Source organism: Lathyrus oleraceus, chromosome 2, assembly GCF_024323335.1.
Source record: "Lathyrus oleraceus cultivar Zhongwan6 chromosome 2, CAAS_Psat_ZW6_1.0, whole genome shotgun sequence".
Lineage (NCBI taxonomy): Eukaryota > Viridiplantae > Streptophyta > Magnoliopsida > Fabales > Fabaceae > Lathyrus > Lathyrus oleraceus.
Genome location: NC_066580.1, coordinates 481,616,837 through 481,688,925, shown reverse-complemented (window position 1 = coordinate 481,688,925; position 72,089 = coordinate 481,616,837). Strand labels below are relative to the sequence as shown.

Here is a 72,089-nt window from a genome sequence, read left to right as displayed (position 1 = left end):
TATTACTCTTAATATTCATACCTATGTTTAAGACTTGATAACTCTTTATCCATGATCCATGAGATGTGATCATCAGTCTACAAACATAATAGTCTTAATGCTTTAATGTTATCCCACTTCACACTAAAGCTCGACTACGGATACTTTAAGAATAGTGTCCTTATGTTTAATGTGATCTCATGATTAAGTCATACTTGATACATTAAACAGACTAGCTATTCTAGGGACTTTATTAAACAAACGTAATAAAGAAAAAGCCTTTTATTATTAATAAATAATTCGATACAAGTACCAAAAGTATTGGCCTCTAGGGCTTACACCAACAATCTCCACTTTAAAACATTATCTTTGCAAGCGTTGAAGCATATACAAACCTTTGGAAATGTGAATTCAAAGACCTCTCAGGATGTTCACTAGTTTCCTCTCCAACTTGAATTGGTTGACTTGTAATTTCACAGTGGATCCAGGGTTTGTCCTTAACAACTCATGACCATGATCATGAATTCGTGTATATTGCTCTTTAAATGTGCCATCAGCAGTGTCAACAACAAGTGACTTTGCCCTTCCAAAGTAATACCCACGATTGCATCTTCTTGGTAAATGCCCTAAGTGGTCCCCTCCAAAGTAACATCATCACCCTCAGTAATTCCCTCCAAAGTAATATCCTCACATGCATCTTCTTGATCAATGCGTTCAGTGGTCCCCTCCAAAGTAACATCCTCACATGCATCTTCTTGGCAAAATGCATCTTCTACGCTAGTGGTCCCTCCTTCATCAAACTTGCCATTTAGATTATTCAAATCTTCAACAGTATCAAAATCTACAAAAGTACCTTTTACACCATTATTCAAATCATCCAAATTGTCATTTTCCGCACTATTCAAATCCTCCAAACTGTCCTTTTCTCGTACCTCGCATTCTTCTTCTTTTTCATTGCATCCTACATTGTTTTTTACATAGAGTATTGACTCACCAATATAATTGGTTGTGAGAGTGGATGAGTGACATATAAATGCACACTCCCATTAATCAGTGCTATGATTCTCATTCTCTTTGTTCATTCATCATCTTTCAACAAAATTAGCTCATTAATATCCATTGCATCATAATACCACAAACTCTCCACTTTTGGATACCCTAAGTCCTTTAAACCACTCAGAATCTCAAAATAACTCCAATAATTAGGGTCTATTTCCCAAACCTCCTCTAACCCCTTGTAACTAATTTCTTAAACTCAAAAAACTCACCCCATGATGGACAACACACTGAAACCTCTTAGTCATGACTTAATCAGATTAAATAATGAAGAAAACAGTTTTTGAAGAAGGTGAAAACGAAAAAGGATTGCTTTTTAAAATAATAAACATATAATTGTACCTTAGAAGAAAAGTGGAAATGAACAATTGTTAAAACGTTTATGTATTCGTCTTCTTCGTCGCTCCAAGTTTCAAACGTAATTGCTCTCGTCGTCTTCGTCTTCTTCGCCGCTCCAAGTTTCAAATATACACAGTGAAGAGTTTCAGAGAAGAGTGAGCTAGGGTTCATATAGTGAAGAGTTGGAAATATTATTTCTAAAGTTGGAAATGTTGTTCGTGATTTAAATTAATATATCTGGATTAATAAAATAAGAAAAAACAAACAAAAAGTCAGGTTAAATTTTAAAAATGCATCAGAACGGTTACATATGCGATATTTAATGTTTTTTTAGAAAATCTAAGGAAAAAGACTAATTAAATTAACAGGATAGTTTTAAAGGAATGTAACGTTTTTTAATTAAAGAAAAAAATTAAAACAATAAATTAAATTAACAATCATTAAATTTTGCACCATTTTGAACCAGATATATTACTTTTCTCTTATTATTTACTCTCATGTTTGTTGGATTCATTCTATTACAAAATTTGACACTCATTTGAAAGTTGCTATGCAATCATAAGCCTATTTCAATACTTAGATAGAGAATGAATATATAAAGGTGGGCGTGACAAAAAAAAGTTAAATTCTTTACAAATATTATTTTTTGGTTATAAGATATTCTGTTCTGGTATGTATCTTACAATTTTCTCATTTACACATGATATGTGACCAACTTTTCAGTTCTAAAATTGGTAATCATGTAAAAAGAAGGATGCACAATATAATATTCTATCTTAAATTGTTCAAAAGATACAAGTTCTAAATAACAGTAATAATAAAAGCTTCCTTCCATGGTGATAATTGGGAAGCAATTCCAACAATGGTGGATACTAGGAAATAGGAATAACTCAACTGACTTTAATGTATCATTTCATATGCATCTGCTAGATAATGTTGTAATGAGATTTCTTCTTTTTTTAAGCTACTACTGATAGTGTAATATAAGTAACTTGTTTTGATGCCTTTCATCTTTTGAGAATACATATCAACATCAACCTGTGATGTGTAATGTTGTATATCATGTATCTCATAAATATCACTTATAAATTATATCAGTTTTCAGACATGTGTCCTTGAAATAGTCCACCTAAGTGGTGGCAGTTCAAGAATTTTGTAATATGGTATATCCTCTTTGAAGGAATGAACCATAGATTTGCAGAAAAAATTAAAACTGCAGACTAGAAAGTTTGGTAAACATCTTCATTATGAATAAATACATAATCTTTTTGGTACATATCCACTTATGGACCAACAACACTATGCAAATAACCCAAACCCCTCATCAGGCACCAGCACTTTCCTTTTGATGCCTTTAGATATACATAATATCATGAATAAGATAAGGCTAAAATGCTAGCCCTTCATAAAGATATCTAACTGACAAAATATCAAAACAAGCTTGCAGTTGCAACTCTGTCCCAAAAATACAGTCAGCCATGTTAGTGTCAATGAAAATGCACCCTACCAGACATCTGGAAATTATAACTGTGGAGGTCACTTTCAGAAAGCACTCCATAAAACAAGTATCCATTGCAATTACGCATCATGCTCATCCAATGTTGTATAGATCAGCCTACAACAAAACAAACATTTAAGAATAAAAGCATATATTTTAATGAAATTCATAACATTAACAGATAATTAGGCCTTCTCATACCAAAATACAGAGAGGAAAAGAGTTATAACAAGATAAAAGAGTTTGACAAGTCGTTGCTTCTTTTCCCATGAGAGCATGCTGAATATCTCAGTAACATCAATTAAATGCTTTTTTTGTCTATACCTGGTCACATAAACAAATATGCAATTAGCACGATCATTTTAAGCATATTCCAGTAATTAAGATATCAAGCATCATAGTTTCAGCAGCAAGAACAAAAAACAGTATGAAAAAACAATTCATCTCCTTAAATTCTGTAACTGGTAAGCAATGGTTGACCAGTGACACAGGAACAAATATCATAGGGCAGTTACAAGAGATATAAGGAACAGCAATTTGACTATATTGATCAAAAGCTAATCCCGAACTTTGTTATAGGTTTCAGGTTGTTGCAATAAACATAATAATAACAGTATATAAGCGCATTCTTATACATTCTTTGGATTGAGTAGGTGTTCCATACAGTTGACCAAACCATAAATATAGTGTGTAAAGCAGACTAAACCAAGAGTGGAAAACTGAACAAAATGCTAATATATCTAAAAGAAAATACATGATAGGGGAGGGTTTATGTTTAGAATAAATAGAAAAAGATATGGGAGAGTTTGCTAGAATAAATAGAGAAAGATAGGGGAGAGTTTATATTGAGTGGTTAGTGGGAGAGACCCAACTCTAACATTTGGGAAGGGGAAAGAAACAAGTTCTTGAAACTTGGTAGGAACGTGACTTCTACACTTGTAACTTTTCGATTCTGCTCAAGGGTGTGAATGTTGTTCTATCTCTGATTTGGGAACCTTTCCCCGAAGAATATCCAATAATAAACCATTGTTAACTGGTACTAGAGCACATTTATTGGACGGCCGACATCCGCCGCTGCCACCTAAGCCGCCTGATCCAGACATGTCAGTGGTGAAGGGTGGAGCTTCATCTTGTCTGGTCGAACTGGCGCCGTCAAAACAACAGCCGGAATCACCAGCACGGACAAAACCGCCAAATGTGAGTTCACTTGCATGTGGAATGGGAGATTTCCATGCGAAACACAGAAATTTTCAACCATTTAATATGATATGGAGAAAAATCACAGAGCCATATATATTAGAAACCTTGGGTTTGACACAAGCCATACTGCTGCCATATTATGTTTTTGGGTCAAATAAACCACCCAAACCAGAGTGTATGATCCAGGCTTGTGTTCTCGTATTTCACACACTGTTGTGTCACTCTCCTTCTAAGTTATGGGATTCGGGAGGATACATTTTTCTATACAGTATTTCTTTCACTTTGAGGACAATGTGAACCTTTAGGAGTGGAGTATTGTTATGGTGTATTCTTTCACCATGAGGACAAGGTGAATCTTTAGGAACAGAGGGCTTAGGCTAATAACCAACAAAAACCGTCTAAATACTTCCAACAGAAGATGCAGAATCTGTAACTCCACTAACAGCTTTATGACTCCACCAATAAGACTAGGAACACACCCATCATCGGCCCACACCAGTAACGGGTACTGCTACCACTTCAAGAGCCGCCAACATGAATTCCAACATCTAGAATACAACCTCAATGAAGCACAAGCTGACCCCACAAGGTATTTTCACCTTTGTGGCAGCCTTCTTCAAACCACCCTCGGCAAGAACGCATAACCATTACCCAATTTCAGTTGCTATCACAAAAATTTGGCCTTATTATACATCAGCAACCAAACAGTACCGCAGAGGGAAAAAGTGCATCCACCATGCATCACCAATACCCGCACTCAAACCAACCATGATCAATAAAACTGGATTTGCCCACCAACAAACTCAAACTAGACGATCCTGTCAAATTCAGTAACAAAATCTGCACAGCACTCACCAAGATAAACCCATACATTCCCAAGGATTTAAAAACCATTGAGCAATACAGTAACCCAAAATTAGGCAATTTTGCAGTTAGCCATTTCCAATAAGTCAATTTTGATTGTTCAACCATATTTTCTACCAAAACTTCCCTTCCTTGAAAAATGTGCTTGTTTCTTGCATTCCGAATGGTCCAAATACATGAAAACCAAATTGTTCTGAATTTTAACACTGAAGACCCAAACCAGAAAAATTGCACAGATGATTGACTACCTTCGTTAATTTCACAATCGAACATCAAACCAATGAAAATAAAGGGTATTCAAAGAATAGGCGACTCATTGTTTCAATGCATTACACAATTGTGCATCACTTCCAATAATCCCACGACTAAGGAGGTTATGTTCAGTAGGAGTTCTATTTTGAATAATTTGGCAAGTGAACAATTCCTTCATATCTGATAAAATTATTTGTTCCGGAATAAATGACGCTATTAGTTTCCAATGCAATTTTAATTTTCATCTTTCAATTGTACCCTCTAATTAATACTCTCAATTTATTATTTTCTCACTTTTCATTTATGATAATTTGAATAAACCAATAGTAAACAAGGATAGTTTGGTAAAAATACTATTGTCTTTCTTTCATTTATCACATTTTCTTAATTTGTGTGAAATGATCAACTATGACACTTATTTTGGGAGGGAGGTAGTATTAATTATACCATACTCCAAATTGTTAAACTATTCCTCTCTATCAAAACTCTTTCTCATCAAACTCTTGAAAGCCGATTTTACTGAACAGATCCCCAATTCTTTCTCCTTCCATAACATTTTGTCTCTCCCCCACTCGAAAAACTACCCCTTCTACAACAGTTGCGGCGCCACTTGTCCAATTCTACCCCCATCCATTAGAACAACACTCATCACCACCTTAACACCCACTCCCACCTTCCCTCTACCGACCTCTCAACTCCCCCCACTCTCGCCACTTTATCCAAAGACAGTGAAAACAATCCGCTAAACCAATAAAAGAAATGCAACCAAACTATACAACTCAATTAAATGCCAAAACCAAAACACGGTCTACTCCCATCAACATTGCTAGACATCTCAAACAAAAATTATCAAAGAATAATGCCATTAAGATTTGTCAAACAACAAATTTTAGGATAACCTATACATATTAATAATTGGATTCGAAAACTTACAATCTGATATTGAAGTATAGATAAGGAAGACATAACAATGACATAACCCAATGGCCAGTAACAAGGTAGAAGCAGCAAAGGACACCTTGAAGAATAAATTCAACCAAAACCACAGAATTGATTCGCGCCGCGAAGTCGTAAGGATTTATATAATCAAATTCTAGGTCTGCGAGGCACATTAGCTGCAAGAAATTTTCAAAAAATAGAAATTAGGTTAATTGCAAACCCTAAATCGGAACTTGTTTGAGTATAGTATGAAATTAAGCATGAAAATGAGAAGGAAGAGAAGAAAGGAACCTGGTAAGTGATGAGGACGAGTAAGGCGACGAGGAGGAAGAAGGAGATGAGCCATCCAAATAGATCGGCCATGCTCCTTCTCTCACTCTCTCGCTATTTCCCCTTCTCTCCCTTTTCTTCCAAATTCACGATCACAGAACTAACTACCCACAACCACGTGCGGAGCGAACACGCCTTGCTCTAGAGATCAACGCTACACCACTATTTTTCTTTTTTAGCCTATTTTCTTTCCTCTTCTCTTCAAAACTAATTACAACTTACAAAGTAAAAACTGACTTTAACTGCTTCCCCATTTTATATTTAAATATTATACACAACTGAAAATAATTAATTATTCGAACAAAAAAAACTGATTTTAACTTTCAATTAAAAACTATATTTAAATACACATATCACAAATTTAAATATATATAATTTTAATTAAAAACAGAATTTAAAAAAAAATCACCATATATATTTTTATGCGTAGGTGTATTGAAAAAAATTGATGATATAAACATTAATGGTAATGCTAACTTGTGTCTCAAGGAGATATGTTAAATAATTCATAAATAAAAATTTTATATTAAAAAAAGTAATAAAAATATTAATAATAAAATTTTGATAAAGATAATACACAAGTTTTAAGAAAACATTTCTACAATTAGTGCTTAACATGTGCCCTTAATGCACATAAAAATATATATGATGGATTTTTTTAAATTTTGATTCTGATTAAAGTTATGTGTATTTAAATTTGTAATATGTGTATTTAAATATTGTTTTTAATGTTAAAATCAGTTTTTTTAAAATAAATAATTATTTTTAATTGTGTATATTTAAATATTACATGGAAGAAATAGTTAATTTTTATTTTTGTAACTTTTAAGTAATTTTGAAGGATAAAAAAGAAATAAAATATGCTACACTAAAAAAAGATGTTTTATCTTTATATATTATTATAAATTACTCTTTTGATCCAAATCAATTTTTAACATTTTTTTAAATTGTATAAATAAAAGAGAATAAAATATACTTATTAAAATTTATAAATATTGGTTGATTCAAAATCATCACAGACAGATGAATATATTAAATTAGAAATTATGAAAATAATATTAATTAAAAAATATAATTGAAAAAATATATATTTTTTATAAATTAAAAACGATTATTCATTTGAATTTAATGATAGTACATTGGTCAGTGTAAAAAAAATTATGCATACCTCCAATTAAAATACTTTATGATTATTATTGATTGACAATATAAAAATAATTTACACTTCAATGCACCATCCATTTTTTTTAGAGTTTTTTATCAATAAATCATTCATTAAAAAACAGAGAACCTTATTCAAATCTTTTCATTAGATTAACACATTTTTTATGAATTTAATTAAAATACATTAATAGTATACACATATTTTATATTGTCAATTAATTACAATTACTGATGTTAGAGAAATTTGACTTTTATTATAATCACATACTACCTCTGTTTTTTATTATAAGTCATTTTGAAAAAATATTTTGTATCAAATATAAGTTGTTTTATATATAAGTATTTATTATTCTCTCTCCTTTCAACTATGTCAATTTATCTTTTCAATATAATTAATGAAGGATAATTTTGTAAAACTATTCATAATTTCTCTTTTTCATATTACAATTATTATATTTCTTAAGACGTATGAAAAGTCAAAAACGACTTATAATAAAAAACGGAGGAAGTATAAAATAACATAAATTGATGGTTCTAACGGGGCATAATAATTAATCTAATAAAAAATGTTCTTTAGATTTCTTGTCATGCATTTCTATTAATTTTTTATTCAAGTGTTTGAATCTTAAATATTATGTTTATTTCAGGTAAAATAATAAATGATCGTTTGGTTATTAGTAAGATTATATTTTGATGTCTACAATATTTTGTTGACTTAAAGTTTAAACTCTTGAATTTTATTTTATATTTTTAATTTTAGATTCTATGAACCATGATTTTAGTAATGTTTTTAAATTCAACCATGTTTTCAGTAATTTTTTGTTTAATATTTAGTTAGCTTAAAGATTAAAGTCTTCACATTTATATTTATTTTCTCAATCGTAAACCTAAATGTTATTTCCTCAATCTAATCAATTTTATAAATTTTTTAGTTAACATAACAAGACCTATGAATTTTATAAATGATATAACGATATAAAAGAGTTGTGAAAATTAAGCATTAGATTTAAAGATCTTTGAATTGTGTTTAGTGAAACTAAAGAAGAATATTTGAAATGTATCCTCTCTTATTTTATAAGTAAAAAATATATATGAATTAAAATTGAGTATCAGGAGTGCTCAATCCGAACAAGAGAAACATCTGGAACACATAATGAAATCCACGAAACAGAAAATTACAAGAAACAAGAGGATGGATTGACATTCCAATCATCTCAAGACCAATCTACTACAACCATAACTTTGACCAAATTGACATTCCAATCATCTCAAGACCAATCTACTACACCCCTAACTTTGACCAAAAACCAGTCTCATATAAGAACCTTAATCTGCCTATCCAAATCTAACCCTCATAAATCACCATCATTAAACAAAACATGGTTTCTAGAAATCCAAATCACCAAACAAATTGCAATTCAAAAGAAAGAAAATAGATTGATCTTGAATTCAACATTAATCTGCATGCAAAAATCCAACTGATGTTCATCTACCGAGTCTCTAACTTGAGAAACATCGACGCCCAACCAAACGCTAATGCGACTCCGCACCTCAATTGCTATCGGAGAGACAACCGAGGAACAAATGGACAAAATTTTCCTCTTCCTGCAAACACAGAAGGCGAATCAAATTGACGTTCTCACGAAAAATACCTCTACGAGTCAATTTTAACATAATCGGTAAGCCGTTTAGGAGAAGTCTCCACCCAAAACGATGAATTTTACTAGGGACTTTGGACTTCCATAACAACTTCAACTCGTTCAAAGTTTGCGCATCTATTGAATTATCTGCAATGGCGAAGGCATTCAGACGCACGTAACTGCTGTGAGCGGAAAAACCATGAACATCACTCCACCAGACAAACTCTATCGTCCTCACAAGAGCCTACTCCAGTCTTCAATGGCTTCTCATTGGAATTGGTTTTCTTCCACTATATTTTGACAAATATTATTCGAGTTCATACAATCATAATTTATAATAATATTGAGAAAAATAAATCTTATATATGGATTTTGACTTATATACAACTTAATGTCAATCTTTTCTGCAAAATCTTTACTCGATTCTCACTTCTTGAATCTTCTAGCTTCACCAATCTACTCACAGTCTTCGTGTGTGGCAATTACCTTTAAACCTATCGATTTCTTGAGCGATGAATTGTCTGAAGATTGAGAAAAAATTCACCTTGTTTGTAGTCTTTCACACAGTCACTACCAAGGTCAACCGGATAGAATAACTTCCTTCTTTTCACTGGAATTTGTCAGTACTAGTCACAACAACCACAATCTTGTAAGCTTCTTGAAAATATTAACAACTTCTTCAAGAACAGTTTGTTTCAAGACACGTCTCCCTCAATAATTACAAATCTCCATAATCAATATCCAAATATAAACAAAAGGTTGAAGATGAAAGAAATTTTATTTGCAAGTAATTTTGAGTTTTTAAAAAGAAGGTTGTTGATTTTCACAAAAATCACTCTGAAAAATGTTATTAGTTAAGTGAGTTGTGTTTGGAATGAGATGACAAAATGAATTTATATGTGCTTGAGATTAAGCACAAAAGTGGATGAAAAAAGTTAGTTAGATTTGAGTCAAGAACATTTCCTGATTTAAGTCAAATGAGCAAGGAGATTGAAACAAAATCTAATAAAGAAAAGCTACCCATTTTCACGTGATTCGAGTCACCTTTATAAGCCTGATTTGAGTCATGAAGGTTCATGGTTCGAGTCAAGTATAAAGCTCGAATCGAGTCAAATTGGACAAAGCTAAATAGAAAAATATGAAAAAATGTGTGATTCAAGTCATGTAGAAAGTGTGATTCGAATAAAACTGGACAATGGCTAACAGGAGTTGTGTGATTCAAATCAAGTGAAACTTGTGACTCGAGTCACAATGTTGCTTGATTCGAATTAGGTGTAAACTGTGATTCGAGTCACAGACACCAAAAAATCATGTTCTCATCTGTTTGATTTGATTCGAGTCAGGGATTGTGAGTGACTCGAGTCACACAATAAATCTCAATTTTTCAAGTTTTTCAAAATAGTTTGAGATTTCACTTCCCACATTACTTGAACCAATATCACATATGGTTTGCGTTTTATTAACTCAAGCAATTGACTTAAAATATCATGATCAAACTCAAATACAACCAATTGAATTATGCATGCTAAAAAACGAATCGATTCAAACACTCAATTCAAAGATGTGAAATTGATGAGGAAACTCAATAAACAAAAGTAAATGAAACGGAAGCTTGGAAGACAAGCAACAAAACTGTATTGGGGTTCTCCCACTAAATATATTAGGGACATTCAACTTCAGTCTCCCATTTTTTGATGCTTGGCAAACTTTCACTTGGAATTTGGTCGACTTTGAGCCAAGACAAATGAGCGTGTTTGCTCCACATGAAACATTGCACACAACATAAAATGCATAAAACAATTATATATGCATTTGCTCGACATGAAACATTGTATACAACAACACAATATAAAATGCATAAAACAGTTATATACTCAAATGCACATAATTAGCAACACGTGTTTAAAAAGACTCTAAATGCAAAGAAGAAAATTCAAAACATGCTAGAGATGAATGAATGAAATTAAGAAGGTAATAAGAAAACAAATAAACATATCTAGAACAAACATACACATAATAATATGAGATCGGATACAAGAGTTATAGAGACGTACTAATGTAGATGGTGAAACTATGATTTGATACAAAATAGTGTTAATGAAGATAAAATATACATAACAAATGAAACAAAATAGAGTTCTCGATCTATTTAAAGCACGAGGAGTCTAAGATTCCTAATTCCCTACAGATCTTGTGAAAGGTTCTAATGATAATGGTTTTGTAAAAATATCAACAAGTTGATTTTTAGTGTCAACGTATTCAAAAATAACATCCCTTTTTAACATGATCTCTAAGAAAATAGTGTTGAATCTCAATATTTTTGGTTCATGAATGGAGTACCGGATTCTTAGTGAGGCTTATCACACTAGTATTATGCACTTAATTGGAATGCAGACAAGTTTGAAATCATAATATAGCAATTATTGCGTTAGCCATAAGACTCATGCACAATAACTACCAACGAATACGTATTCAGCCTCGGCGATAGAAAGAGCAACGCCATGCTACTCTTACTGTGCCATGAAACCTAACAAGTCTCGAATAAGTGACAAGTACGACAAATGATTTTCCTATCCGACTTGAACCCCGCAAAGTCAGAATAAAAAAACTACTAAGCTACATATGCTACCTTTAGGATACCAAAGACCATTTTGGGAGGTTCCATTAAGATACCTCAAAATTCTTTTTATGATCTTAAAGTGGGACTCTTAGGTGACGCCTGATATCTGGCACACATGCACACACTAAACATGATATCTGGCCTACTCACCATTAAATAGAGTAAGGATCTGATTATACCTTTATACTTAGTTATGTCAAAATCCAATCCATTCTCGTCTTTGTCAACCAACACATTTAAATCTATGGGTGTTGAGACGTTTCTCTAATATTTCATATCGAACTTCTTGAGAAGATCTAAGCAGTATTTTGTTTGACTTGTGAAAGCGCCTTCTTTGACTAGCTTGATTTGCAATCCTAAAAAATATGCAAGCTCTTTCATAAGAAACATCTTGAATTCTCCCTGCGTCGGACTTACAAACTCTTGGCAGAGAGATTCATTAGTAGAACCGAAAATAATATCATCTACGTATATTTGAACTAAAAGAATATGCTTTGCTTTGTGCCTAATAAACAAAGTGGTGTCTACTTTACCATGATTGAATCCTTATTTGATTAAAAATCCACTCAATCGCTCGTACCAAGCTCTTTAAGCTTGTTTAAGACCATATATGTGTCTTTTCACTTTAAAAACATAGTTAGGATTATCGTGATCCATAAAACTTGGAGGTTGAGAGACATAGACTTCTTCGTTTATGTAGCCATTAAGAAAAGCACATTTAACATTCATTTGATAAAGCTTAAAATCTATGCAGCAAGCGAATGCTAAAGGGAATCTAATATCTTCTAGACAAGCTACAGAAGCATAAGTCTCCTCGTAGTCTTTCTTTATTTATGGTAATTACGCCATTTTCATCCATCTTATTCCTAAATATCCATCTAGGGCTAATGACGGTTTTTATCAACTGGATGTAGAACAAGGTCCCAAATATCGTTACGTTTAAATTGGATAAGTTTTCTTGCATAACAAGTAACCATCCCTTGTCAAGTAAGACATCATACATATTTTTAGGTTCAATATGAGAAATGAAAGTAGAGTACTTACATAAATTATTAACTTGTGATCTAGTATTTACACTTCTTTTGATATCTCACAGAACTTTATTCAACGGATGATGTTTTACGATTGTCCAATCTTGAGGCAACTGGTTTGAGGTCTCCTGTTTATCATCACCATCTAAGCTTCCCTCTTTATCTTAATTAATGTCTTCATACTTTCTAAATGGAGGATCCTCATTGGAACTTTCATCATTTATCAAGTTCTACATTATCACACTTGAAATATCATAACAAGTCGTTTGATAGAGTGGGAGAATGTCATGTCCAAACTAGAGAACATGTCTTTATTGTTGCACATATGGTTAGAACAACCAGAATCAATGAACCAGGTGTCACTTTTTTTATGAACACCAACATAGGCCATCAGGAGCATCTCATCTTCTTCGCCTGCCTCAACATAATTTGCCTCTTTGTTCCACTTAGGAAACTCATATTGAAAGTGTCCTAAGCCATGACATTTGTAGCACTCGAATGTAGCTTTGTTAAAGTAGTTCCTTCCTCGGCCTCGACCACCACGTCCCCTGGGTGATTCTCTTCCTCTTCCTCTGCTTGATCTTTCCTCCACTTTAAGGACATGGTCGTCCTCCTCCTTATTGATTCTATTGAACTTCTGTTCATGCATCACTAAAGAGCTTTGCAATTCATCAATTGAGATTTCATCAGTGTCCTTGGATTCCTCGATCGAGACCACCACATATGTGAACCGTTCTGTCAAGGTTCGCAAGATCTTCTCCATAATTTTTGAGTCTGGCATGTCTTCGCCATTGCTTCGCAACTTGTTGGAAACCACTATTACTCTTGCAAAGTAATCGGTGACGATTTCTCCTTTCTTTATCTCCAACACCTTAAATTCTCTCCTCAAAGTGTTACGTAGGGACTTTTTTACCTTCTCGTTTCCGCCAAACTTCTTTTTCATCAAATCCCAAACAATCTTGGATGTGCGCCTATCCAGGATTTGCTCAAACGCACTTTTGTCTAAGACTTGGTAAAGGTAGTGCTTCACTTGGTGGTTTGTGATTCTTTGATAGTCCAGTTTAGTCTTCTCGGCGTCAATCAACGTGTTCCCTTCTTATGGTTCTGTGAAGCCATCTTCTACCAAGCTCCATAGACTTTTTGCCTTTAGTAAATTCTCCATTAACTCACTCCAATGATCGTAGTGACCATCGAAGTGAGGAATCTTTGTGAGTGTTTTATCTTCACTCATTGTGTTTGATCTCTCAAAGACTGCTACCTTGCTCTCACAGATCCCAGTTGAATAGCTTTGTTATCAAATGTAGAGAATGAAGGCTCTATATTTCATAAATCAACTTACTTTATTATTGAAGATACTAAGGCTCATATATAGCCTTTAGTCATAGCAAAAAGTTCGAAAAACTTGGCATAAAAGAAGCCATAACAAAACTGAATTGAAAGACCTATTCTATCTCCTACAAACTAGAAATTTTATTAATTAACATTCAGTCACAGATATGTATAGAAAGACATTCCTCAAAAATATAGTTATATATTGGAGGCATGCCGCCAAATTGAGAAAATTGTATGAGAGTAGTTCTATGCTTACACATTCTTCTCAGCGTCTTTTTTCTTGTGCATACTAAGTGTATTTTTGAGAAAGAACAGTCATTTTAAGTCATTTTGAGAAATGTGATCATTATTATTAAGCAATAAAAAACCAAGAATCCAATTCTCATCTCCACTAGCACTGAGATGTTTAGACCATGAAAGAACTCCTGGTGTAAAAACTTATGTCATTTGATAAATATCATTGCTAAGGTTCCACTAACACAACAATATTGTTTTTATATATGTATAGTTTTTCTTTAGATAGTAGTATAACTAGATAATGCTGGGCTATTATTGTTGTCTTGGTAGAATCTACTATCCATTCATAGAATTTACAAGCTCAAGGATCTCAACGATTCTATTTTGCATGCTTTAGGGTTTTAAATTTAGTAAGATGAACATCAACCTATTTCTGACACAATGATGAACACAATTGACATAAACTTTAAAGGAATGATAACAGAAACTCATCAAACACAAAACATTATAATGCTCTTAGATGCAGTTTAATATTACCATGCAGTTGCAAATAGTGAAATCATCAAGCAACTATCCGACGGGGCAGCCATCCTAACATCTGTTAACGAATCAACTTGATTAAAATAACGAATCCTAACTGATGTTGCTTTCTTTCCATTACCAGCTAACGAATGTACGGGGCTAATTACAAAAATTTCAAACCTCATCTTCATGAAGAAGCATATTTGGAATACCCTTTCTGACGGGGAAACGCCGTCCAGTCTCCGGGCAAACAAGAGCACCTTCTTCAAGGTGAAGTTCCAACAGGGCATGATGGAATCGGTTCAGAAATTCATCTGAATCCAGCATAGAAGAGTCAGCCTCCTCGGGTAGTTCAGTATATCCCATTCCCCGCGATGCTTCCACAAAAGCCTTCCACTCAATCTTCTCAAACATATTTTTCAAAAAATCACTATTCATTTCGACATTCTTTTCCAGCACTTTCTCGGCTTCTATACGCAATGGAAATCCATTCACCACACCCTTAATGTTTGAAGATAGCATATTGTGTGTTAACAATCTCATCTTTCCAAACAGATCAAGTCTTAGAGCTTGTGCGTCCCTATACGTGGTAACACATTTTAATCCCATTGAAACCAAATCCATTGCATAATTTAAGTTGTTTGAGAAATAAAAAAATAAAAAACAATTTGAGAATAAAAAGGTGATGGAAATTACAGGAATAACCAGAATGGAAATTACAGGAAAACTATATAATGAAAATTGGTAAGTAAATCATAGAGGTAAAACTCACTCACTGGAATGGTGTTGGCACAATGCAATAGAGGTTGATTGACGGCAAGGAAAGAGTAAAGCTGCGGGAAGAAAGGTCTAAATGCTAGTCTCGGATTGGCATTTGGGTATTTATACTATTTAACCTATGGCCATATTTGTGGGTCGGCCCAAATAAATGTTATTTCCTTACTCTTCAAATGTTGCAGTTTACATACTCCTATAATCTTATTCACACCCTTACATATACCTAATTCCTCTCCTTGTTTGTTAATATCATGGTTGTCAAAATCCATAAAGATCGTAACTCAGGATTGTAAGATCCCAACAAATATAAAATTATAGAAATAATTAGAAAAAATAACTAACATAAAATTATCACTTAATCATAATAGTCAATATTCAATCTAAATAAATATAATTTTCTCAAACATAAAATTCATAATAGCAAATATTAAATCCAAAATAACAATTGGAATTGATGAAGAAATGGTAAATTTTTTTGAAAAGCTTTGTTTTGTTTCGTAAGAAAGAGATATTATAGTGCAAGGATAGAAAAAATAGAAGAATTGAAGGACTTGATTTGAATTTATAGAAGAAATAGATGAAGAGAATAAATTCATCCATTGAATGATTAATCGTTTCAGAATTCATTTTTAGAGTTTCAATTTTTTTTGGATGCACTACTTTCACCATAATTATTCCTGTCGTTATAAAAAACATACGAGTATTTAAAGGATAATGTTAATTTGTGTTCTATGTGCACAAGATAAGAACTAAAGAAAAGTAATTTTGTGTTGAAAATTGTGCATTGATTTTAATAAAGATATAAAATTAATTTTATAATTATTTTTTCAATATAAATTTTCTAAAGGTGGATGTCTTATCTTGTGCCTCTATGGCACAAGTTAGCATTACCCGTTTTAAAATATTTCAACTCCTAAAATCGTAAAATATGTGAGATGCCGTTAGGATTTAATTAAGGGTTCGGTTCTGGGTCGGATCAAGACGGGTCTAAAACGGGACAAAATAAAAAATAAATCGTTGGAATCTCACAATTCCACGATTTTACACTCTTTCTCTACGTTTTCATCACTCTAGCTAATTCCACGATCATTTTGCCACTTAAAGTGGTGGATGGTTTTCGACGCGTAAGATCGCATGCTTTTGGGAGTTAAAGTGTGATGCTAACAACCATGATTAATATAACAACAGAGTAACTTAATTTATTAATAAGTATACCATACATAAATTTAATAAACAAAGGCATAACAACTGAGTTGGCAAAGTTGTTTATCCCAATATTTAAAAAATTGTAATTCTAATATCGTATTACGGATGGTAAAATCCTACTATTTATAGAAAAAATATTAATATATGTATAATTATTACATACACATGAAATATAATTATTACATACACATAAAAGAGAGATAAAAAAAATATAAAAAATAGAGGAATAAACGAGGAAAAGATTAGAAGATGAGGGATTTAATAATAATAATATAATAAATAAGGATATGGAAGAACTTGAGATTTAATAAGGATATGATAGTGAAGAACGGGGAGGAGGAGAATAGAAGAACAAGGAATTTAATAATAACTAATAAATGATTCATGTCTTTGGCACGAGTCACGCCATGTCTAATTATTTGTGAAGTTGTTAGATTATTTGTATTCTATATTTGAATGTTCAACTATAGATGTCATTATATTATTCTGTGAAGAAACTTTTGATATTAAATAAATCAAATAAAACAAAAGAAAAAGTTATATATCCAACTTTTTCAATTTCAATAGCTGCAAAGTGAATTGAAAAATGTTAGTGGATTTAGAAGTATTGTCCAGTCAAAATAACGCAGCATCTACTTTTTAATGTCACGAACAATTAATACATTATGAGAATAAAAAAAGAAATTGTTTAGTATTTACTTTGAAAAATGATAATATAACTTATCTTTTTAACATTTAATAAAAAAATAATAGGGTTTCTTTATTGTATTTGACTTGGATATTCCCCAAAACAATAAAGTTTCATGTATTCCATCTCTCTGCATATCAAATTTAGGGTCCCAATTACAAACCTCTCTGTAGAAAAAATTAGATAGTAACATGTCTGAAATGATCTGCGTGTGCGTTGCCATGACTACAATTCGGATGATAATGGTGGAAGCATGAGGTATGAAACGATGTTGTATCGGAGATAATCTTCTACGGTAAAATTCTTTGTAACACATCTGAAATTGATATTGTTATGCATTACCAAACATGTTCTCCTATGGTTCTATTTTCTACTCCTTACAATTTGTGAAAACACAATTATGTTTTAGCATAATCTAAGTTTTCAGTTTCCAAAATCGTAATTTCATTTTCGAGATTAGGGTTCAATTTGGGATGATAATGGGTGAAGAATGAGGCGCAAAACAGGTGTTATTTTATCGTTGTTCTTCTACTCTAATGCTTTTTTACGGAATTGATATTGATTTTGTTACGCATAACCAATTCAAGTTCATTTGGGGTTCGTTTTCTACTCATTTTGATTATCGAAAAGATGAATATGTTTTTACAACATCTGAGCATTTCTATATCCTAATTTGTAATTAATTTTTTGAATTTAGAGTTTTAGTTTTTCTACTCAATAAATCAGTTGATTACATCTTAAATAGAGTAATACTTATTTGAATTTTTATATGTTATAGATGTTGACAATAGATGTTGACTATAGAATGTGATTATAGATAATGGTAACTGATGTAAATTTTTTCAGAAGTTTTAGAGATTATTCATGCTGATCATATATGTTGATTGTATATATTATAATTTTTGATTATATATGTTGATTATAAATGATGGTATGTAAAGATTGTATTTTAGAATTTGTAATATGGTATTCAGATTACATTGCTGATGTCATATATAAACTTTGAATTTCAACAACGAAACTGCCATGGAGATCATTCGGGGTATGGTGTATGAGATTGGTGAATGTTTAGTTAAAAGAAAGAAGTGTGCTAAAAAATGTCGTATTGATAATATCCCTGCTATGAAAACTGCAAATATCGCTAAAGTTACCAATGTTACTGTTGTTGTAAATCAACCCATAAACAATGGAAAAGTTGTTTCAGTATATTAATGAAGAAGTTGTTGATAATGCAGATGTTAATAGATTTATAAAGGAGAAAGTTATGGATGTTGAAAAGTGTGTTGCAAAGAAAAAACATGTTGGCAAGAAAAAATTTGTTGGGAAAGTTATGGATAAGAAAGGTAAATAAAAATCTGTAGTGAACACACGAGTCTCAAATCAAGCTACTGAATAATGGGTCATGTGGGCTAAACAATATTCTTGGAAGAGCCACATAGGAAATGCAAAAGCAACGCAACTAATGTTATGGTACGCACGTATTTGAATTTGATCCATTGTGTTAGATTTCAAAGGGTTTATAACTTTTAGTGCTGGGCAATTGATATCTATGCAACATTTTCCAAGAACAATAGCAAAAACATGCCTTAGATTAAATCAAACTGAGAACAAAGTCATTGATGTTGAAGAAACCAAAATATTCAAATGTCGGGTTCACACTGCAAAAAGGAAGAACGAATCAAGCGCCTATGAAAAGTGCATGTCTTTAGGATGGTATAAATTTGCAAAGAGCAAAAACCTATGTGATGGTGATACCTTGGTCCAGAGTATGTTGCGTTTTTCTCCTTACGTGTATGTAAAATTGCAGAGGAGTTGATGGATGCGTATATCATCGTATTTAGAGGCCATGATGATCAAAAGATGGAGTTCTAACATGGTGTGGATGGTCTGTTTTTGAGATATATATATATATATATATATATATATATATATATATATATATATATATATATATATATATATATATATATATATATATATATATACTTTAATGTAATTTTGGAATGTCTGAACCAAATTTCAATTAGTATCCTAATGATATTGATATTTATTTATTGTGATACTAAACTTGGTAATTTTAATGTAGAAGTTGCATTATGTATTTCGTTTCTGGTTAATTTATTTTACATGTTACATTTATAATGTTGGTGATTTGAAGTTTAACCAGCAAAAAAATTAAAATGAGTTAGTTTTTGCAAACAAACAATGCATATGTTATCACCTATAAATATATCAATACATATTACATATGATGTCTGTTATAAGACTGTTTTTAAGGGGTATTGGATTATTCAAACTCATTAATTTGGCCTGCAGGCTGAAATCCATATCTAAGCCCATTTACACTTTGCTATATAATGTAAGGATTAGGGTATTCATGTCGTCACTTTTCTATCATTGGAACTATAGAAAGGAAGTTATGTTTGACAACATCTCTGAAATGTATGCTTCTGGCAGGTATATATGGCTTTCATATTTGGTGTTAGACACACGAATTAATCAACCCAAATCCTCTGTTACAAATATCTTATTTCAATGAATCATAGTTGAAATTTAATTTTATTTGTAATTATAGTAAATCGAATTATTAATGTTATTACAGATACAGTAATAAAGACATGAGAGCACATGTATTCAAGCTAAAAAAAAGATTTTTAAGAAGACTAGGATACAAAAATTGAAGCTCTAATAAAGGAGGATTGGATTAATAAGTCTGAAAAAACATACGATGTTAGCAACAATTGTAGGTGGGATTATACCATGACGGAAGCAAATAAGCCTGGGAAATATATGTATGTTGGTGTCCTGGACATGATAAATTGCTTGACTGTTATTGTTATCGTATTTAAAGATGCTATGTAAATAAGTTTTGTTCATTTTTGAAGCATATCACAATGAACATATCAAAGCAATGTTTTTGTGAAAAACAGGATGTGATAAAGATGATCAACATTGAAGATTGAAAGGGTTAACTGTGTTATTCACAAAGCTCGACGGGATTCATATGAGAAGAATATTTGCCATGGGTGGTACGAATTTGCCAAAGATAAGAATCTTGAAGCTCGGGATGTGTTATATTTTAGCATGAGTCCTATGGTAGATTTTATGTCTGTTGATGTCATAAGGGGTTAATCCATGTTGTTCGATTTGAAAGATTTGAATGCAAGTAGCTGTTCTAAGAAGATTTTAACTTCAAAGTTGTTATAAGTACAAACAGTTATTGTATGGATCAGTATAAGCACCTTATTGTTGTTGATGTAATAGTAGTATGCAATGTGATATGGTTTAGTTGTTGATGTTTGACTATTTGTAATGTGTGCATGAACTATTACATACTGTATGCATGACTTATCAATGTTACTGCTAGAAAACAATCTTGATCATTACATCTAGTTGATAAAAAATAGAAATGATATGATATATAAATGCACTATATGTTTATTATGAAGACCAAAATAATCATTCGTTCCTTTTAAAATAAATAATAGTTTATTGTTGGCGTTTATTTAATTGCAAAAATCCTAAATTTGTTACCATTAATTTAACAATGCGGTACAAATTAACCCTATCATTTTTTCAGCTGATATAATTGTAAACATTGTAACAAAATTTGAAATGCGAGCAAAGTCCAAAATGCTAATCAAAACATTAGTAAAGGCTATTTCAGGTTTAATGCATACATTAACTATAACAAAGACTGATTTAAGTGAGACATTATAATACATATAATATTGAGTTAATGCACACCTATGATTATTAAGAATAATAATTTTCTACGAAAAGAAGTGATTAATGTCATAATTTATTTGCTCCAATTATGAGATTGATTAGAGTGACAACATATTGTTTCTACATCATACTGTGTGTAGAGTATAAGAGGAATCTAATCTATCCAAACCATACTATTCGAATTTCTTTGCAATGTTCTCAAGAAAAGTGACTTGCTATGTTTTCTAACATTTTGTTATGTCACTTCGTTTGCACACTAATACCAAAGGAACACACAACAAAAGCACTATTATTATATATAGATAAGTAAGCCTTAAAACATATAGTATAATGTGTTTGTTAAATCTATAGTGTCAATCCATTCAAAATCAAACTATCAATGTCTTCTTCCTCTAGCAGGTTTGATAATTCAAAATACTATACAAATATTGTTATTATCTTGTTTCTATTTATCATTTGAGCATGATTGAATGAATTGATAATATTTAGCAGTGAATCATCCATGGACATGAGCAACCCAAATCAGTAGGACGTGAATGTGAGAGATTTGGCATTTGATTTGAATTGGGAGAAAAGCATTACGAAGTCCTTAAGAGGTGGAAAAAATGTATTGGTGATCTCTTAGCACAACGTGTCTTGCACGGAATTTTCATCTTACATTGATTGTGATTTTTGTTAGATAGTTTGTCTGCTACTATAAACACTGACAATCTTGCTTGATCATTTAGCACTTTCCACACATTGTTAAGAGGGGACTAAGATTGGACCAGACTGAACTCACCCTGGTGGGCATTGAAACTATGAGATTATGGGAATGTGACATCTTGAAAGCCAAAAGACCAAACATGGACAACAAACCAAATTTAGAGAGATACATTGGCTCTGGTTGGTGGTAGTATGTTAAATAAAAAAAATTAAGGTTGGTGATGTGTTGCGGTTTCACTACAGGTCGCGTCCACAGATGTTGTATGTTAGGGTTGTAAGACACTCTTGAAAGATTAACTTGTGATGTAATGAATGATGGTTGGTAAGAGTTTGATTATGTTTTTGGTTAGTTCTGAAATTTTAGGTCAGTAGTTTTTGGGAAATTATTATACTATGGTTCTTTTAGTATAACTTTAAGTTTGTTTTGGATTTACAATGCTATGTTTTTTTGTTTATATTTAGTATCCTTTTGTATGAATGAAAATACAACTATATCGAAGAAAAAAAAATCACTGCAAATCGCATGTCTGAAATACTTGATTAGCAGTAACTGTCAAATGAATAAAAATGTTAATCATTGTTGCTGTATTTGACAAATGAAAGACGAAATTGATAAATAAATATTTGCTAATATTTGAATGTGCAATTTCGGAGCAAAAAGTATACCATTCTAGTTTTCTGTTATAAAACTTTTGATATTACTTATTATTCATATTACTCAGATTACACGATGGTGTAATGTTTGAAATATGCAATCAAGTAAATATTTGCTAAAGTATTTTTAATTCCAAAAAAAACAAAATTATATTAACATAGTTCAGTAGTTGAAATACAACTTCAACATAGACAAAAAAACACAAAACTAATATCTTTTAGTAAAAATGAAATAAAAGCTAACACAACAAACAACTAAAATAACAACATTAAACTTTAGTAATAATAATTAAACAGAAAGATGAAAATTCCAACATTTCCTTCAAGCATTGTTCCTTCTGACACGTCTCAACAAATTGATGTAAGCATCTGAGAATCAAAGTGGTAGTGACATAACAACCTATCTACCACCTTGAGATTTTTTCCTTGGCGTATTCATACCAACCATAGTCGATGCACATTTCCACCCTGTCTCTCTTCAATTTAATTATCTCACAGTCATAGTAGTCCATTGTCTCAAGAATCATAAGGGTACATTGGGTTTGATCTAGACGAAGACCCATCCTTATAACATCAGTTAGGAAATGTTGCATAGTATAACTTTTTGCAAGTTAACATTAGTATTGGAATTTAAGTTCATGTAAAAAATGCAAAACATAATATACATTTTTTTTAATTATAATTTGTGTAACTTAATACCATAACTAGATTTTCGCCCTTCAGGGACTTGGTAATCTTTTTCTCCTAAAATAGATCAGGTTCTAAGCCTCCTACATGTTGATTCACCTGCTCAACTAGACCATGTTCTTGAGCCATATATATCTCAGGTAAAGATTCATCGACTTGTGTTGTTGCATTCTGATTCACTTGTACATTGGAACCATTCGACTGGGCCAAATTTATCTCAGGGAACATTTCATCTACTTGAACATCATTTGGAGCTTGGTTCACTTCTTGAACAGTTTTTCCAAGGAATCCATAGATGGGAAGGAACAATATTATGTATGTGACAAACATAAATGCATGCAAAAAAGAAAAATAAGACATGCATACATAAAACATAGTGACTGAACTAAACTCATATTACCCATTAGAAGTAGAAGAAGACATTGTTAGCTTGATTCAAATTCCACACAGAGCACACAATATACCTTTTAAAATACTTGATATATTAGATTTGCAATGGAGGCATTTGATATAATTGCATATTATATAAATAACAAATGGGTATTTTATGTCGCGTATAACAACCACATTCAGTCTGTTTATTTGACACTGCACGGGACTGATGTATAGTGTGGTTGCTTATGAAAATGGATTTTGCGTAATGGTTGCTATAATGCAGCTTTGATGATTAAAAAATAGCGTGTCAATGTATTAAATTGCATGTTGGGAATCATAATAGCATTGTAAACATGTGGTGCATTGAATTGATGAATGGAAAAAATTATGTGATATTATATTTATATTAATAAAACAAATGAACCAAAAGACGGAGTTATATATCCACAGTCTAACAGTTTGGAAAATGATACATAAATTGATACGTTTGTCAATTCAATGCTTCAAAGTTATTATTTTGATTATACACAACAGTTAATAGTAGAAATGTTTAATATTTGTATTGGGAAATGATGTGTTACTTTTGCATCATGCTTTCTACTTCACGCATAAGTGAATATGATGCGTTACTGTCAATTCAATGCTTCAAAGTTATTATTTTGAGTATACACAACAGTTAATATTAGAAACATTTAATATTAGCATGACTCCCTTTTCAAATGTGATGTATGTTCATTTGGTGAAAGGTTGATGTGTTGTTGTTACAAATATAAATTAAGTTCTGGTTGGTTTTGAAGTTGTATAAGTTATACAATCATGTTATGGTTGGTTTTTATGATGTATCAATTGTTATGTTGTTACATGTTTATATATTCCAAGACTTTTGTTTAATCTATAATAGTTTTAAGATATCCAGTCTTTGTAATGAAACTATTGTTGTATGATGTTATCTACTTATAGATAATATCAAACTAATGTATGCTTGCGTTCTAATTATTGAATTTGTGTTGAATGTTAAAATCATTCACTTGTGTATGTTTGTATCGACTACATATATCAATATATCATGGCAACTGTATATATCATAATAATATGGTACAAAACATTTCACATCCAAATATATGGAAAAAAAAACAAATTTGTTGAGAAATAAGTTATTCAGAAACGATATAATCCTGGAATTATGGGAGAATAAAATATAGATAATAAAATGAAACAAAAATACAATTAAGTCAAAATTAATACATGAAAACACCTATTAAATTAATACTTTGTAAGTTACATTCTACACATTTTCAACAACTTCTTTGAAGACAACATTAGTGATAGTATGCAACTCTTGATTTTCCTTATCATGGATTAATATCTTAAGGCCCTTTTTGCTTTTTACTCTTGATATTTCAACATACAATTGCCCATGGCTAAAGACGCTCCTAAGAAAATATAATCCAACACAGTCCAACGACTGACCTTGATATTTGTTAATTGTCATAGCATATGATACAATTATCGGAAACTGCCTTCTGGTTAGCTTAAAAGGCCATGGAGACTGTGTATGAGTGATATACATTCTTGGAATTTAAATTAAACTTCTGACGTTTTTTCCAGACATTATCTTTGCTTCAATAACATGATATGTCAATCTTGTAACAATGAGTCTTGTTCCACTGCATAATCCTTCAAACTGATTAATCTTAGATGCATTATCGGTGTACCAACTTTTAATTTAATCATGTGATGAGGAAGTCCAAAAGTTGTAAGTGTATTCAGAAATTCAGTAATGAGTACATCAAATGCTTCATTGGCATCAACATTTATCATGTCAACGGAAACAAAACTTAAATATTCATTTTCATCTCCTGCATTACAACATGATATACATGAATATCGTATATAACATGTATCTATATTAGGTACTGATACGGAATTCAAATTACCTGGAATTAATTATAACGTGTACTGATTGATAACATCAATTGTTTCCAATGTTCTAGCCAAAATTGCTCTACATTGCAGGAAAGCTGGTTTTTTTTTATAGTTTTGAAGAAAGTTTGGATATGTGTATTGAACAATGGATGTGAGGGGATTGTTAAAATATATGATTAAAATATCTTTTGGAATGTCAATATTTTCATAGCCATCATTAGGTTCAGCCAATTTTCCATATCCAACCTGTAATATCCAATTTGAAAACTGTTCTAAATCATAATCACTAGAAGGCATGGTGGATTGTTGAAGCCACATGTTCTTGGTAAGTCTAAGAAGTGTACAATAATCCCATAGGTATGACTAATTAATGGTGGCATGAATGATATTAGAACGACTACCCCTTGGTACAACAGGAAGGATCTGTCGAAAATCACTGTCCAAAACAACCACCTTTCCTCCAAATATTGTATTAGAATTCTCTTATTTTGACATAATGTCTTTAAGTATTTTATCCAGAGCTTCGAAACAATATTTGTTGGTCATTGGAGCTTTGTCCAAAATAATCAACTTGGCTAACCTCAACAAATCAACATGATTAATATTTTTTTCTATATCACATGTAGATGACTCCAATGTCGGTATTGGAATTTTGAACATGGAATGAGTTGTTCGACCTCGAGGAAGTAAAAGTGAGGCTATACCTGATGAAACAACTATCAAGAATTTTTTTTCTTGATCTTATGTATGAGGCTAAAGTTCTCCAAATATAAGTCTTTCTCGTGCCACCATATCCATAAAGTAAAAAAACTCCACCTATTTGATTATTGACTGCACCAATAATTCTTTTAAAGTTATCTATATGATCATCTATTGAAATTGAAACAAATAATCAAGAATTAATAAAACTTCAACAATAATATTAAAAACAATACATTAAATATGCAATACAAAATAACTCATAAAAAAATACATCACTCGCTAAAGGTCAAAATTGCTAGCAAGATTCGTTTACAACATAAACGATTTCTTTAAGAATGGAACAAACAAAGTTAAGCAACATCAGAGTTAACAAAAGAATAAATATTTAATAGCATAAACACTTACATCCTGCCATACCAAAAATAGTTTAATAGCAGAAGAAATAGTTTAAGCATGGTGTTATAACAATGCCTAAATGGAATTAATACATCTTGCCATACCAAAAACATATATGATAGTCGAAATTTGAAAAGCCAATTCAATGTTACATGTTAAATTCAGATATAACTTATTGAATTCCTTTAACTGCTCACTTGTATCATAGTTGCATTCATCGTAAATAAGTATGTCGCCTAACTGCTGAACCACATATCCTTTTGGATAAGGCAATCTGGGATAATCCATTAAACTTATGTGGTGCTTCTGAAGCAATTTTTCGATTTCAATCAATGTTAAATTGATCACTTCTTCATCTGATAACCTCAATTCTACAAAGTAAGTAATGGTGTGTTACGACTTACAAACATTGATACCGAAAGTGGCAAAAGCAATATATGTAATGTTCAAAAAGTTAATATCATATGCCTTTGTTGTTTGCAATTCTTTGTTGAGAATAGAGAATTACGTCTGATAATAACTGTCATGTTTCTTTTCCATACATATGTTGGTCTATTCATGCTGCTTGACAGTAACATGTGGACAAACAATAATCTCAAATAATGTCCAGAACCCCAATGACTTGCCTCTTCAATAGCAGCTATAAATTCCTTATTATCCCCGATAAAACCCATAGTAAAGCAAGCATCACGAAAAGAATCGAACTCGACATTGTTAAATGTTTTTATCTCATCATAACTCCGTGGACCCCTACATGGGTTATCATCATTCTAAGATAATACTACTCATATGTTGTTGGAGGAACCCATATTAATCTTCCAATTGTGTAACCTTTTTTTTTAGGTTTCCATTCTCTTGTTTTTTTAATATAAACAAACTTTGAAACAAATTTGTTGTATGTTAATCCTCTAGCTTCAATATGTTTTTTGTTTGCTTTGAACCATGAGGTAAACATCGATTCTATAAACACTTGGTTTATCCAGTACAATGTTTATACAGTCTACATCAGTGTAATATACAAAATTCTCTTCACAATGAAAAAATAACCTTTCAACTGTTAGTTTCCTTCCATGTATAGGAAAATAAAGTATTCTCCAACATGCCTCACAAGGAGAAACGTATCTACAATCAATATATTTTTTGATTTCATCAACATGTTGTTATTCAGTTGGATTTCTATCATCACTTAGAATTATGGCAGCAATGATTCTATCATATCCTTTATTTATGTACTTGAATACATACTTAATTGGTGTAATTTGATTACACCATTCCATATTTATATGAGCTTGAAACTTCATTAACAAAACTGGAATGTATGGTACAACATGACAGTTATCCAACTGAATGTCATTTTTCAACACTGAGTTACCACTGTTACTTCTTCTGTATACCGGGAAGCCATCTTGATCGACAATTGTTTGAGCTTGAAATTATTTTAGAAAGTTCTTCGAACATTTTCCTTCTTTCAGAAATGGCACAGATCGGTTACCACTATCGCATGACCCATGTATCATATGGGATTTAACCAAATTATACAACTCGGGGTCAATTTCAGCATTAGGAATTTCAGCTGAAATTATCCTATCAATATCATTCGGAGTGGGATATTTTTTAAATGGGTGTAGAAAGATTATTATGTGGGCATGAGGCAACCCTCTTTTTTGAAACTCAATGGTATACATATCTATTAACAATAAAGAGTATACATTAATCAACTAAATATGAATAAGATTCTTGTAATAATTACAATACAAAATAAAACATGTTGATATAAAACAATCAAAAAAAGACACCTACATGCAAGAACCATGCCCATCACACCTTTATTGGTCAAGTAGAACAATAACTCATCAAAGTTTAGTTTAAAAACTCTTGAAATAATGTCCGAATGATGAGTAGGTCCCAAATTCATCGGTCCAAGATAATGTTGCACCTCAGGCCAGTTTGGGTTACATGTAAATGTAATAAAAGATCAGGAAATCCAATGTAACTGCACATTTCCATTATATTGAAATATAGTTGATCCATCTACGATTACCAATATAAGACGAAGGCAAGAAAATCCCCTTTCCTGTGTTTGAACATTCGGTATGACCGTTTGAGTTTAATTCACTCAAATTGTGATGCTTTCCAACTCTCAGTTTTGATTGGTCTTTTCTAAGCCATCTAAGCCTCTTGATTCCATCATTGTAAAACCATCTACCGAAAGTTGTTGGTAAAGCCTTCAGGATTTCAATAATGTCGGTGCCCCACTTGGTATGGATTGGATTCGAAACGCCAACCACTCTCTGATTGTAAGTCGATTTCTTTTTGTTGCTTCTTCCCATGGAATATCTTCAAACTGCATTTCACAAATACCGGTTTATTGTTTGTCATCAGGGTTTGAAGTGTTTTCTCGATGCTTTACGTTAGGCCTATAACCATTTTCATCGTATAGAAAAAGTAATGGATATTGATATCCTAAATAACCAGTATGATACTCATCTATTCTTTGAACATCACCCGACTGTTTTTGCATTATGATATATTTTTTTTTGCGGTATCAATATCTCCCATAATCAAAGTATCCACCTCAGACACAGTAGGTTAATTGTATATCCTTCCATCACTTTTTCGGTCTGAAATAAGATAAAGTTTCAAATCAGAAACATTCAATTGTTTCAATATATCCCTGGACATTTGAAATTATTTAGCATGAATGTTGTTTTCATACAATATTTCAGAAAATTTAGAAACAATCTTGACGTCAACTCCATTTTTTTCCTATAAGTCAATAAGATAAATATAGATTTCAAGTATTATTTCTCATAAATGTAAACATAATTTAGATTGCAAATATAAAAACCATGTTATATGACATACCTTATTCCACTAATTCTATTTTGAATTTCATTCTCTGTATCGTAAATATAGAGTTGCGCCAATTTAGGATTTTGACCCGACAATGGTAACATGCTACCAGTTCAGTGGCAAGACTGACCTTGAATACGAAAAGTAGGAGGACCTATACCATTATTAAAATAGTTATCCATTTTTGCACAGGGAGATGTAAACACAAACATCATGTTGTACATTCTAATGTGTTGTTGAAACGTCCTTGATTCACTTGTTTTGCTTCCATATAAAAGGTCATTCAATACTTTAGGTGACATTTTCAGCAAAGGAAGTTGAATCTTTCCATTTCCACAACACATTAAAAATTTAGGATTTGCAGCATTTTGACTTTTATGTTTTATTTCCTGATACCACATACTGGAACCGCACTCCTGACATTTAACAATTGGATCTCCTATGTCATAGTAACCTCCTTCAACAAATGAAAACAAAGCACGGTTAAACCTTCATTAGTCTCTTCGATGCAACCGTGATTATTATTTTAAACAACAACATGATCATAATAATACCTACTTCAGAAGAACTTCTAGTTATAAAATCTGTTGGATTATTATCAACATCGCAATACGATCCACTATCTAACTCTGAATTATAACCTATTAAAACCAAACATATTACCAACTCGAACAATAAGTCGTTATAATAAATTTTATACCTATAATCAGGGTGTAAAATAAAATTACCTTCAGAATTTCTATCTGCAAAATCCATAAACAAATCATTAGGTTGATAAAGTCTCATAGAACTTATTTTTAACTCAAGAACAACATATGTATTAGCTAATGTGGTATCAAATCACTTTGACAAATTAACACCTAATATGTTTATTTGAAAGGAAAAAACTTTTATGAATTTGAAATTTCCCCTTGTATTGGGTTGGGTTCTGGAAGATGTTATGTGTTGAGTATTTTGAGTAGAACTGGATGGAATATTGTTGGTTATAGGTGATAACATGTTACTACTAGAAATCATTGAATAATTCGATTGAATGTTTTCCAATTGAGTTCTTAAACCCGAACGTTGTTGCTCAACATGTGGAGCAAAACCATATTCATTTTCCTTATTCATAGTCTTCAACCTCTTTGATTTCTTCTTCTATTTGAGTGCATTCATTCTACTTATCCTTGCCTTTGCAACCTTCATTCTCTTAATTCCACATATAAAATTAGAATGTTCTTCATCATTAGTAAAATCCATTATCTACTAAATCTTTATCTGGATGATGGATATATTATGTTCATTTCGTGTTTGTATGTAATATTTTTTCAATATGGAATATGGTTGATTATAAATAATCAACATAATCTTCTGAACTACAAAAAGATTATTGATATTTGGATAATTGTCATTTTCGTAATAATGAAGACCACACCCATATACTCCAATATTGAATATACACTCAAAAGCCTCCTCTTTAAGACCACTACCCTATGTAAAATTAATTAGAGTTTAGTTAATGTCAAAAAAAAGCTATGATATTAATTGTCTGATGTAATAATTGTTTACCTAGTAAAATAAACCGTCAACGAGATACTTCCTTGAACTTAACTTTGGAATATTCAACAATTTTATTACAATGTTATTAATATGTTACCATATGATATTCCTCCATATCAAGGCAACCGATGACCTTCTCAGCCATTGGAATCTAATATTAATAAACAACAACTTTGTCGTTATAAGCAATAACATGAATACTTGAGATCAATTTGAGTTAATAATTTAGAAATAGTTGTTTACAATTAGAAACCAAACAACACAAAGTTAATGAAACCACACTGTCATTCGTTTGGGACTAATGTAAGTACTAGCAAGTATGTTGGATACTTTAAAATTCGTCCAAGATTTTTCTGCATCATAGCAATCTAAGTTATCTAATTGTATTGATAGAGAATAACTTTATATATTATATAAAGTGCATTAACAGAGGATGCACTATATAATGATATGTACAAAACAACTTCATCTTTGCATCGGTTATTAGAATTTAATAAAATGAACAAAACAATTGAATAAATCACGATACATACTTTTATATTCATTAAACTGTTGAAACTTTGATTCATTTCTTATATTCATGAGAAATATATAAAAAAATCACATAATATAAAGACATTGTATTATTACGTTATATAGTTATACTACGTAGCATTCACGGAGTTTAAACATAATATAAATGCGTCTGATTATAACATATACGCATTTGAACAAAATAGTCGAAAAAGTAGAATGGATAAAAGAGATTTCATGAAATACCACCCAAAGAAATGGACAGTCATTGTGAAACTAGAACTGGATAACTGATATTTCAAAAAAGCAAGTAAATCCCTCTAACAAGATGTAATGAAATAGTTCAAAAAGATAACTAAACCATGCTCAATAATTACAAGCATCTAATACACAACTTTCTGAAAATTGTAAATGGTAACAACAAAAACTTAAAATGGAATTTTGAATGGGTGGACAATATTTCAACAATGTCACAGTCAAGATCGATATCCCTTGAAACTGATGAATTCACGTTAATTGGAGTCACATCATTGTTAAAATCAGGTTCATTATCTCCATAAGCAGACATTGAATGCTACATAAAATATAAACAGATAATCAGCAATATAAATGGGGATAAATGTAAAAAAGAAGACACAACATACGAACATGCCAAGGATTTTTAGTTATAACAGATAAATCAACATTCTCTTCACCGCTTACAACCTTTGCATTATGCGTTTTAGACTAAATATAAAGAAATACGAATATATAAGATATATTTACAACAAGATCATTATCTTATTTATTACGTAAAATGATGTAACCTACATCAGAACTTAGTTGAGGATTGGCTTCACTTGCAACAACCTTTGGACTTTGAGGTTTAGACTGATTCAGAATAGTGATGAAGAAAGATTATATAAATGGTTATTGAAACTGATAATATATATGAATTCATGAAAGTTGAAATAAAAAAATTCATGCTATACCTCATAATTGATGTAGTTATATACTATCTGATTATAAAATGATTCATCGGCATCAAGCTTGTGAACCGAAGCTTGACTAAAGTTTGGTTGAACCTTAACTCTAAATTCCATTTTCTTGTTTAATAATGAATCAAGTTCATCAGGATACACTGTAGGATCATCTTCTCCATCCTACGACCGTCGATAAATTACTCTTATTAGTCGTGATTAGAAAAATCATTAGAAATTTTAATTGAATCATGAAAATAGCTATTCCTCCAGCATTGATTTGTGCATGTCATCAACTATTTTGCCTATGATATTTGCACAATCATTATCCCAGAACACAAAGCGATAATTTGCATCTCCATCTCTTACATAAATCTCAACTTTATACCTATGACATTTTTAAAATATAATTTAAAATTATTTTTATGTTATGACATAATAAACTTGTTGAACTGAAATACAAAGGTTAAAATTTAACCTTGGTATAGGTTGTTTAACATCTTCACCACAACCACATTTATAAGAATGTGTAGGAGCAGGAGATTTTAAAGAGTATTTTGTGCAACCATAGTAGAACCATCCGTATTTCGAAACAAAAATTTTCGACATCGTTGTTATAGTAACACATATAGGATCCTAATAATTCATTATATCAGAGATGAATTAATAGACATCAATTAGAGTTTTCACTTTATAAATCAAATTGGATATATAACAATTTACAAAGTATACCTGCTTTAACTTGCAGAAGCCGCTTAAGAACATGCATTTGGCATTATAAACAAACCTTTCAATTGATGTAAATTGTGTTCCACCAGACCAGTTAGACAATGTTTGGGTGGATTATGTAGGCTTCTCATTCTTCTATGAATCAGGTAACCTAAACAAACTAACACCTCAAGTATTATCAAAAACTATAACAAAAAAACACAATCAACTTATATAACAAATTTGACAGAAAATAAGTAAGTTCCAAGATAATATACTTTCACAAAAACTCCTGGATAACAGGTATGTCTTCGTTGATCAACAACTTTGAGTCATTTAATCCATTGGAAAATGTAGAATTTTACAAAAATATATTTGAATGAAGAAGAACAAATACTATTTACATCCAATAATATTATAATATATTATGAATATGTATTTTTGATTCCATGAAACAACCTTGACAAATCTTGATCATTGCGTGAGTCAGAACAATCACAATTGCTCCAAATTTTGTGTCATCATTATAATAACTTAAAAACTTAGATCCATAGTTGTCCCGTCCCATAAACCGCATATTTTATAATATTTCCCCTATACATAATTTTGAAGAAAGTTTAAAATTATGTAACTTCACTATATAAAAGTATTAAATGATACATAATATAACCGATTTACCCCAAATTCCTAAGTCTCAAAGAAACCATAATTTTCTTCCCGTCTGACTTTGACTGATAATTGTTAATTTCGTGGATGACACTTATAATATCTGATAAACAAAGAGATATTAAGTTACAATTGAAAAATATATTGAGCAAGATGTTATTCTATTAATATAATATCATGTAAAGTAAATACCTTCAAGTCTGTCAACTTTACAATTCTCCTTGAAGGATTTCAGAAAATTCTTTGAAGAAAAACTTTTTAGTGGGAATAATGCCCAACTCAATGGGATTCACAATTGTACTACTTAAGAAAACAAACCTTCCATTGAAAGTCATTGCCATACACATTACCACTATTTATTACGCAAGTCATATCTTCTTTCAACAGTTGTTTCCACTTTGCGGTGTGGTCGCTTCAAATCAAAACTTGAATTCGATCACACTGCAATAGAAATAGTATAATACAACATGTTTAATTAGTATTCGAATGACTATAATAAAAAAAGAAAAAAAACGTGAAAAATCAACTATAATGCATCAGACCTTTGCATCCATTACAATAATTTTTAGGCTTTCTATACCCTTGCTATTAACGACGCTCCATAGATCAAGAATATGAACAACAATACGCCATGTCTCCTTCGAATCATTAATATCAATAACATTGTTGAATTTGCGCGACATTGATTCATGCATATCAATATGACGAAAATCAGAAACAGTAGTGAAAGGAACAACAAAATTGTTACCACAAAATTGTGCGACATTGATTCCTGCGTTTACATCAACAAATTCAAATGAATAGAAAAAAAGAAACTATTGCATCAAGATAGCACACAGTGACAAAATCATTTCAAGGAATCAGATCCAAACAATTGATGGAGAGAGAAAAAGGAATTCGAAAGGATTTATCTTTTGGAGGATTTGAAAACTTAACGTTGTTGTGAAAAAATAAAAAGATATGTCATTGTGAAGAACTCTTTTTATTCTGCAGCAGTGGAATGCACAAAGTCTGAATGAAGAATCATGTAGGAGGGAAATTGAAAACATATGAAGTTAATAATGTGACTCTTGGATATTTGAAAAATGTACTACCAATGTACTAATGATAACAACGATTAATGAAACAAAAATTACCAATTATGATATTTAATTAGCCTTTTAATTAATTCTTAGTTGGTTAAAATGTGATAATTACGGTATTTAACTTTTATATATTGATAGTAGATAAATAAGGATATCATACTATGGAAGAAGAAGGAATTAGATAATGATATGATACGCTATGTTAAAATGAATTATTATGATATATCTTTATGAATTTTCATTTGAAAAAAATAAATAATAAATAAGAGTTTAACTAAACTCGACCAGAATTCCGACCCTATTTAGAAAATTAGGGGTTTCTCTAAAAAGAACCTCAAAATAAACGCGTTGCATCGGAAGAATGAAGGCGGATCAAATTTTCAACTCGGATGAATTTATCGAGTTTCTGCATATGATCTTAAATGTGATTCAATACGCGAGCATGAGATTGGAACGTCAATTCGAACGAGTTCACGAGTTGACTCATAATTTTGTATAAACTAAGGGTGGTAAAATGAACCGGTCCGTTGGGCATGCCCGTTTTACTCGCACTTTAGTGCGGGTCGGGCCAAAGATTTAGGCCATCACCCTCTAATGTGTTTGTCCCGCCCCGCCCTATTTTTTTCGCGGACTTTTACGAACACGTGTATTTACATAAATTTATATATTTTTAAGCTTAAAGAGTATACTGTTTGCGGACTTTCTCCGTCCCGTCCTTCACTCATTTGTTGGACGAGTCTAAGTTTTAAATTCACATCCTCAACTATGACTGTCCCGTTTTTTTTATGGGGTAGACCTAAACAATACGGACATGTCCGTTTGTCATCCATAGTATAAACTAGTTTATCCTATAGGCATGGCAACGGAGGGCGGGGTGGGTTAAAGAAGTCCGCCTCCATTAACCATTCTGAGATGAAATTTCCTACCAATCCACGCCCCACTAACGTTCTCACTTTCCACCTGCAAAACTGTTTTTTTTACCAATTAAAATTAATAATTTAATAGGTTCTAACTAACATTGTTTCTAAACAATCACTTTTTTTCATAGCAATAAAATTTGTTTCTGACCGAGCTCTTTTTTTTTTTTTTTCCAATAATCAAAGCACTATCAATTGTTTTATTGTAAAACGTTTGGGTCCATGCTATTAGCCAAGTTCAAAACATATGCATCAGAAACAATAAAACATACACAGTGAAGGTCACATATTTAATACACACTGAACTTGATAGGTTATTATTAACTCTCACGATTATCCAACCTCCTAATAGTAACTATTCCTATGAAGATATGTTCCCTTATCTCTACTACATAGTAACCTACAAAAAAAAATGTATATAAGACAGCACTATAAAAATAACAGTGGAACACTCGATATTCCTATACGGCTCTGATATTGATACAACGACATTAATAATAATTTAAAAACTAAATTAATTAAATATCATCACAAGTGTTGGTATAGATCTTTTTCAAAGGTAGGTTATGATTGTGTAAAGTCTAGCCTTTCATAATCTTTCATATACAGTCAAAATGTGACTGAAATTAACAGTGTAGTGCAGAAAATCATAAAAGAAATTTAAAATTAAAACTGGGAGAGGAAAGATACACAAGATTGAGAATGAATTACCGTTTTCGATTCAACAATGTTGCAGTAGTGAGTAGAGAAAGAAAAAGTTTGTCGAAGTTGTAGAACTGCGCCGACCAAGGAGTCGTAAGAATGGAAGAACCGTCCAACCATTGAGAAGTAGATGAGAGAAAATGAAACTATGATTTTCAAATTAAATGAATAAATAAGACCATTAAAATACTTGTTATCTTGAGAGTAAACAAAGAGTTTAACGATGATGTATTTAGTTTTACACTTTCATCCAATAAAAACATATAAAAATTTTAATGTATCATTGATTGACATTGTAAAATTAATTTATTTTGTCAGTATATCATCATTTTCTCACAAATGAATAATAAAATAAATAAAATAAGATCATTAATCTAAATTTTATTAGACCGGAGCATGTCAATGTCAGGTGCGAGCGACTATTAACATCACTCATCCTCGCCTCCACCCCCTTAATTAAGAATTGGGTTTTTTCTATACTCGCACCCGCATTCAATTATATCGTATTTTCCCCATTAAATTTGAGGTGTCGTGGTTGGGTCCGGATGGATCTAGATTTTCTTACCATACCTATTGTCATATCTTTACTAGAGCTCATAGTTCGAGCCCAAATAAATAAATAAATAAAAATTCATGTTGTAATGTCGTTGAAGATTCAAAGTAGAAAATTTCTATTATAAGGGAGAATGTGTTTTTCTTTCCCATATATATATATATATATATATATATATATATATATATATATATATATATATATATATATATATATATATATATATATATATATATATATATATATATATATTTCGTAGACTCAATGTGTTTATGATTATCATGAATGTTTATGTATTAAGTCAGCAAAATTAATTTTTAGAGAGTAATAGTTAGTTCTTAATTATGTGTAATTGTTTTCTATGTAGTTTGTGTTTATATCGCAATCTAAACGATGATCGAAAAGGTTTAATGGATGCAGTATTGCACTGGTGCAAGATTCCGATGCGGTGGAGTAGGGCTGACTTGCATGATTAGCATTCAAATGTCAAATTAGTAAGAGAGTGGAAAATGTAGGATCAATGGAAAATGAAATTCATATCTAAAAAATGGGACGCTGATCTTCTTTAAATACGAGAGTTTGTTAGCAACTTAAATGTGAAAGCGAACATGAGGTGCAAATGACCGTTAGATATATTTGGACGGTGGAGATGATTTTTTTGAGTGGGTGACCTGGGTGGTGCAAGGCAAAAAAATTGTCTACCATTGTCTTATTTTCCCTTTGTGTTGGGTCTTTGTACGTTTTTAGGTTCTTTAGTAGGTCCAGAACAATTGTCCCTCAAGCTTTTGTCTTTTGTTATGCAGAACAATTTTTTTGTAATAGATGGTCATTGATTAGTCAGCATTTTACTATGTCTTATCATTGTTTTAGTAGTAGAACTGATGTTCTGTCAATTCTTACATAGATGATTTTAGAGACTTTATCTGTGGCATGAGGATTTCAATGTTTAAGAATATTCTGTGCATCACATGATCTTTTTGGGAAAGAATAAATATGTTTTGTAGGTAGGAGGAAGTCAAAGAAATGGTCGGAAAAGGAACGCGACAAATTTTCAGAAGGATCCACAAAGTCTATTTTTCCACACTTTTTACATCATGATGTACGTGTAGTATTTTGATCATATCTAGTGCGTTGTAACTGGAATTGACATGGAACTGGTGGAAAATAAAAGCTATCATCAAGAGATACAACTCTTACGAAGATACTAAAAGTTAATTCAGCGCTTTTCGCCATTTGGCCATACACGTCTAGATCCACCCTAGAAGCCCAAAATACATATTTAAATGGAGGAAACCTAATTTTCTTAAATATATTGATTTTTGACGGCAAGTTGCAAGTTCGAAGGAGAAGAATACAATAGAATCATGGTGGAGCATCACATTCAAGGAATTTCTCTATTGAATATTCTTCATTTGTGATCATTGTGTAATGTTTAACACTTTTATCATGTCTTTTATTATTATTATGCGTAGTTAAACCCTCAAATGCTAGAAATGGGTCACTGTTTTTAATGGAGTTTGATTTTCTGAATTAATCATTGTAATTACTTGTATTTTATTTTCTACATGAGTTATTTCTTTTCGCCCTTAACGCTTTCTTTCTTGACAAAACTAGAATGAATTACAATTACCTGTTATAAAGGATTCTCAAGAGTAACTCTTAATTGAAGTATTTTATATTATATATCACCTAGGACTAGGGATACCATATAGAAAATGATCTATTTTTTATAATTATATGTTTGAATTCATCTACAATTAACTATGGACCTATGAATTCATTTGAATAGTCAAAAGTTTATTAACTAAGGACTTAAGAATAAACACCCTTAAGAACAAGTAATTTGTAGAGATAAAATAAGTTGTCACAAGATTAATTTAGACTACCAAACAAACTCGGATTCAAACTCATTTCTCTTATTATTTTCTACTTTATTAAATTTGCTTTAATTTTATCTTTTGTAACAAAACAAATTCAAAACCCCCGAATTACTTTTTTTTAAATTAAAATCAAATTCGAATTCTAAAATATAACACAGTCCTCGAGATCGATATTTCATGGAATAATCCGTTTCAATTCAAAGCTTATTCCAACCCTTCTAAATCGCATAATCCATACACTTGATGACGATTGAAACTCCAGCCAAAAAAAGGGGATTTGATTCAATTTTCTCCGCGAAGCCGAAAACGAAGTCACCCAAGTGGTTTCTAAAGATACCACCAGCACCAACAATATTAAAAGAAGCATTGAAAGCTTCGTCACAGTTGCATTTTATCCATCCCGGCTTGGGAGGAGACCAAATAACCTCCTTGATATTGGGAGCTCTAGGCGGACAAATAGTTACACCAAAAGCCTTAATGATTGTAACGTCTTCAACTAAAATAAAAGAGTTTTTAATAGTGTTGTCCCCCAATATTTTGACATGCGTGTTTATCATATTGATGGAGATTATAATGGAGATCTTCCTATTGTTATACTTAATATCATTTATGGTCATCCAAATTTGATTTAACAGAAAAATTATTGCAGCTTTGAAACCCAAAGCAGCCTGGGAAGATCTGCCAAGCCTGCATTGAGAGAATCAATCTTCAACCGTCCTGATATGCATATTAAAGTTGGTTTTCCTCTTGAGCAATCTCCACAGACCCTGGGCATAACTGCAATTGATAAACAAATGATCCAAAGATTCATAAGCAGAGTTGCAGAGATAACATCTAGAAGCCAAAGATATACATCTAGTCATGATTAGGTTATCAATTGAGATCTGCCCGTGCAAGATTTTCCAAACCAAAAGAGATTTTCTGGGGGTATGTCAACACACGAAACTGTGATAGAGGGAGCCTTAAACACATAAGTAACTTTATCAACTTATATTATATAGATTGGATAAAGTTTAAAGGTAAAAATTTGTCTCCAATTATTTTCTCTAGAATTTAAAAATTAACATTATTTTTTTCAATACTAAATTGAATTTTGCAGTTTTTTTTAGATCAAAATGAAATTTCCCCCTAAAATAAATATATTTTTAATAAACAGTATAATAATTTCAATATAATTTGCCCAAAGTCATAAATAAATGGCACAGTAACAACTAAAAAAATGCAGCTAAACAAAAATCCAAAGTGTATTATTTTCATTTCACGTTACCCTTTCACAACATACATGAGATTTTGTCTCTCAAAAATGTTCAATCATACATTGAATCAACGAATGTGCAATGTTCCTCGCTCGTCACAAACTGGCCGATCCAGATTCCATGAACCGCGACAACCTTAATCTCTCAATAATGGCATGAATCCAAAAAAATGTGAGCAAAAAATCTTCAAATGAAATGCCGAATCAAATCCTCATATGCTCTCTAGAATGAACAGACTTAATTTGAGCATAGAAAGAAATTCCTTGACCCCAAGTTCTTCAATTTTTCATTTTCCATCAAACCTGCACCATCCCAAAAACTGTCTCACCGAAACAACAAAAACAAACAAAAATAAAAATGTTACAGAATAAATAAGAAAATTAAGGTTACTTTGGAGGGTGTAAGGAGAATAGTGAAGTTGATAGTGTTTTGGATCGGTGTCTTTCAACAGCGGTCTTCTCTTCTCCTTATCGTAAGTCATCAATGCTACCTTTACTAAATCGCCAACGGTATTTTCCGGCGACATCAGCACCTGAATTGCGCCCAGCGTGTTCTCGATAGTAACGTTAACAAGAAGCTTCGACGGCCGAAGAGGAGGGTCGCTAGTTTCCAATGTTTGAACAGGAAACTTACGTGTCTGAGGAGTTGAAACGGCACCACCCATTAGAACGAGACAAGACAAGAGAGTTCGGATTTGGGTTTACGATATTATTGTTAAGAAAAGGTGGTTTGAAAATGAAAGGGTGAAGTTTGAGTGTGGGGCTGAAATGGGTAAAGGAAGGTTCTTCGAAATTGCGAGAGTTTAACTTAAGTTACTTTATGTTTGAATTATAGAGGCTGGTTTTGAGACAGAGAGCAAGATGATGACAGAGACAAACCAAACCCTGTTGTTGTAGGATCTCGAATTTTCCAGCAGTGAACTCACAAATGTGAGCCTCATAATCTCAAAACAGTGCCGTTTTGATGTCCATCAGCTATGTAAATATGTGTCTCAACCAGGAGTTTTCCTATATATAAAAAGTAATTTGGATTCATACTATTCTGTTATTTTCTTAGTTTTCTTAATTAATAGATAAAATATTTAATTTCTTATATTTTAAATATAATATAATGTATATTACTATATATGTCCTTGAATATAAGATTCCTTAGAGAAAATTAAACTAATTAATTTTTTTTGAAATATTTAATTTGTTGAATATTTGTATTATCTTAAATTATATACTTAAAAATAAATAAATAAATTTAAGTGAGTCGGATGGTTCAGCGGAGCTAATAATTAAACTAAATGAGTTTTAGTTGTTGATTTAAAATTTAATATTTTTATAATAAAAGAGTTAAATTTAACATTTTAAGATTTGAAGAGAGTTTTATAAAAAAACAAAAAATAATTAAAAAAATTTATATTTAAAGACGGATTTATTATTTATAAAGATATTTATAATGGTTTTTTAAAAATGTTTCCCTTAATTATTTTGTCAAAATAGAATTATTATTTTTTGTTTTGCTAAAATACCATTCATGCTATATCAAATTTGTTAAAATAATAAATAAAAATGAAGCTAAGATATTTAAAAAGTTACATTTAAATCACGATAGTGAATTGGTTTCATTATTTCTGAAGATAAGTGCTAACAAAAATATTAAGAAAGTTTTAAATAGAAACATTTTATTGAAAATTATTTAATAATATTCTTTGGAAAAAAAGTGTATACTCCTACTACTTTTCTATATTCAACCAAAAACTATTTTCTTATAGTATTAGTACTTTTCAAATAGAAAATACTACTAATACATTGAATTGGTTTCAGTTTTCTAAAAGTATTTATTCTATTCAATGTCATAAAAATATTTATGTTTCAAATTGGAACTAAAATTATATTAGAATTGTGATGTTGGATGTATCTTTCGGTTATAATTCTATTTCCTAAATTAGTTAAGAAAATTTTTATCTCGTACCCCTATAATTGTACTCATATCTTTATATATAATTTTTTTTGACCAAAATACCCTTATATATAGGGTATATTTTTCAGAAATGGAAGTTTTTTTCATTTGCGCTTAAAGACTTCCGGAAGAGAAATTTTGGCATTTTTTGGCATTGTAAATCGAAACATTAAGAGTAAGTCTTCCGGTTCACAAATTGTATACCGGAACACTTATCCAAAGTTTTCCGGTTCGCTGCATTTTTTGGGCATTGAACCGAAAATCTTTTAGAAAGTCTTCCGGTTTGGTTGACTGTGTACCGGAAATCTTTCTTAAAGACTTCCGGTTTGGATGAACTAAACCGGAACTCTTTTAAGAAGTGTTCTGGTAGTCAACCTTGTTTTTCTACACAACGGTTCGCTGCATTTTTGGGGCATTAAACCGAAAGTCTTTTAGAAAGTCTTCTGGTTTGGTTGACTGTGTATCAGAACTCTTTCTTAAAGACTTCCGGTTTGGATGAACTAAACCGGAACTCTTTTAAGAAGTGTTCTGGTAGTCAACCTTGTTTTTCTACACACCGGAACTCTTCTTTGAAGTGTTCCGATGCGATTTTTTTATTATTTTATTTTAATTTTTAATTTTTTTAATTTTTTTAATTTTTTTAATTTTTAATTATTTTGTTATAATATTTTTTTGTAGTGGTTCGAAGACGAGGTTCAGATGGTAGGATTCCAGACCGCGGTTTAGGCCGGGACGCATCTTCATCTGCAGCAGAGTCGGCTGGATATCCAGGAGGGTTGTACGATACGTCTCTTTTGGTGAAGTACGAGCATCATGTTGCTCGCCATTTATGGTTTGGTGAGGTAAATAAACGGAATATATTTGAAAATGAATAATATTTGAATATTTTATATTGTGTTTTCTAATATGTGTTTTAATTGTTTTTAGGAAAGAGGTCCAAAGAAAGAGTTAAAGGTTGTTGGACATGGACTAAAGCTGACATCTAGGGTTCCACTAACTCTTCCACAACAGGTGGAGAGTTAGGTATCTAGATCTGGTTTATCTTCACTTTAGAGAACTAGTCTGAACAAGACAGACACAAATCTTTAGTCTGCATTTGTGGAAAGATGGCATTTAGAGACATCTTCATTTCACATGTCGTTTGGTGAAATGAGCATTACTTTGGATGACGTCTCATGTCTGTTTCACTTGCCCATCAGGGGTGTCTTCTAGAGTCCTCAGGATGTCACGGAAGAGGTAGCTGTTGAACTTGTTGTTGACTACTTATGAGTGTCACAGGGTGAGGCACAATCACATGTTCGTAGCTGCAGGGGTTCATATTATAAGTTGGAGTGGTTATATGATTTATTCGTACAACATAGAGCTGCTTCCAGCTGAGCATATGCGACCAGAGCATATCTGTTGATGTTGGTGGGTTCCACCATTTTTGCCGACAAGACCTTTACACTTGTCGAGGCACGATACCTCCTACTGTTTACGGGCTTAGATAGATGTTCGGGATATAGTTGGGGAGCAGCTGCACTAGTTACCCTATACAGATATCTTAGAGATGTGTCCATGTTCAGTTGCAAACAGCTCGGTGTATATCCTACTCTCCTACAGGTATATAATTTAATTTTGTTTATTAAGTGTTGGATTCATTTTATAAAGTATGTTAACTTAATTTATTTTATTTATTATGTTTTTATTTTGTAACAGTGTTGGATTCACGCGTACTTTCCAACTGTTGGAAAAAGATGGGAGAATTGGAAACCAGCTGATAATTGTGGTCTTCCTCGAGCGATGAGATGGTCCTATAGGCAAGGAGTCCTGAAGGTTGATGATTTACGACCTATTTTGGATGAACTGACACTTGCCGACATCATATGGCGTCTATTTGAGGATCATAAAGCATGGCGTCAGTTTGATGAGTTATGTCTCTACAGGGGGTGTTTGAAGTGGGGTGACACAGTTGTTCCATACTTGCCCGACAGATGTTTATGTCAGTTCGGGTACAAGCAGTATGTTCCATCCCCACCTCTTGATTGTAATATGGCGACTGATATTGATGTTGATTGGATTGGTTACCATCAGAGCGTTATCGCTGTGATCCGTCCAATTACTCTGGCCACCACTCCATCTGATGTAGAAAATGGTTATCTGGAGTGGTATTATTGTGTTTCGCATCCACGGTTGGTCCCTCCCCATGACGATCCAAGAGAGGTACCAGTTCCTGTTTATGACGTCGGACCATCTGATCTTGATTGGGCTCGTGTATCTACATTGATTCATTGTGATCTGAGACAGATTAATGCCGAAGAGGAAGATTCACAGTTTGCTATTTTATTTGAAGCTTTGCATATTTCTCGTTCACATTGATTTATGTATTAAGTTTTAGAACTGAATATAAAATATCTCACGAGTGCAAAGATATTTTTACTTGGATCAAACTGGTTATTGGACCTTCATGGGCCTTTTTTTTATTGAACTGCCTATCGATCTAGAACACTTATTTAACATTTGGTCAAATATAATTGTGGTCATCTTTGGTTCGAAGGATTATTCAATTTATTAAAAAAAATATATTTTTAATATTTAGTATTTTTAAAGTTAAATTCTTTATAATCTAAAAAAAATATTTTCTTTATCCTAAATAACTAATTGAATTAATAAATTTACATATACTAAAAAAAAACAAATACACAAAAGATGAAGAATTGTTAGACGAGGACAACGATCTAGAAGAGGAGGTGAATAGATCGCAAATAAAAAAAAATTCAATTAAAAAATTAGTTTTGAAAATTATTTATTATGGAAAGCAAAAGCAATTACGAATCGACACATGTCTATCTCGAACTGTTATCAGAAGAATCAGATATACGTATAAACCGTAAGAAAACGTAAAACAACGATGAGAAACAAATCAGTATATTTTCCAGAATAACGTTTGAACAAATAACGCTTTGTAATCAATTTCCAAATAAATAGGAAATAAAAATTAACAATGACAATATATCAAACACTTAGTGTGCAATAAACACCAAGTTAATTTTCCTTTGAGTTGATGATATGAAAAACTAATTGCATTTGTTTAAATTCCAATTATCTTTACAAAATAGTTTGAAATACTTCAACACAAACTGGATTTTCAGTTTATCAAATTGGAAAGAGATTGAGAGAGAGAGAACACATGAGTTATTTTAGGAAGTTCACCAATTGTCCTCACTCTTGGTACGTATGCCCTCAATTCCAAATAGAATTGAGATATTGAATTAACCTTTGCAAGAGTTATTTACAAGAGAAAGGTAGCAATCTAAACCCCCAAACCCTATGTTTTATGTTGATTATAGCTTCTTCTCTTTCCTTGATCTTAAGCAAGATCAAGTGATCCAAGATTTCCAATTCGATCCTCTAGTTACTGCTACTCCTTTGACATGAACTTCTTTCTTAAAAGCTTTCACTTGATCCTCGTTGTGAAATCTTGTACAAAAATCCCCAAATCAACCTTGATCTTGGAGGGAAAACCCTAACTGATTTTATTACAGAAACCCCCAAAGAATTCTCAATCCAATTTGATTATAATAATCCTAAATTGGACCTTATCAATCTTATCTATATGGCACCCAACAAAAATGATTGTGTGTAATTATTGTGTGTATGCATAGAAGAGGATTGAATATGACGAGCAATGCTTTGTATGGTTTCGATGTTTGGAATATATATATATAGATAGATAGATAGATAGATAGACATTGTGTGTGTGTAAGAAGGAAAATAACATAAAAACTGATTTTTGGAAAATTACAAGTTTGGAAAAATATTGAAACAATATGTATTGACTCCAAGAATGGTTGAGTCGGCCTATAGAAGTTTTCCAGTTTTTATGTGTCGATCTATAAAGCCTAGGACTCGACCCAAAAAAGGCATGGTCATTTGGCTTGCCAAAGCATCAGGTGGAGTCGACCTCAAGAAGTTATGTGTCGACTCGTGTGTGCTTTGTATCGACCCAAGACATAGTGTGTCGACACATACAAGGCAACAACTTTTCTTTTAAAATTTCCTTCGGAATGTGTTGACCTATAACTATATTTCTCACATAAAACTCGATTTTTTAACTTGTAAATATGTTTCTAACCTGTTTTAAAATGCCTTAAGATGAAAATGCAGATCTAGACATAGAGAGAAAGGTCCAATATACACAAATACTAATATGATAGTTTTCACATCATTCATGAAATTCTGGTGTCAGATATAAGATGTCGAAGGTAATGTCACGACACTAATATCTGTTAACACACAATGGATAAAAAGTACAGAATGGTAAAGCAAATAACACAAGCAATTGCTAACCCAGTTCGGTGCAACTCACCTACGTCTGGGGGCTACCAAGCCAGGAAGGAAATTCACTAAAATAGAATTAGTTCAAAGACTCTCTGTACACTTCAACAAGTTACAGTCTTTATCACCTAATCTCTACCCGTGCAATTTCTACCTAAGCACTCTTAGATATGAGAACCCACTCACTTCCCTTACAATCACACACCAGTGATTTTAAACAACAATCCCTTGAGAAAAGAAAATACTTTTCAATTACACACTCTTGATTTTACTTCACAGCTTCAATCAAGAAGACACACTCTTGATCTTGCTTCACAGCTTTGATCAAGAAGACACACACTCTTGCTTAACAGCTTTAGAGCGACAAATTACAACCACAAATCAGTCCAATTCAATCATCAATGGATGACTTGAATGACCTACAAGTCTTACGACTAAACAGACACAAACCCTAGCTCTCTCTCTCTCTCTATATTTCGCTCAGTCTTGGTTGTGTGTTCAAACAGGTTTTCTCAGTCCCTTTTTATAGAAGCACTCAGCTGGGCTTGGACATCTTGAAAACCCTAAATCTATTTTCCAATCAAATCTTTTTATAATAGCTGTTTAGATCTCCTTGGAAAATAAGTAAATCTGGTTGTAATCCATGATTGAATGCGCCAGCTAGCCATATCTTCAATCATCCAAAGATTGCCATTAATTGTGCAATCACAAAACACCAGACATTCACACTGAATGTTCTGTGTACAGGATGTCATGACATCGGGTCTGACATCCTGGAAAAATCCTGCATAATCCAATAATTCCTTTTATAACTTCCAGCAGGTACAACCATATCAGATGTCATGACATTGTGTATGTCATCTGAAACAATCTTGCATGAACATGTCTTTCATTTAAGTTCCAGCAGGTACATCCAATATCAGAAGCCTTGTCATTGTATGTGGCATTCTGAAACAATCCTGCATGCACATGTTCTTGAACTCCAACAGGTACATAGGATATCTCATGTTAAGACATCACACATAACATCTTGTGAACACTCTTTGTTTTACCAAAATTGTTGCCAACACTTAGAATCAACAAACTCCCCCTTTGGCAAATTTTGGCTAAAACATATATCAGTCCTTTTTATTCACAAGGTAAACTATCAGCAGTTAAACAACTTAACAGTAGTTTAATCAGCAACAGAAGCAAAACAATTACTAGCTATGGCTACTAGTAATACACACATGCACAAGGGTACTTCTCCTCCCCCTAAATCTGTGCAACAAACAGAATTACTAGTTATGGATGCAACTAGTAAGGCACACAAATGCACAAGGGTACTACTTCTCCCCCTAAATCTGTGCATTCATCGCCATGAAAATAACAGCACCTGTAATAGTCAGAATCACCCTTTGACATCTGCTTCAACATGTTAACATTCAGAACCTCCTTCTGACATCTCCTTCAACATGTTAACATTCAGAATTTTCTTCTGACATCTCCTTCAACATGTTAACATTCAGAACCTCCTTTTGACATCTCAGAACAGAACACCATTCTGTCTTACATCAGACATCTCCTCCAATATCTCAGAACAGAACATCATAGAACATCATTCTATTCAACATCATCAACTGTCATCTGTTTAGCCTAGCTAGCTACATCAGCACTGCAGATCTCCACAACCACATATTTTATTGCAGCTCTCCACATAAACACTTCTCCCCCTTTTTAGTCAAAATTGACCAAAGGTGACCAATTAGACAAAATAAATGTCAATTAGCCTAGCAGAGAATGTCACAGCAGATGTTACAACATTAAAAATGTTAAAACATAATTGTTAGGAGATACAAATCATCATCATACACAACTGTGACAGCTGAGATAATGAGAAATCCGTGGAACTCATTAAGAGCCCAAATCTTACATCAAGGCATCAGTAAGGATTGCCACAAAATACAAATATTTCAACAGAAACAAAACATTCAAGCTTCCAAAACAGTCATAACAGCATCCAGAACAGCACACATGTCATCATAACATGGGGACCATCACCACAACTTAGTGTGAGGAGGTAGCATCTTCTTCAGATTCAGAACTGCCACTAGATTGATCTTGAGAATTAGACCTCATACTTGAGGTATGGGCATCTGACTCCTTGGCTTCACCATCTTCCAGATGGAAGGAAATGTTGTCCAAATGCACAACTGCCACCTTAGCTGGAGACTTTCTAACCGTTTTCCTTTTAGCAGGTGAGATGTCTGGGACATCGTCTTTGACATCATCTTCAGAATCAGAGCTTTCTCTGATTTTCCTCTTCTGACCCTCTACTTTACTTCATGATTTAGAAGGACCTACAACAGCAACCTTCCTACTAGTTCTAGCTGTCAACATCTCAGCCACAGTCTTGCCTTTCCCGATTTTCATTTTCTTTGCAACACTTGGTTTCAAGTGATGAACCAAGGTGTCATCCTCTTCCTCCGAACTCTCTTCCTCCAGATTAACAACATTCTTAGCAGTGTCATGCTTCTTTCTTGGCCATTCTTTGACTTGACCAGCAGTGATTGTCCTACAGACTTCATTGTCTGTGACTTCTAACTCAGCAGCTCCTTCTGTTCCTCTCCCTAGGAACTTATTCATTATAGTTGGGGAGAACCTTACACACCTTCTTCTCACAAAGACCTTGCAGAATTCTTTGTTATTCTTGTCAGAAATTTCCTCTGGGATATTCACCACAAACTCCTCCACTAAACCTTCAAAACATTGGGGCAATGCACTAACTGTTTTCATCAACCCAGCAAACTTGATTAATTCCATAACCTCCTTCACTTCTACAGCCTCCTTCCCTAGCTGCCTTTCTACAACAACTCTCCTCTGTATAACAAATTTCCACTTTAATTGCTATAAATTCCCATGAATACAAATCCCCAATTTCCCTCGTAAACATTCAAATTGATTAGCATCCAAAGCTTTTCTAAATATGTCAGCTAATTGCATTTCAGTAGTAACATGCTCCAGTGCTATGATTTTCTCTTCCATAAGTTCTCTAATAAAGTGATGACTAATATCAATGTGCTTTGTCCTGCTGTGTTGAACAGGATTTTTGGAAATAGTTGTAGCACTCAGGTTGTCACAGTACATTGTCCTGACATCTTGTGTGACATTGTGTTCAGTCACCATTAGTTTCAACCAACCCTGTTGAGAACAGCTACTTCCAGCTGCTATGTATTCAGCTTGATATATAGCACAAACACAATTTTCATCTTTGAATAATTTTGAATGTGTGGGAGAAGGAGTTCTTGCAATCTTCTTAACATTGTTCTTGGCACATTTTCTTTGAAATAGAAAAATAGACTCTTCTATCTGCTTAACTTGTAGCCCAAGTCCAACAAAGCTCTTCCCAACTTCAGACTACATTTTACGAGCAACATGTTCTACCATCTGATCTGACCTTCTACCAAACCCAATATTATCCACATCTGTTTGAGCCACCATGAGCTTTTCTCCTTGAGGTTTCAGACAACAATCTTTGAAGATTTCAACCACATCAGATTTGTTTTTGGTCCAGATGTATCTGGAGAAATCATCCACCACTGCAAACTTCTTTCCGCCAAGGCTTTCCACCTACATGGGTCCCATCAACTTCATATGGAGGAGTTTCAACCCTTTGGAAGTGATGTTAAGTCTGAGTTTCTGGTGTGACATCCTTGTCTGACATTTCCCATAGACTTTCAATTTGGGAGTTTCTCTAGCAGATATAATCATCTTCATCCCTTTCTCCTTGACTGAGGTACATTTTGAGGAGTAACTAATTTGAGAGTTCCACATGTAACAGTTGTCCTTGGTTCTGACTCCTTCCATGATTACTTCACTTTCTTTGTTGGTAATCAGACATTCAATTTTAGTGAAGTTAACATTTAGACCTTGGTCACATAGTTGACTGATGCTTATTAGATTTGCAGTCAAACCCTTAACCAGTAGGACCTTGTCAAGTTTAGGCACTCCAGGACAATCAAACTTGCCTATCCCCTTGATTTCACCCTTTGCTCCATCACCAAAGGTTATATAGCTTATGGCATGAGAATGAAGTCCAGTTATCAGGTCTTTGTTTCCAGTCATGTGTCTGGAACATCCACTATCAAAATACCGCTCTTCTTTGGCTGAGACTCTGAGGGGAATGTGAGCTATTAGACTTGTAATATTAGTCTTAGGAACCCATTGCTTCTTGTTGACATGCCTGTGATGTTTGGGTCTGGGTTGATAGTGAGTCTGATGATGAACAGGGCTAGGATAACTATACAGCTTATAGCAGAAGGGCTTCAGGTGGCCAAATTTCCCACAGTAATGGCATCTCCATTTTTGGTGTTTCCCTTTCTGCTGTCTTCTCTTCTGATGTTGTGACATATGATGTGACATCACAGGTTGGCTTTTACTATGGCTGCACTTAGGTTTGGCTTTAGGTTTGCAACTAGTGTAACTGCATTCAGGCTTAGATCCATTATACCCAATGCCAGATTTATCTCCTGTTATTTGTCCATTTTGGAGAATCTTGTCTAAGGAGTTAGATCCATTGTTTAGCATTCTTACATACTTGGTCATCTCTTCTAGTTTAGAACTCAAGAACATAGCCTTAGTTTTTAACTTGGAGATGGTTTCTACATGCTCTGCCTTCTCATTCTCCAGCTGTACTATCACTTTCTTCTGGCTTTGACTTTCATCTAGCTTGGAATTCAGAAGCACTTCTTCTGTTTTTAATTTTGAGATGGTTTCCAAGTCTTCTATCTTCTCATTCTCAAGTTGAGTAATTACCTTCTTCTGGCTTTCAACCTGTTTACATACCTCTGCACTTTTGATACACAACTTTTTGTAGGTAGTGGTCAACTCTTCAAAGGTTACTTCACCATCACTTGAGTCTTCATCAGAATCCCATCTTCCAGTCAAGGCAGTCATAAGATTTGCAGATTCTTCTGTTTCACTTCCATCTGACCAAGTGGCGGCAAGATTCCTCTTCTGTTTCTTGAGGTAGGTCCCACATTCAGTTCTAATGTGTCCATACCTATCACATTCATGGCACTGAACTCCTTTTTCTTCTTTGGGCTTTTCATCTGACCTTGTTCTTCTTCCAATATTGTTGGATTTACTGATGTCAGATGCGATGTTCTTGACATTAGCCTTAGATCTTTGATCCATATTTTTCACTAGCTTGTTGAACTGTCTTTCCAGCATTGCTACATCATCTGTCAGATCTTCATCAATAACTGGTCCACCTTCCTCCTTTTCCTCCTCAGTTTTTGACTTGAATGCTATGCTTTTGGCTTTCTTTTCAGATCCATCACACATTCCCATCTCAAATGTTTGAAGGAATCCAATTAGCACATCAACTCTCATATTGGAAATGTCTTGAGACTCTTCTATTGCTGTCACTTTCATGGCAAATCTCTTAGGGAGTGACCTGAGTATTTTCCTCACTAATTTTTCATCTGAAATCTTCTCACCCAGGGCTCCTAAGGCATTAGCAATTTCAAGGATATTCATATGAAATTCATGAATATTTTCATCTTCTTTCATCCTTAAATTTTCAAACTTGGTAGTGAGCAGCTGCAGTCTAGACACCTTCACTCTAGAGATGCCTTCATGAGTGGTTTTGAGAATGTCCCAAGCATCTTTAGCTACTTCATAATTGTTTACCAATCTGAAGATGTTTTTGTCTACTCCATTGAAGATGGCATTCAAAGCTTTAGAGTTTCCAAGGGCTAGGTCATCCTCCTCCTTGGACCATTTTTCTTCAGGCTTTTTCTCAGCAGTGGCTTCTCATTCTTTAGTAACTACAGGGTGCACCCAGCCTGTCCAGACAGCTTTCCAAGCCTTGTTATCAAGGGATTTTAAAAAGGCTACCATGCTAGGTTTCCAATAGTCATAGTTAGAACCATCCAAAATTGGTGGCCTATGAACAGATCCTCCATCCCTCTCCATTGAACCAGAAAGTATTGTCCTTAGATCTCACCCAGAACCAGAGCAGGATGCCTGCTCTGATACCAATTGAAATTCTGGTTTCAGATATAAGATGTCGAAGGTAATGTCACGACATTAATATCTGTTAATACACAATGGATAAAAAATACAGAATGGTAAAGCAAATAACACAAGCAATTGTTAACCCAGTTCGGTGCAACTCACCTACGTCTGGGGGCTACCAAGCCAGGAAGGAAATTCACTAAAATAGAATTAGTTCAAAGACTCTCTGTACACTTCAACAAGTTACAGTCTTTATCACCTAATCTCTACCCGTGCAATTTCTACCTAAGCACTCTTAGATATGAGAACCCACTCACTTCCCTTACAATCATACACCAGTGATTTTAAACAACAATCCCTTGAGAAAAGAAAATACTTTTCAATTACACACTCTTGATTTTACTTCACAGTTTCAATCAAGAAGACACACTCTTGATCTTGCTTCACAGCTTTGATCAAGAAGACACACACTCTTGCTTAACAGCTTTAGAGTGACAAATTACAACCACAAATCAGTCCAATTCAATCATCAATGGATGACTTGAATGACCTACAAGTCTTACGACTAAACAGACACAACTAGCTCTCTCTATATATTTCGCTCAGTCTTGGTTGTATGTTCAAACAGGTATTCTAAGTCCCTTTTTATAGAAGCACTCAGCTGGGCTTGGACATCTTGAAAACCCTAAATCCATTTTCCAATCAAATCTTTTTATAACAGCTGTTTAGATCTCCTTGGAAAATAAGTAAATCTGGTTGTAATCCATGATTGAATGCACCAGCTAGCCATATCTTCAATCATCCAAAGATTGCCATTAATTGTGCAATCACAAAACACCAGACATTCACACTGAATGTTCTGTGTAAAAGATGTAATGACATCGGGTCTGACATCCTGGAAAAATCATGCATAATCCAATAATTCCTTTTATAACTTCCAGCAGGTACAACCATATCAGATGCCATGACATTGTGTATGTCATCTGAAACAATCCTGCATGAACATGTCTTTCATTTAAGTTCCAGCAGGTACATCCAATATCAGAAGCCTTGTCATTGTATGTGGCATTCTGAAACAATCCTGCATGCACATGTTCTTGAACTCCAGCAGGTACATAGGATATCTCATGTTAAGACATCACACATAACATCTTGTGAACACTCTTTGTTTTACCAAAATTGCTGCCAACACTTAGAATCAACAATTCATAACATTCCTAAGAGAATAGTGCACTCGCAAAAAAACTTACTAAATTGTTCTCATTTCGTAGTTAGAGTAGAGGTGTGAAAATTATCTAGTTCATTTGGGTTGGTCTGTCAAATCTAATTAAAAATAGGAATCATTTTTTCCATCATAAGTATTGCTTTTCCACCTTAGTGAAAAACCAAAACTACATATAGAATCCTAAAATGCATCATCGAACATACCCCATTTACATTCGTTTTTGAGTCAGACCCTAAGGTTCTGGTCTCTTACCCCGGTACCAAGCCACACCCTCATTTCCATATTCGGCGTCCAAAAAATCACACATATCCCTGTAAAATTGTTGATAGTGATGGTGATTGATCGGGAAAATAGCAAGTGTACTATTTTGCCTTTTATAGTAATAATGGGGAAATTCCCCGAATGTCGATCTCAAGGACTGCAAGTTAATATTGAGTTTAAATTATCATTCAATTAAACAAAAGTATTAATTTGGGTTTTATGAGTAAAAATGTAATAATAAAAGTAAAGGTAAAGAAGGATGAAAATAAGGGTTTATAGAGAAAAAGGAACAATGCCAGGGAAGGTGTATGATTTATCCCTGTAACAACTCTGAGTCACTATTGCATCAATAAATATCAATTACTATTAGTTCTTAAGGGTATTTTCTCCCAAGTCATTGGTGAGGAAACCTTTAATCAATCTACCCTAATTCCCATGTCCATAGTCAATTAGGGTGAAGTTAAGCTGTATAATATCAAGAATACTCTGGTTCATACAGGATATCCCTAGTCCTAGGTGATATCTACTGTAGAGTAACCTTATGAAAACCTTATCAATGGCGGTCCAGCCTAATTGATAACCACAAATCAATCTCGATTGGTCCGAAAGAGAAAGCAATAAACACATTAAAAGGTTACCATAAAAACAATATTATAAATGCAAATGTAAACTCAAATTCGTTACAATTCTAAATCAGGGACACCTCCCTAACATTGGGGGGTTTAGCTACTCATATTGTTTAAAACAAATTCAAGATAAAAATTACACATTACAAGTAATTGGATCACTTTGATCTTCAATCGCTCCCGCTCATGAACACCTTCAGCTCTCCGAATGCCTTGATCTCTGCAATACTTGATTGCTTCACAATACTGTATTTTGCCGTATTCCAAGATGATTTTTCCTTTGGCAAAAGACCCTCTTTTATAGTGAAAATTCCCAGCAGCAGTTGGACAGGTCCAAAAATATCTCTAAAAAGCCCAACGAACAAAAGCCCGAGAAAAACTGAATTTTTAGGCTTGGGCTGACACGGCCCGTGTCAGCCTACTGTCCCAACTAACACACCCCTAGCATTGGTGACACGGTTGGGGATGATTCCTGACACGGGTGGTCGTGTCAGGCCACTGTCTTCTACACCACGTCCTCGTTTGCCTGACACGGCCCGTGTCAGGTGACACAGGTGGTCGTGTCAGGCCTCCTGTACTGGGGTTTTCTGCTCCTTTGCTTGTCGGAATCTCACAATGTCTCGTTCTGAGTTCTCTGGTTCTTCTACCTGGATCTGTCGAACAAAAACACAACTATCCCACGCATAAAATTACGAAATAAAAAGTAAAACATAACAATGATTAAAATTGCTTAAATAAAATGACGGAAGTAAAACTACTCGAAACGTATCATAAATGCTTGCACAGTGTGTCAAAAGCCTCTGTTTCGTGTCGGATCAGTAATGAAAACTCAATGCAAATGGTGATTGATCAGTGATTCTCATTTGTATAACGAATCATGTTGTAGATGTCGGTTTGAGTGGCATTGTGGTTGAATCCCATGTCCTGACGAATTTGATTAAACTGGTCCGTAGCATATGTGTCAAAATTGTTAAAATTGGTGTGTTGGGCATCCATATGTTTATGAACCAATCTGAAGCGATGCTCTTGAGCAGCTTCAAAGGAATTATGCCTACGTGAATCTTCTTAGTAGTGCTCATGTTGCTCAACAGACATGTTTTCCAGCAAGGTGATAATCATAGATTCTTCACCACTTGAGCTAACTCCAGAGTTGTGTCCATAATGCCTGCCACGTTAGGTCCATGAATTTTGTTGCCACTGACCCCCACCCCTGCGGGTCTTCGTGTTGCTCTTCATCACGCAACTAAGCTTCATCATACTCATGATGGGTATCATTTATTTCCATATCCACATGGTGATGTGTGTCTTCAAAAAGTTGCTCTTCAAAAATAACAGGATCAAATTCAAAAGAATCAACATAGCTTTAAATAATCTTAACAGACCTTTTCATGTGATAAAAGTAAGCCTTGTGATTATCATCCCAATGGTACCCCCATGTTTGACATTGTGCTTTTGTTAAACTCTTAAGCCCGACAGGGTGAGATGCATTCAAGATTTGGCACACCAATACAAAAGTGTTTAAGAATATTTGTAATCATTGAAACGTAACACAAGGAGGACCCTCTGTTAAAATCTATAACAACAAACATCCTTGACACAAAATAGTTTGGACAATTAATCTTAAATTTATTCTGAAGAATATATATGAGATCTACCTCATCCTAGTCAATCCGAGAATGACCTCATTTCCTTGGACGCAACACATGTGTGATAATCATATGAAGAATACGAAGATCGCTCTTCAAAGATCCCATTGACAATTTATCAAAGATATCATCAGGCCTTGGTGCTTTTAGACATGAGTTCAAGTGACTTTTCCAATCGAAATGTATATGAAGGGCATGATCAGAAAAAGTTGCTTGATGAGAGAAGATATAAATATCAAACACTTCCCTCCATGTGGCTTCCAAAAAGTGGTAGGAAGTCTTTCCCATCTTAAAATGAAATATAGATCCTTCCCTTGATTCTAAACCAACATAAAATACTCTAATTAAGTCTTCATTATAATCTGTGGAGACTTTCAAAAAGTTGGTAATCTCTTGATGCTCCATAAGATTAACAATCTCTGGAATTTGTAACTGAGCAGCAGTCGCAAGATCATAGACATGTTGTTTCACTACAATCCTATTTTTGAAATTTTCTCAAACTCTTCAACACAAGTATGATGTAGAATAGAAAGAGCACTTTCAGGTTTGGATAAGGATGTACCCACAATATTCTTGTCTTTGTTTACTTTGGTTGCCATGAATTTTGTATTTAAGGGTGTGCACACAGTGTGTTTGATAAAATGTGTGGATGAGAATGTTAAAATTTTGGGTGATATAGGAGAAACCAATTAAACCAACCTATGAGAATTTGATTATAATCACACAAGGAAGAAGAAACCAGATGAAAATTAAGAGATGTTTGGAAATATGAAATGAAGAGATTTTATGGAGATTTTTGAATAAAAATGAAAAGGTTTTTCTAGGAAAGGGAAAAGAGTAATCTAGGTTTTTCTAGGAAATGAAGATGTTGAGCATTAAAGTATCATAAGTAAAACATAAAGGTCTCCAAAACGAGTAATCTAGGTTCTTGAATAAAGTATCACAAGTAGCATTAAAGGTAGAAGCAAAAAAGGATGAAATATGTTAAGCATGTAAAACATAAAGGTCTCCAAAACGCTCAACTATATCCATCATTTGTTGGGACAAATTCTGCAAGATTGGACATTTATCGTTACAAAAATTGAAAAAAAAAAGAAGTCAAAGTTAATTGGGTGACAGAAATCAAGTTGAAATTAAATCTAGGTATGTAGTAAACATTATCAAGATTAATGTGATTAGATAGGGTAACAGAGCCAGCTATGGTGGCATCTCTAGTGGTGGCATTAGGCATGTTTATAGTGAAAGAGGGGATGGTGTTGTATTTAGAAAATTTAGATAGGGAACATGTGATTTGGTGAGTAACACCAGTATCTATAATCCAAGGGATAAAATGTTTACCTAAAAGGAGTAGAGATCAAATTGACATCACTAGAAGAGGAGATCGTCGAGCTGACATTCAATTCAAGAGGGGTGGAAACTTAAGGAGTGTTATTTGTGAAGTGTTTTTGAAGAAGGTTGATGAGTTGATGGTATTGGTTTTGAACATTCCCATGTGAGGAGTTGTTGTGTGGTGGAGCAGGTTCTGCAAATGTAGAGTGAACAAAGGGATTCTTGGGACGATTATGAAAGTCTGGTGTGTAGCCATGTTTGACGAAGCAATGGTCGATGGTGTGATTTGTCCTGCCGCAGTGTGTGCAGACACAAATGAAGTTCTGATTCTGGCCACGACCTGTGTGATTTGTATGATGGCCCCTTCCTCTAGAAAATGATTGTTGAGATCCGCGAACACCCCCAAAATTGTATTGAACCTGAGAAACTAAGGGTGGAGTTTCAGTGATAGAGGTGGAAGGGGTTAATTGTTTTGTTTTTACCAAAAACAAGGGAGAAAGCCTTTTCCATACTAGGCAAAGGATCAAGAATCATTATTTGAGATTGAACATGGCAGTATTGCGCTTTTAATCCCTTTAAAAACTTGAGAACCTTGTCTTATTAACAAAATTTTTGAAGGTCTGTGATCGCACCACAAGAACACAGAATAACACATGTGCAGTCATGGGATGGGCGATAGGTATCAATCTGCTCCCATAGAGAAGTGAGTTGCGTTAGGCAACTTGAGACGTTAAGGGTTCCTTGCTGAAGATGAACCATATGATCTTGTAAGTCAGAAATGCGGAAGATAACACCCTCAGAGAACCGGTTGCGAAGATTTTTCTAGACAATGTGAGCATTTTCAAACCACAAAATTGATTTAGCAATAGTGTCTGAGGGGGAGAGTTGAAGCCAAGAGAGCACGAGATTGTTGCATCTAACCCATGGATGGTAAAGAAAACTTGTGGTGTTGGGTTTTGTGAAAGTTCCATCAACAAAATGCAATTTGTTTTTGGAAATGAGTGCAACCTTCATGGATCGGGGCCATGTTATGTAGTTTTTACTATCAAGAGATGAGGTGACAAAAATCAAAGTAGGATTTTTATTAAGGTGGATATAATAAGGGTTATAAGGGTTTATAGAAAAATCAACAAAGGGTATAACTGCCGTGAATAGAATTTAGAGATTTTTTTTTGGGGGGGGGGGGATTAGGTTTTGGCGATTTTGTTGGTGGAAAAGGGAAATTGAAGAGAAATTGGCACAAAATCTTGGTGAAAAGATGATGGAGATATGAAAAATGGTGTTTTTTCCGGAAAAAAGGAGGGATTTAGGGTTCGTGGTCAAAGAAACAGAAAGGATGATATGGTGTTTTGGTGGCGAAATTGGGAAGATCGTGAAGAAAATCTTGGAAAGAAAAGTGAAAGAATGGCAAGATTTGTAATAAAATTTCTCAGGAATGAAGATAATCTTTAAAAAATCTGAGTAATTTGGTGAGGAAGAGGGAAATTTTGGGGAGCGGGAGAGAGAAAGGGAGGGGTAGAGAGAGAAAGGATTTTGAAAAATGAGAGAAATAATTAAGAATTCAATTATCTGATTGTGTCGGAGAGATAAAGAAATCCACGTGTGCTTATAGAAAGAAAGAGATGACAATAAGAATAGAATGAGTGCACTCATGTAGTGCACCTTGAAGAGAAACAATCATATGAAAGATGTTGATACTTAAGATAAATAATAAAAATATAATCGTTTATACCGCCGTAAACATGAATATAGACGATATGCTTAATAAATCGATATAAAAATCAATAAAAATTTCTTATTTTCATAGGATATGAATATTGGTGAGAAATGGAGATCTTACACAAAAACTTCTAAACATTGTTGCAACCTATATTTATCCCACCAAATTTATTACTTTTGAAAAAGTTATTACCATGTCTTCATATTAGTTTTACATTTTGAAAAAATATATACATGTAGAATATCAAACGGAAATAAATTGAAAGCAACCGATAAAAATTTGTTGCTTTTCCATGTGACGGGTGAAGTAGCCCATAGCATTGGAATGCACTGTTGTTCTTGTCATGGCGAACACACCATAATCTTCCAAAACCTGTGAGCTCTTCTTATAATTTGGTTAATTTTCAAAGCAACAAAAGATGGAAGTAACATTGAAGTATTTGCAGAGCAATGTTTTGTTAAATCCTGATTGCTTGTAGATTCAGCATTACTCTTCCGCATATAAAAATTTCTACTATTTACATCCCCAATTACTTCTGATTTATCCAAACCTATGAAGAAAATTAGAAAACATAAGTCAAATACATAACATAAGTTAAATTATTGAGATTATTACCTTGGAGGCTGAAATAGGAAAGATGCAATTGAAATGAAGATGACACATTAGAATCAATTTTGGGGCTTCTTCCTTCTTCTCTATATTTATCCACTACATGCTTTATTGTGTGTTCTACGGTAGATCCCAGTTTAACCATGGTTCTGACTGGTCCTGTACTTCCTTCAACTGTGACATTAACCACAACCTTAGCTTCCTTGTCGTATCCCTTCATCTGATTAATCGAATAGAGAAGTAAATCAGCCTGAGGAATACAATACTATGACGTGATTTGTAAATTTATTTCTATTTGTGGTTGAGTCATTATCAAGTTTAGTAGTGGTAATTAATTATAAGACATGCCTTCTACGTCATTACCCAATATTTAAATCTCAATTTCTCTGTTACGTAACCTGGGTGGTACAAAAAGTTTTAAAAAAATGATTCACATCACAAAATCTAAATAATAACAATAATAATAGTTTTTTAATAACGGTCTTTGTATGAAAGTAGACAAAAAAATGTAATGAAATTAATTTATTGTTTTGTGTAATTAAAATTGTGAGACCAGTTGAAAACAAAGTTAGTTATGAATTTGCACACCGCCTACGGGCCCATGAAAGCTACGCGCTAGTTTGCTTAATCTGGCCCTGTCGACATGACGTATTTTAGAAATGAAAGAAAAAACATAGACTCACAAAAAAAACATAAAACATAATACGTACAATATATACAAACTTATTTGAATTGATTTATTTCAAGGTATCTATTAGAATAAGCTTTCCGACAATATTTATGAGATTTTTTGAAAATAGGTATGATATACTACTTCAAAAAAATATATAATTTTCTAAAATAATTTATGAAAATAACATATATGCATAAAATATTTTCATAAAATAATTTATGAAAATAACAATATGCACCGCTACTTATTTAAAATGGTAAAATTATTAATATTATATTTTAAATTCCATTTATTGAAACATGCAAATTTGAGATCAAGCATCTTTATTGATTCCACAACCATTCATTTATATTATTTTTTAAGTTCTTAAAATAAAAGTTAATTTTTTTTTAAATAAACCATTGGGATTAAATGATATAAATGTACGCTGTCATATCAGTTAAACTCAAATTCAATTAGGAAAAGTTATGAGATTGGACAAACCATATGATAAGTGATCCACGGAATACTAATATTTGAAAAATACTTCTTTTATTAATTTCAACTACCCGTCTACAGTAGAGTATTTATAAAAATAATACACAATAGAACTCACCTTCAACTCAGTTACATACTGTATATTTTATAGTTGACATTTTTATAGTAGTGGAATATATTAAAATGTAGATAAGTTTAATCCTAAAAGAAAACGGCTAGTAACATACATTTCAACTCAACATTTTCTATTAATTAAATTATATAGGATCTAATTCATATAAATAAAAGATTAAAAGTACGTGTAAAATTTAACCCTATCATTTAATAAAAAATTATTAATTTATTTTCTCAACATAATTTTAAAAGATAAGTCTGATTTGATGAAATATTCATAGTTGATCGAAATATTTTTTTTCTAACCGATAAGGCCGGTATACTATTATAAAAATATATTTTATTTTAAAATTATTAAATAATAAATATATGAGATTAATTACTATATACTGTCAGTGTAAAAAGTTTTACACTGTCGATTCATCACCATCATCCGTTTGTATTACTTTATAGATTTTTAAAATAAAAGTCAAACTTCTTTTAATATCCGACGTCTATGATTAACTGACGGAGTAAAATTCTTTTACACTGTCAGTATATTTCAATTAAACTCTAAATATATTTATTTCAAATATTTTATATAATATATTAATTATTCATTAAATATTTTAAGAAATTTTACGCACTCGTCTAATGAAAATTACTAAAATATCACTATGATTTGACCAAATATACATAGTTCATCGTTAGATGAGTGTTGATCTCATATTTTTTCAACATTTTTTGCTTGAACATGCATCACATCATCATGAAATTAAGTCAGTTAAGTTATACCAAACTTCGTTCGTCGTTGCACGCAATCTAACACGTGAAGCAAGCAAACGCCAAGTGTAATCAAGCAAAAAATAATAACCATAAAAAACCCGTATAAAAAAAACTACTCTGTAAATTAAGAAACTCGATATTAATCTTGATTGACTTCAATAATAAACTACTAAACATGCATGAATTAGATAGAGTTAAGTGTAATTAACTAACTAACCTCTTTACCGTAAATCTTTGGAGAAGAAGGAAAAAGAGAAGGGGAAGAAACAAACGCATTTGAAAAAGTTTGGGGTCGGGAAAGTGTTCCTCCACGGCTCCTGAATGAATATTGAGCAACGAGATCAACATCATCTTCATCATCACGATCTCCTCGTGAAATTAGCAGGGGCGCAGATGAGCATCGTTTCAAGATTTTGACCAATTTTGACTTATTCTTCGTCTTTGTACGACAAGGCGACGGTGATGGATGCGGCGGTTTTTTTCTACGGGATGTAATCGCCGGCGATCTTGAGGTTTGCGACATGCAATATATTATATATATGTATTGAGTTTTGTGTAAGAAAGGTATGGGGTTGAATGAATGAAAGATGAGAAATAAGAATGGTAGTTATAGGATTGAAAATTGGGAAAGCAAGTAATGGAAGCTGTGCACTGCACGTTCCATTTCTCATTCTGATGTATCATTCTTATTCTCTTGATAATTTTATATATATTAAAATAAAATAAAATAAATGATATTTTTAATAAAATATTTTTATCATATATTAAGAATAATAAAAACAAGACTAAAATTAAAAAAGATATATTAAAAATTAAAATAAATCATTTATTTTAAAATACTTTTATTTCAAATGCTTCACTGTTACGAAGGGAGTATAAAAGTAAAGTATGAAAGGAATAACAAATATTTTGGGGGTTTAAATAATTTTGAGGTGTTTAAAAATAAAGTGAGAAATTCATACCTAGGGACACACATAGCACATCAGCTTTAGGCAAAGCATTTAGGAAAATGACAAGCTATCATAAATGAGAGGAACACTTGCTTGGCTACCAGCCTAGTAATCAAAATGCATTTAGGCGCATTTCTCCATAAGAGGAACATTTGTTTGGTCAAAAGCCTAATTAAAATGCATTTAGGCACACATACAAGTAAAATTTATGAAAGAGAAATGAATAAAATATTGTTTTTTTAAATTAGTTAAATAATTGTGTGTGATTAAAGAACTTATATTTGAATTTCTTTTAATACAAATCTTTATCAAATTCTCTATAAATGAAAGGAAAAGTTAAAATAATAAACAACATAATGTCAATTTGGTACATTTCAAATTTTATTCGATATTGGTATTCATGAAAACAGATTCTTTAAAGTATGTTTGTTTTAATAGAAGTTATGAAGAGAGAATTTGTGAGAATTTTTTAAATTTTTTTAAAAATAATTCAGTTTTCAAAAAAAAATTCAAACTACCCCACTTTGAAGAGGAGGCGTCAGATGAATTGTCGCTTGCTCTTAAAATTAGAGAGGAGACGTCAATTGGATTGGCTAGTCCACCTTGTGTTGTCAATCTAATTGTCGCATGTGTGTTAAGTTTTAAAGGAGGCGTCAATTGGTCTGACACCTGTGTGTTTCGTAATTTTTTTTGAAAAACATTGTACGTGATAGATAAAATCGAAATTGAACCAATTCATATTAATATTAATACCCGTTTACAGAAAGAAGACTAATGTTGATGATCGGGATCACCTAACCGACCTCAGGTCCCACATCCCCTGGGTACCCAAACTCGTGTCCCTAACCCACGTTGATGATTCACCCCAGGAACATCACCACCAACTGCAAGAGATTGCCTGAGATAGTCAGACAAATCAGTTAATCTTATGTATGCATCAAAGGTACCGCCATAGCTGAGTTCATGACCCACGCCAGAGTAGTTGGATTGTGTTTGAGTTGTTGGAGGGCGACCAGGACGATTGAAGAGAGACATTGGTGTGAATGATGCGTCGAGGAAAGGTTGAAATGATTGTTGTGGTGTTTGGTAGACATATGGTTGTTGAAGGTTTTGGTTTTGAGATGTTTGGGCTTATTGGCTATGGTAGGAGGGGGCGGTTGGTGTTGAATGATCGTTGAGTATTTTGGTTAAGGCGGCTATGATAGGGTGATGTGTTGGGTGTATAGCGATGTTGGATGTCTTGATGATGATATAGTTGTTGTTGGTGGTACGGGATATGCTCTTGGTATTGTGGTTGGGTGTTTGACATGTTAGGGTTGTAGGTTTTTATGTTTGTGGATCGGAAATTTTGATGGATAAGGGGTTGTGAGTAGCATGTCTGACAATGTTGTTAGGGGTTAGATGTTGAGCCTTCTGGCGTGTAAGTTGCTTGACATGGGTCGTATAGGTACATATCCTCGGAGATGAACTCAAATCCAACCGATCTGTATCAAGCCATATAATTAGGACTTGGTTTTTCTTCAGTTGGCATCACAACGTCAGTTAAGACATGGTCTTGACGGTGCTTCCATTTGCGACACTCAGATCTAGCGAAGCTTTGCCATGGGTTAAAGTTCCATTGGTCGTTAACTTTACGTATATGCCATTCTCCTAGGTTTGTCGAAGGATTTGGGATGTGTTGAAGCATACCGAACTGCAATTTAACACGATCACTATTGTGCATCTCCACAGTGGTGAATCTTATGATCGGTGTGTGCATGCAGTCCAAACGGTTGCGTCTTGTTCGTTGATTTCATGGTCATGATCCAAATTTAGATATAGACGTCAAATAAACTGAAATGTGAACATATATTAGATTATAAATTTGGTAGAAGAAATTAACAAATTTTTACGAAATAATTAGGTTAATGGCAATACATCAGTCGGTCGAAGGTGATCCAAGAGGTCCATGAAAATTGAATTCGCATAGTTGGTTTTACCATTTACCGCCTTACCTTCGATAGGCAGTCCCAATAACATGTAGATGTCTTCTAACGTCACGGTACATTCACCGGTTGGAAACCAGAATGTGTGTGACTCGGGACGCTATCTTTCACATGATGCAAGAATAAATTTATTATCCACCGACCAAGACATTATTTTGCTTATATGTCCAAAATCGGCGAGTTCGACATACGGTTGAATCATCGGGTCCATGTGTACAAATTCATTGACCCGAGTTCGAAACCTAGAAACATCCTAAAAAAGAAACAATAAAATACGTTACTTTATAAAACATAAACAACAAATTAAGTATCGTTATTAAAAATTATTCTAGAAAAATAATACAAGAATTAAACGCTTACATAAGTTGTTATGTTTGCAACTATGCCTCTGTGCGATTCACCCATAATGAGGAGAGACATCTCGTCAGTGTAAATATTTGAAATAGTGGTTGTTGCAAATGAAAGAGTTATTGTTGTAGAGGAAGAAATGATTGTTGGTGAGGAAAAAATGTGAGACTTGCATGGATATTTATAATGAGTGACATGCAAAGACATGCAAAAGTTTGAATGCATGGATAGTAGTGCTTGCATGCTAGCGCCAAATGCTTTGGCTTACTCATGCAAATGTAACATGCTAGCGCCAATCAAACTGGCACCTCCTAGGCTTGCACGCATGTGTGGTATTCACATAACCTGGCGCCTGCATGGCTATTTGCATGCTGAGTTACGAGGTCTGCAACGAAGACATGCTAGCGCCAATTGGATTGGAGCCCATGTATAAGGAATACATGTTAACGCCAATTGGACTGACGCTAGGGCTTGCATGCTTGCCACATCACTTGTCTATTTAAGTGTCTTACTATCTACATCCCACAATCAACACAAATTCATCTGCACCAAAAAAATATTAATTTTCATCTGCACCAAAAATATTATAATGTCATATGCACCAAAATATACTATCAATGTTCACTGCGACGGTGAGACATATGAGTGTGATCTATATGAGTTTTGTTTTAGAAACACCGATACTATCCGACTTACGATCAAGAGAAATTCAGATTTCTTTCATTTGGAAAAAAGAATTGAATCCTGCATAGGATATGGTCTTGTGTTCACAAATCACGTATCAAAATCCATTTTTTTTCCCGAGAACAGTCAATGCAAAATTTTCCCGCTAAAGGTACGGGACGATGAAGATGTTGAATATATGTTTGTTAGTCACAAACATTTCGGTTGCAACTCTATTGAGTTATATATTACTCTTCAACCAAGTATACCATCTCAGCAATCTCAGATAACTAATCAAGTTGAATATGATTAATTTGATTCAGAAAACTCAGATGAAGGTGACCTAGAAGCAGAAGTAGAAGTCAACGTTGTTGATGATGAAGAAGAAGAGACCGAGACACAGGTCGGTCATATGTTGAACAACAACATTGAAGATGGCGATCATCCAGCGCCATTACCTCCAAGTCATGTTGTAACAGTAAATTCATGACCATCAAACTATGGATAAGTTTAACGTCAATAAAACCAGAGTCGCCACCGCGCTTTTATTGTTTCCAAAGGAAAAAGGAAAAGTACGAACAAAACTCAAAGATAAGAAGTTTTCAAATCAAAACTAATAAAATGCTTGAGATTATAGGTAAAGGGGTTGGTTACACATAAGGAAGGTGTTAGCACCCAAAGTATCCTAGGTACTCCTAGGGAGCCCTTTTTATGTGCGTATGTGTTTTGGTATAAAATGATGTTTGAGAAAAAAATAGAGTGTGGGGATGAGAAAAGAATTCATTGATTATATTTTTGTGTTTGACAAGACCTTTGGACTTGTGCCTACGTACCAACATAAAAATGAGAGATCAAAACCTCGTAGTTCATGGTAACAATTTCAAAATGAGTTGATTGGTTTTAATGAAAAGTTAAGTTTAAAAGAGGCACAAAAGGCCCAAAAGTTTGAATGAGTGTTAGTTCTTTTTGTCTTTTGAAATTTAGGTCAATAGGATTAGATTCATTTACAAGTTTGATTTAAGAAAAGAGTTTAAAAATGCAATGGCATAAGGCCAAAATTTCTAATTTAAAACATGTCTAAGTTTGAAATCACAAGCAATGAAAGTTTTTGAAAAGGGGGAGAGATTTGAAATTTAAGAAGTGGGAGGAGATGAAGAGACTAATCCTAAGCATAAAATTAAAAGTTAAGAGTTGAAAAGATCTGACCAATGAGATGCAATCCAACAGACAAGAATGTCATAGAGAAAACCCACTTTCCCTTTGGACTTTGAACCAACCAATAACCAGCAAGCAATTAGCAATATCAAACATCATGGAGATCAAGGCATTAAATAAAGATGGCCACATCCAAGCAAACAAATCCATAGCTAGCATTCTTCTTTTGACTTGAAATGCTCCTTAATCAAACTCAGAGAAAAGCATCATACTCCAGTTCAACACAATAGTTGCATCAAGACAAAGTAGCCGATAAGTTCAACTGGATTCCAAAACTTGCATCAGATGAAAACTCAAATCATAATAAATTGGTCTCAGAAATGTTGGCATTGGCCAAGTCCCTTTTGCATATGGAATGTTGCCTAATTCTAAGTCCAAAAGCTCAAATCAAATCCAACAGTCCACACAAATATTTTTTAGGGTTTTTGTTGTTTATTAATTATTTTAAGGTTATGAGACCACAAGTACAAATAATATACACAAACAAATATATACAACCACAATATATGGCTCAAATGAGTAAAGTGAAAATGGCATAAACATAAACAAATTAAATACTATGTAAATGACAAATGAATGGTAAATGACTTGGAATTAAATTGCATAAAGTAAATGACTTGAAAATAAAAGCAATTTTAATACAAGTTAGTCAAATGTTAGTTGATTAGATGTTAGTGATGTTTTGCTTTTGAATTGATTAAGTCATTCTTTGGAGAACACTCAACCCTCTATTCACAAGCATGGATCCTTAAACCAAGACATCTTCCATAGGAAAGAAAAAAAGCCAAGTTTCCACACAATACCATGAAAGGGGGGAGACTTACAATCTCACTTACTAGAATGTTATGCCTTTAGGGTCAAAATTTAGCTCTATGTTAAGTAATCTTAATTGGACTTATGTAGAAGTCACAACCATCTGAGGTCGGGCAATAGAAATTTAGGTGCTAATGCATGTTAGTTATTTGGTATAATGAATTAAACTCCTAAAACATACCACACACTAAAATAAAAAGAGAAAAGGGATGGACTTATCAAATCCATACTTGTATTGGTTCATCTAACACAGAGTTATTGATGAACCAATTAGCCTTAGGATGTTGAGACCTTGGACATAATTGTATTGGTTAAATTTAATTTGGCCAAAACCTAAAACCTTTTCAAAATACCAAATAAATGGTCAAGAGATTTATCCTACGTCAGTGGAGGTCAAAGGACCTTGGACAAAAAAAATCATGATTTTTAAAAAGTCATAAGTATTTTTAAACAATTAAAAATATGCACAAAAACAATTAATTCATGAAAAATACCAAAATTAATCCAAAAAAATAATTTTAATTCAGAAAATGAAAGAGAAAAATATTTAAAGATTTTTGGTGAAAGTCCCATATTTTTTGGATTAAAAATGAAATTAGTATGAATTAATCAAAATAAGTGGATTAAATGAAAAATCAGAAAATAAAAAAATTCAAAAAAACAAGGACAATCAGATCTCCCTCATTAATTGAGGTGGCAGATCTGATGGCCAAACACGCACTTCACACCATACACCTCAGTCAATGCGTCATAGGTGTGGTAGTCACAAGGAGCGACCATGATTAAAACATTTAAACAAGATCTGATGGTTGAGAGATGTGACAACACACCACCGGAGCTAGGGTTTCGGTCTTCTTCTCCGGTGGACCTCACCGGACTGGTCCATTATCAACCATCACTAAAATAAAAAACAAGGACATGGATTCAAAGAAAAAATGCTCGGGAGCTCGAATCTGGTCTCAATTTTCTCCAATTCCAAGTATATAGAAAGATACAAGGATTTGAATTTTGAGGATCATGAACTGAGTTGCTTCGATTTGACCTCAAATGAACTCAATCTTCTTGCCTGCATTGGTAGGACTTCAGCCAACCAAAAATCACAAAGAATGGTTAAGAATTGAGAGAGAATCGAAGAGATGAAGTTTCTGAAAAATCACCTTCGAGTTGGTTCAAATTCACTTGATCTTGATCTGGATTTGCTTGCTTTCTCTTCCTCTTGCTTGTAGAAACCAATTGAGATGAAAAGGGATGTGAATTTCTGGAGTTTGAACTTCCAAACAAAAGGTGAAGTTCAAGCTCGATTTCAAAGGAAATCTTCAGAAATTCTATGCAATTGAGGGTATGGATGGGTCTGGCAAAGCTTGGGCAAGATGTTAATGCCTTTCTGAGCTCATGGCATTTGTATTTATAGGCTTACTCAATGCTTTTTGCACATTTCCATTAAGAATCCAAAAATAGCAATGACTTCATGCAAGGTTGCATGGGCATGTACAAAGCCCAATCAATGATGCTAAAGGGTCGAAATACTATTCCAAATGATGCTGAAACGAAATCAAGGGACCATGCAATGTTGAAATGAAAATTGGTCACAAATCTTTCCAAATGGAGCCATGCATTACACCCATGTGCAAGTCCCTCAATTTTGATCCAAATGAGATGATCTTGGACGTTTTGGAAAGGTGAGATCAAGGGGAACAACTTTCATGTTGAACACTTTTTCATTTGAAGCTTGGATCATAATGAATTTTGAGGTGGAAGTTTGGAAAATCAAACATATTTGAAACTTTTCTAAGTACCAAGCCATATGTTCACTTCTTCCACCTTGAATAACTTTTGATATGGACTTTAAATGAAAAACATTCCTTCATAAAAGTTGTATATATTTCAAACCTATTCAATTTGGTCACAAATTTTACCCCATTTGGATTTTTCATGAAGGAGTTATGTGTTTTAGAAGTTGAGGAAAATCACTTGTTCAATGGTATTGGTCCAGAATGACCTATAATGTTTCCTATTGGAACATGCATTTTAAAGTTGAATTTGAACTTCCTTAAAATATAAAAGTTGAATTATACATCTTTAATTTGATCATGGAATTTGAATGGATTTCATATCATAAAAATTGAGCAAGTTATGGTCTTGGGAAGTTGACCTCCAAACTAGGGTTCAGACAAAATGACTTATAATCGTTCACCATAAAAAATGACTTTCCAAGCAAAACTAGATCTTGACTTCAACATGAAAGTTGTTTGGAATGTCAGCTTAAGAAACCTTTCTCTTGGAATCATTTTCATATGACAAAATTTGTAGGAGATAGTGTCTAGGGAACCCCAGTTTTGACTAGTTGACTTTCTCTAGTCAACCACCATGAACCATCTTGCTAGCTTGATATTCTCTTGACTTTTAGGACTCATGGAGGATCATATATGTATAATAGGATGTAATATGAAGTATCCCTTGAAATATTTGATCAAATGTTGAATAAACTTGTTGAGAAAGTCACATAAGATACCCAGATGAATTAGGGTTTCCAAGGCAAACAATCTCTAAACTCTTGATAAATTCTTGATCAAAATGACATGTGAAGATAATGGAGATCCATATATGATGTATAGATCCATTTTGAACCATTTCTTGATTAGTCTCCTTGCATTGAGGGTCTTAAACCCTAGATATGAGCTTGATGGAGCATAAGTGAGCACACACACTACCTACAAAAGAGTTAAACTATAAAGTGACATATTTTTGGTATTTTGGTTAGTAAATAATGGAAAAAAAAGTATGGTACAATCAAATATGCTTGGTGATCTCTCCTAATACAAACCCAATGAATGAGGGGTAAGGAGGATGCCAAGGTGTGATCCAAATGTCAATGCATATGATGAGATAACATGAGGGATGTTATGGTCAAAATTGGGGTCTTACAACTGCCCCTATTTAAGGACATTCTAACTGAGGATGTGAAGTTTAAAATCTTCATATCAACTCAGTAGAATGGACTTAAATAACAACATATAGAAACGAATTTTTGTCCCTAAGGGACCTCATGATGCATGTGGTATAAAATGCTAAGAGTAATCTCGGTAGGGGAAATATTGCCATAAAGGAAAAGAATCCGGAGAGACTGAAAGTCCACATGAGCATAATTCATTCCATAAGGGAAACTCACTGGAGAGACAAAGATTCTGGGGATAAAAAGTTATGTGTAGGCCAGGCTACGTCTTGGAAAATGCTGGAGACACGAGAGAAATTCAATCAATGGAAGGACTCGGTCGGAGATAAAAGGGAAACTGCAGGGGAAACAGGTATATTACAACAAAGTTGAAATACTCAAACCAAACTCAACTAGGGAAGAATGCACTTCAACACAGGAATAACGAAATTACATTATCTATTATCGCTTACTGGGTAGGAAAATAATGTATTTCGTCAGAGAGACATCTATTACCGATTAAGGTAAACATATCAAGGATGACTCACTGAGGAAAGGGAGGTATGTTTGTTACCGGTTACTGGGTAAGAACAACCTGCTGGGGAAAATATCAAATAGGATTTACAACTAACGGTTACTGGGCAGAAGACCAGAGAGATAGAATATTCGTCATCGGTTAAAGTGAACATATCAAGGATAAACTCATAGGGAAGAATATCCGTCATCGGTTAGGATGAACATATCGAGGATAAACTTCCTGAAAAAGTAGGAATTATATCTATCGGCTACTGGATAAAATACCAAAGAGAATATCCGTCACCGGGTAGGATGAACATATCGAGGATAGACTCAGCAATGGGGAAACAGGATTTACAACTACCATTTACTGGGCAGAAGACTAAAAGAGAGAAACCGTCATCGGTTAGGATGAACATAAACATATCAAGGATTAACTCTAAGGGGAGAAATAGGGTTTATATCTACCGGTTACT

General features: G+C 33.1%; 5 protein-coding genes and 1 long non-coding RNA gene across 7 annotated transcripts; all 6 read right to left on the bottom strand.

Annotated features, from left to right (window-relative positions):
• Window positions 1–2,602: 2,602 nt before the first annotated feature.
• LOC127120674 (protein cornichon homolog 4) lies at window positions 2,603–6,686 on the bottom strand. Its single transcript, XM_051051189.1, has 4 exons — window positions 6,419–6,686; window positions 6,122–6,303; window positions 3,074–3,196; window positions 2,603–2,989 (listed from the first exon to the last, which is right to left on the bottom strand). The coding sequence occupies exons 1-4, from the start codon at window positions 6,488–6,490 to the stop codon at window positions 2,953–2,955; spliced, it is 414 nt and encodes a 137-aa protein (XP_050907146.1). The 5' UTR covers window positions 6,491–6,686; the 3' UTR covers window positions 2,603–2,952.
• Window positions 6,687–13,150: 6,464 nt separating this feature from the next.
• On the bottom strand, window positions 13,151–13,855 carry LOC127123860 (uncharacterized). Its single transcript, XM_051054039.1, has one exon. It carries the CDS (start codon window positions 13,853–13,855, stop codon window positions 13,151–13,153), a length of 705 nt encoding a protein of 234 aa, XP_050909996.1.
• A 1,071-nt stretch (window positions 13,856–14,926) lies between these two features.
• On the bottom strand, window positions 14,927–15,911 carry LOC127120673 (multifunctional methyltransferase subunit TRM112 homolog A). 2 transcript variants are annotated; one of them, XM_051051186.1, is made up of 2 exons: window positions 15,776–15,909; window positions 14,927–15,583 (listed from the first exon to the last, which is right to left on the bottom strand). In XM_051051186.1, exon 2 carries the CDS (start codon window positions 15,544–15,546, stop codon window positions 15,178–15,180), a length of 369 nt encoding a protein of 122 aa, XP_050907143.1. In that variant the 5' UTR covers window positions 15,547–15,583; window positions 15,776–15,909; the 3' UTR covers window positions 14,927–15,177. The 2 variants fall into 2 exon arrangements, with proteins under 2 accessions (XP_050907143.1, XP_050907142.1); XM_051051185.1 differs by having other exon boundaries at window positions 14,970–15,583; window positions 15,780–15,911.
• An 18,195-nt stretch (window positions 15,912–34,106) lies between these two features.
• Window positions 34,107–36,936, bottom strand: LOC127121571 (uncharacterized). The gene is made up of 3 exons (XR_007803494.1): window positions 36,803–36,936; window positions 34,632–34,861; window positions 34,107–34,530 (listed from the first exon to the last, which is right to left on the bottom strand). It is a non-coding gene; the product is annotated as an uncharacterized LOC127121571 (long non-coding RNA).
• Window positions 36,937–40,452: 3,516 nt separating this feature from the next.
• On the bottom strand, window positions 40,453–41,454 carry LOC127120672 (uncharacterized). The gene is made up of 2 exons (XM_051051184.1): window positions 40,873–41,454; window positions 40,453–40,784 (listed from the first exon to the last, which is right to left on the bottom strand). The coding sequence occupies exons 1-2, from the start codon at window positions 41,144–41,146 to the stop codon at window positions 40,720–40,722; spliced, it is 339 nt and encodes a 112-aa protein (XP_050907141.1). The 5' UTR covers window positions 41,147–41,454; the 3' UTR covers window positions 40,453–40,719.
• Window positions 41,455–59,608: 18,154 nt separating this feature from the next.
• LOC127120671 (uncharacterized protein At4g22758) lies at window positions 59,609–62,875 on the bottom strand. Its single transcript, XM_051051183.1, has 3 exons — window positions 62,409–62,875; window positions 60,169–60,382; window positions 59,609–60,103 (listed from the first exon to the last, which is right to left on the bottom strand). Exons 1-3 carry the CDS (start codon window positions 62,712–62,714, stop codon window positions 59,895–59,897), a joined length of 729 nt encoding a protein of 242 aa, XP_050907140.1. The 5' UTR covers window positions 62,715–62,875; the 3' UTR covers window positions 59,609–59,894.
• Window positions 62,876–72,089: the final 9,214 nt, after the last annotated feature.

What these genes read in the sequence shown, in the direction of transcription:
- LOC127120671 (XM_051051183.1), bottom strand. Translation starts at nt 62,714, where the DNA reads ATGTCGCAAACCTCAAGATCGCCGGCGATTACATCCCGTAGAAAAAAA. An exon ending in CAAAGATTTACGGTAAAGAG is followed by an intron (nt 60,383 to 62,408) that starts GTTAGTTAGTTA and finishes TCGATTAATCAG; the next exon opens with ATGAAGGGATACGACAAGGA. An exon ending in TTCCTATTTCAGCCTCCAAG is followed by an intron (nt 60,104 to 60,168) that starts GTAATAATCTCA and finishes TTTTCTTCATAG; the next exon opens with GTTTGGATAAATCAGAAGTA.
- LOC127120674 (XM_051051189.1), bottom strand. Translation starts at nt 6,490, where the DNA reads ATGGCCGATCTATTTGGATGGCTCATCTCCTTCTTCCTCCTCGTCGCC. An exon ending in TCGTCCTCATCACTTACCAG is followed by an intron (nt 6,304 to 6,418) that starts GTTCCTTTCTTC and finishes AATTTCTTGCAG; the next exon opens with CTAATGTGCCTCGCAGACCT. An exon ending in CTTTTCCTCTCTGTATTTTG is followed by an intron (nt 2,990 to 3,073) that starts GTATGAGAAGGC and finishes GTTTTGTTGTAG; the next exon opens with GCTGATCTATACAACATTGG.
- LOC127120672 (XM_051051184.1), bottom strand. Translation starts at nt 41,146, where the DNA reads ATGGGTGGTGCCGTTTCAACTCCTCAGACACGTAAGTTTCCTGTTCAA. An exon ending in TTCTCCTTACACCCTCCAAA is followed by an intron (nt 40,785 to 40,872) that starts GTAACCTTAATT and finishes GGGATGGTGCAG; the next exon opens with GTTTGATGGAAAATGAAAAA.
- LOC127123860 (XM_051054039.1), bottom strand. Translation starts at nt 13,855, where the DNA reads ATGAAAAAGAAGTTTGGCGGAAACGAGAAGGTAAAAAAGTCCCTACGT.
- LOC127120673 (XM_051051185.1), bottom strand. Translation starts at nt 15,546, where the DNA reads ATGAGATTGTTAACACACAATATGCTATCTTCAAACATTAAGGGTGTG.